Below are 72,089 nucleotides of genomic sequence, written 5' to 3'. Positions count from 1 at the left end.
CTGCCGTGATGTCATAATGAGCAATGTTAAGTCTATGGGGGGAATTGTAATAGTTTTTAACTAATAGTTTAAAAAGTATAAAAGTTACAAAGTTGAAAAATACAAAGCACACATGGCATAAGCAAGACCTACGCAACAAAGTTTGAATGAAGTTTCTACGTTAAACGGTTCAAGCTGAATTGCGTGCGTTAGAAGAAGAACTAGAAATGCAATTCCAAGGAATTACCAGTGCATGAAAGTGAAAAAATAGATAGATAATGTAGATATGGTTACTAAGGTGTAGCTAGAGTAAACATGGTGGTTGCATAGTTTACAGAGAGTTGATAGTGTGAAGGTAGACAGTTTAAAGATGAAACGTTCCAGTTCTAACTTAACTAATGATTTCTATTCATGTTAAAATGTTGATTAGCTAACTTAGCTAATGATTTCTAGCAGTTACGCTAAAAATGCTTATTATGCTAGCAATGCTAACTTTACTAACAATGCTAACCAGGTTGATTAGCTAACTTAACCGATGATTTCTAGCAGTAATGCTAAAAATGCTAACTATGCTAACAATGCTAAATTTGCTAACAATGCTAACCAGGTTGATTAGCTAACTTAGTTGATGATTTTTTGCAGTTATGCTAAAAATGTTAACAATGCTAACTATGCTAACCATGCTAAGTAGCTAACTTGCTAGTGAGGACTTTTATTTTGAAACATTTGTTGCTAGGGTATCCATGGTGGCCACTATCAGGAAACAAGAAGTTACTGCAGTATAATCATGTTGGTTGCTATGGAAACGGTCATAAGCACTTAATTTTAATGGTTGCTATGTTGGTTGCTAGGTATATGGAGGTTTCATGTAGTTGACTGGAGGCATAGTGGATGATAACTGACAGTTGGAATGGTTGAACAGTTCAATAGTTGAGTAGTTTCAATGGTTAAATGATTTAATAGTGTATTATTGCAGTGAGGACCTTTATTTTGAAACAGTTGTGGACAGAGGAAGTAGTGAAACAGGATCTGTAGTCTTAATGAGATTGTATGCTTAAAGCCTGAGACAGAAGGTGCCTCTCATAGCGTTTACGCGTCCTCTCTCGCTCCTCACTGATCTACATAAAGAATGATGGAGCGGCAACAATGGGATAGTCTAGCCCTTCTTCTATCTTTCTTTATGTAGATCATTGAGGATCGAGGAGCGAGGGAGGACATATAAATGCTGCTTGAGAGGGACCCACAGTAAATACTTTAAAAGTTGTATGTAGATAGTCGAATTAATGTTGATAGACAGAATGTTTAATGGATGTTGATAGGCAGATTGTTTAATAGATATTGATTGACAGTTTAATGGGTGGATGAGTGAATGGTCTGAAGAAGATGAATGGATAGAAGGTTGGATGGAATGTGCCTTATATTCTTGTTAAAAGAGACACTGATACAGCTCTCTGAGAGTAGTTGACACAGGTGTAATCAATTTAACTGAGCCAGAGTACTCTTAAAGCCTGAGACAGAGTAAATAATTTAAAAGTTGAATGTAGATAGTCTAATTAATGTTGATAGACAGAGAGTTTAATGGATGTTGATAGACAGAGAGTTTAATGGATGTTGATAGACAGATTGTTTAATAGATGTTGATAGACAGTTTAATGGGTGGATGAGTGAATGGTCTGAAGAAGTTGAATGGATAGAATGTTGGATGGAATGTGCCTTATATTCTTGTAGAATGGAGAAACACAGCTCTCTACTGAGAGTAGTGGATACAGATACAGGTGTAATCAATTTAACTGGCTAGTCTTAAGAGAGCCAGCCTGAGACAGAGTAGATTGTTTAAAAGTTCAATGTAGAGCGTCTAATTGATGTTGTTGATAGGCAGAATGTTTAGAATGGGTGGATGAGTGAATGGTTTGAAGAAGATGAATGGATATAAAGTTGGATGGAATTAGGAGGACTTATTTTGATACTGTTGTGCGCAGAGGATACAGGGGAAGAGAATGTAGTCTTCAGAGAGGAGCCTGAGAGAAACTGACAGTTGGTGCCCAGGTGGCTGACCAGCTGGGGTAACATTCTAATTGCTGCCGTGATGTCATAATGAGCAATGTTAAGTCTATGGGGGAAATTGTAATAGTTTTTAACTGATAGTTTAAAAAGTATAAAAGTTACAAAGTTGAAAAATACAAAGCACACATGGCATAAGCAAGACCTACGCAACAACGTTTGAATGAATTTTCTACGTTAAACGGTTCAAGCTGAATTGCGAGCGTTAGAAGAAGAAGAATAAGAAGCCTAGGAAGAACAGTACAGTGCATTTTCATGCACTGTAATAATAAGAAGACTTGGAATAACAGTACAGTGCATTTTCATGCACTGTAATAATAAGAAGACTTTGGAAGAACAGTATAGTGCATTTTCATGCACTATAATAAATAAATGTTCTTCCCAAAATACCGAGGTCAAAAATATTGGCACCCCTATGTAACCCTATGGGAATTTAACACATAGGGTTAACATAGGGGCAGGCAGTTTTTTATTTTTAAAGGCCACGTATTTCATGGATCCAGGATACTATGCATCCTTTTTTTTTTTTTTTTTTTTTTTTTAATTTTATTATAGAAATGACACACAAAAATACACAATGACAACATTTAACATAGACATACTCATGACAACGTTTGCCTGTTTACAGAGCTACTTAATCATAACTAGATATATTGAGCAGCAACAGTTCACAATTGTTACAGAGAAGCATAAATAGTAGTGTCAGAGTTCATTGGCTGAGGGATCAGCACTGGAAATATTGCAGAAAAGGGGACCATGAGTCTTCATAAGATGTTATGTTGTTTTTCAGAGATGCAGTAAGCTTTTCTAGGTTTGAGTGATTAGTTAAAAGATTTAGCCATTGATTTGTAGAGATTTTGACTCTGTTTTTCCAATTTAGCAAGATTGTTTTTTTTGCAATGGTGAAAGCAATCAAAATAAAGGGCTTCACTGTCTTATTGACATCTAAATTAGACAGGTCACCAAGAAGTACAATAATGGGACATAAGGGGATGTCACAATTCAGCATTTCAGATAAGATGTTGATCACTTTTATCCAAAAAGATTTTATGCAAATACAGTCCCAGAGAGCATGAAAATAATCATCAATAGCATTTGGACAGTGTGGACATTTACTATTTTGACCAAATCCCATTTGATGGAGTTGTTTTGTAGTTATATGCGCTCTATGTAAGACTTTATATTGGATTAGCTGAACTTTAGAATTACAAGACATAGAGAATGTGTTGTTACATATGTTTTGCCAGTTAAAGTCTCTAGGTAGATTCTCTATGTCCTTGGACCATTTATGTATGGGAATTGCCAATGTTTCTTTGTTAGATGTCAACAGTTTATACATTTGCGAAAGTTTTTTCTTTGGCTTTAGACAGCACAATTTATCATATAGGGAAGAACTGAGGTTGTTAAAGCTCTTGATGCTTACATATTTCTTAAACACTTCCCGTAACTGTATATATTCAAAGAAACATTGGTCTGGAATATTAAATTTCTCTTGAATTTGCTTAAAGGACATAAAGAACCCCTTACTAAATAAATGCCCCATTTCTGTTACCCCTTCCCTCTTCCATATTGGCATAGACAAAGGTTTGTTGTTCACTAGAAACATTCGATTGTTCCATAGCGGAGTGTGAGTGGAAACTGAAAAGTTAGAATCGAGTATTTCATTTGTCTTCCACCACGCTCGTAATGATGTGTTGATTGTACTACCACCGTAACCTATAGATTTTTGAATGGTTTTATCCATAAATAAAAGATTCTGCAATCTCGACCCGTGAGCTAACATCTTTTCAATGTCTAACCATGGAGGATTATCATTTTGAATCCAATGGCAGACATGTAAGATCTGTTGTGCTAAAAAATAATATTGAAAGTTTGGGGCCCCAAGTCCTCCACTTTGTTTCGGTCTCTGAAGCGAACTCAAACTGATTCGCGCTTTACCCCCTTTCCAATAAAATCTGGTGATGGCGCTATTAAGGGAGGTGAACCATCCAGGGGGAGGGGTAACAGGGATCATGGAGAAAAGATAGTTTACCCTTGGAAGAATACTCATTTTAATGGTGGAGACTCGTCCGAGCAGGGATAATGGCAACTTATTCCACCTTTCAAGGCTATCTTTGATGTCCTGCAACAGGGGATTATAATTAATCTTAAATAGATCATCCAGGTTAGACGGTACTTGAATGCCAAGGTACTTAATTATTCTAGAAGGTTCTTTAAAAGGAAGATTCCACTCCTCAGCCTTCCAATTCATGTTTGTTGCATCTAACACGGGCAATATTTCCGATTTTGACCAATTAATGGAATATCCTGACACTTTGCCATACTCTTTTATTAGTTTATGGATCAGTGGGAGTGACGATGAAGGGTTAGTAATAAATAATAAAATGTCGTCTGCATAAAGACTTATTTTATGGTGGTAACTCTCAGATGTTATTCCTGTTATCCCTCCACACTGTCTGATGGCAGCTGCTAAGGGTTCCATAAATAAAGCAAACAGCATTGGGGATAGGGGGCACCCTTGCCGGGTACCCCTTTGTAACTGGAATGATTTGGAGATGACTCCATTGGTTATTACTGAGGCCTGTGGTGACTTATAGAGAGTTTCTATCCAATTAATAAAGTACATGGGAAAACCAAATTTTTTTAATGTTGCAAAGAGAAACGTCCACTCTACTCTATCGAACGCCTTTTCAGCGTCGAGGGTGGCTATGATGAATTGTGAATTGGATTTAGTGAGGTTGCTCCTGTAGGCACTAATTAGATTAAACAGTCTCCGGGTGTTATCTGAAGATCGCCTTCCTTTAATGAAGCCTGTTTGATCTAAATGTATTAATGGTGTGATGACTGACTCCATTCTAGTTGCTATCATTTTGCTTATGATTTTGATATCTGCATTAATCAGAGATATAGGACGATAATTGGAGCATTGGCTATGATCTTTATTGGGCTTGGGAATGAGTGTGATATATGCTGTATTCATGTGATGGGGTATGATACCCTTTTGCTGTATTTCAACTACCATTTTCAGGAAGAGTGGGGAAATCAAAGGCCAGAATGTTTCATAAAATTCTGCCGGATAGCCATCAGGCCCTGGAGATTTCCTACTGGGCATGAGATGGAGGGCTTTGGTCATTTCCTCCAATGAGAAGGGCCTCTCTAAATGTTCTGTTTGCATTGTAGACAACTTAGGCAAGGTGATATTCCCTAGGAAGTCATCTATCTCCTGAGCTGAGGCATTCTGCTCTGAGGAGTACAGTTTTTTGTAGAATGATCTAAATGTTTCATTAATCGCCTCAGCATTTGTGGATGGAGTGCCAGATGCATCTATGATTGAAGATATGATTGATTTCTCATGTTGCTGTTTAATTTGATTGGCTAGGAGTTTACCTGTCTTGTCTCCAAACTCAAAATGGTGTTGTCGGAGCTTGAGACATATCTCTTCTGTTTTTTTATTATATATGCTATTCAATTTATGCTTAACGTCCAATAACTCTTTATTTACTGGTCCATCAGGTGTCCTAGAAACCAGAATTTCCAGTCTCTTGATTTCTCTCAAAAGTTGTTGTTCTTCTGCCCTGTCTTTTTTCTTTTTATATGAGCAGTATGAGATTATTCTCCCCCTCATGAACACCTTAGCAGTTTCCCACAGTGTGCATGCACTAATGTCAGGAGTGTCATTACTGTACAAAAAAGAATCCCACTCAGAACTAAAATAATTGTAAAATTCTTTATCACTCAGAAGCAAGGTGTTAAAACGCCACCTAGGAGGTGGGTAGGAGTGTTGGTCTACTAGGAGGGTAATGCTCACAGGACTATGATCTGATATGATAATACTGTGAATAGTTGTATCTATTATTTTGCATGCGCAAGAGTTGTTAACCAAAAAATAATCTAGTCGGGAGAAGCTTTTATGAACCGTTGAATAATAAGTGTATTCTTTGGAAATAAGATTATTCAGTCTCCACACATCAATCAATCCCTTCTCTAACATGTACTGCTTAAGTGTCAAAGAGGAGTGATTCATTTTCTGTGTGGGAGTTGATGAAGAGCGGTCCATTTGTGGATCCAATATGGTATTAAAGTCCCCCCCTAAAATAATAACCGAATCTGGAAAATTAGAGAGTGCAACAAATAAAGAATGATAAAAGGCAGGGTCATCTGTGTTAGGGCCATATACACTAGCTAATGTTATATTGTTATTCCCAATTGTCCCATTCACAATTATATATCGCCCCTCTGGGTCAGTCAAAGAAGAAATACATGAAAAGGAAATTTTTTTAGCAATTAAGATAGAAACACCTCGCTTTTTAGAATTAAACGTAGAATGGTATGCTTGCCCTATCCATTGTACTCTTAGTTTTTTTGATTCTACTTCATTGAGGTGGGTTTCTTGTAGAAAACAGACATCAGATCCCAGTCTTTTTAAGTGATTAAATATTTTTGTTCTTTTTGCTGGGGAGCTGAATCCCCTTACATTCCAAGACATTATCTTTACTGGGACTACCATGGGTCAGATAGTTTAAGACCTGTATTAAGGGACCCTACATTGTGATATCTTTCCACGAAAATGTGCAATGTTGCTACTTTAAGGCTTAAGTCTTCATGAGAAGGCAAGTAAACACTTTGACCTACAGACAAGTATACATTACAGAACATACAACATATACCCACAAAAAACAACAAACATACATTAAACAAAATAACATACACAACAACATGCAAAGCAACTGCTGTAAGCTTACTTAACCATCTATTATGCAAAGCAGTGGTAGGCCTACGTTGATATATGAGATGTAGACAGATGTTTACATAGGCACGTAGGTGATGCATAAAGGCGTTGAAAACTGGAGTCGAAGGTTGAGGATATGAATAGGTTTGGATTGGCCTTTTGATGTTATATGGCCTTTTAGCCTGTATTCAGAGCCATTTTGGATTTGTAAATTAAATATGGGTAGGCTATAGCCTGTAACAGCCTGCAAGCAAATAATGTCTCAACATGGAGCATATAGAAAGCATAAAGGAGTGTTCTTATTGTCCTGATACTGAAGTTTTAATTTAGTGGAGCATGTTCTCCATAGCACGATTGAAATAAACTGTCCGCACTGATCACGCTGAGATGAATATTGCTCTACATCGTCTTTTGTTCTAGCCATGGTGTGATATTAGGATCTTTAAACAATTGATTGTCAATGTAAAGTTTGTCTGCAACCAGACTCACCCAGCGCCCGTCCTTCCGATGTTTACGGTAAACGGGTAGAAGAACCCGGCGACGCTCCAGTATGGTAGTCGGGAACTGTTCGTTTATGCCAAACGGCTTGCCTTGGAGTCTTCTCCCGAGGCCTTTGATGTAGTCGCGTTGTTTGGAGAAGTCAAACCGTGCCACGATAGGCCTGGGTCCGGGCGTTTTGGATGGTCTGGTGGCAGGGGGAAGTTGTTCGTGTTGACCCTCGGTTGGCCGATCCACGGCTATCCCTCCCGTTTGAAGCGCATCTGCGAAGGATCTTTTCTTCCCAATCCGGTGGACTCGGGCAAAGGTAATCTCAGATAAAGTTGCTTTCGATATTTTAAGCTCGTTCTCCATGAATGACTTCAGTGTTTCTTCTGTGTTCTCTTCGTTTCCTTCTTGAATCCCGCTGAAGATCAGATTGTCTCTCATTGATCTAGTTTGTAAATCCAGTATCGTTTCTTTCAGCAGAACATTTTCCCTTTGAACGTTAATTATATCAGATTTCATGCCCGTTATGGCGCTTTGTAATTCGACTGTTTTGCTTTGGAAAGTTGTCACCATGTTTTTAAGGTCGGCTAGCTCTCCTAAGAGAGTGTCCAGGATATCGAGCTTGTTAAGTTTCTCCAGGTTCTTGAATTTTTCTTCTATCAGTAGAACAATACTGTGCTCAGTATCCGTGAGGTCGGATGATTCTAGTAATTCTTGACTTGAGAGTCGCTTTTTCTTTCTAGATGGTTGTGAAGTACTTTCTTTTCCTTCATAGACATGCAAACCGTGTTGTAGGCCTATGTCGGCTTTAGGCGTGCTGGTTGTCCTGCTTTCCAAGCTTGTTCCACTGGGAGAACTCATGCTTGGGAGTTCGATGTAAGAACCGAAGAAGGATTCGAAAGTGTCTGCCGTTGTTGAATTGTACTGTATGGCTACGTTATGGTAGAATATAGGCTGATTCAAGATTGATTAACTTAATAATGCATTAATACTTTGAGTGAGCTCGATTTGTTTAAATTCTGATATATCTTGGCCGGCAATCCAGGACCTGCGTAATGCGTGATTTAGCGTGATTTAGGATACTATGCATCCTGATAAAGTTCCCTTGGTCTTTAGAACTAAAATTGACCCACATCATCACACACCCTTCACCATACCTAGAGATAGGCATGGTGTTTTGTTCAGTTTTCTTCAGTTAGCCTATTAGCCTGTTTGATGCTCATTGAACTCAATGCAATGGTTCCATATTAACCTGAGAAAAGAAGATGATTACTTCCTACCGTTTCCATTGAGTAAATTCAACCTTCAAGATGAGAAAACCGTTCATTTTCGGAAGACCACACATCGGTCCTGACAGCCCTGCAGCCATTTTAAGTTTTGAAGTTCCAGCGAGACGCTAGCCGGACGATAGGCGCGGGAAAAGTTGAGTACAGTTTGTTTGGGATTGCCATGGCAACGGCGATCTCTACCAATCAAAGGCTCTGCTTTCACCAGTTTTACACGGTAGGGTGTTGGGTAGTGTAGTACTCTCTCGTTAAATCGTGAATAAAACATTGTTTTCTCAAAAATAAGGTTGATGCCCCGTTAACTTTTGACATCTATATGAGCCAGTATAATCGCTTAGTCACATCGTAGCTGGTTTTAAGTCTACCATGGACGGTTACGATTTTATGGCTTATTCTCCAGTTGTCAATGGAGAAATTGTATTGGATTTTTATTTCCGGGCAAGGCTGTGGGCGGGACTGTGGAGCTCTACACTACCCCAATCAGCACAAGAACGTCTGCAAGGCGTCTTGAAGATGTGTTCGAAAGGTCTGCTGGACTAGCCTGACGACGTCATACTCAATTCTTATCAGAATATGAGTCTTAAACTGCTCCATTCAGCTGTGATTATGGGGCGTGATTCAACCGATACAGGGTGGGGGGGATAGCTCTGCACTCATTGGATAGACCAAACCAAACAGAACAAGTTATTGGCTGTCAGTATCTATCTTGTATAACACTTGATAGCGAAATCCAAGACAACGAAATATGTAGCAGGGTAGGCTATATGGAAAACATCCTCCTTCGTTTTTAAAAATAATTCCTTCAAACTGTATGCAATGAACAGCTGGGGAAGTGTGTCGTTAACCCAACGAGCAAACAGACATTTTTAAACAAACGGGAACAACATCACCCAAACATGCTGTTTTAACTTGGTGAGAGTGAAACTGAAGTTTTACCACACATCCGCGTTGGTCTAAGTGTTCAGAAATAGTTGTGTGAATCTGTGATAAAACCTCCGTTTCAATAGCTAAGCTAAACGAAAGGCCAAACTGCATGAACAAATTATGCATTCATAGCGTTTCTGTTGCAATCAAAATCAACCTAAGCCAACATGGTCTCACACCCAACTCGTCGAACGAGGACGCATGCAGCCGTGAACGTCACTGCTGTTCATCTGTCAATCATCACGTAAAGCCCGTCCTGACAATGTGATTGGTCCGAACAGATCTGAATCTCGAATAGTAGCGGCTGAACGGAGCAGTGCCAGACCGAAGTTCCCTGCAGAAAAAGAATGTAAGCGGGGCTAAACTTCGGTCTGGCATCCAGGCTACTGCTGGACGGCTGTAAGATGTAGCCTATTCTAGAGAGCGTTTGCTCATCTGGCAGACGTATCTGATACGTCTTGCTAAGATCTTTAAACAGCGTTTAGCAGCCGTATCCCAGATGCTCATCAATTTGTGCTAGGAATAGAGACAAATACGTCTCCAAGACGCCTGGAGAAGATCTGAACAGCTTAATTACATCGTGTTCCATTTAGAACGTCTTATTTTGATCTTACAAACAGCGGCGGCATCTCACTGAGAATGCGTGTCGTAGTTCTAGATCTTTATCATATTTAATACCTTTATAAGATCTTTGTAAGACGTTAGGGAGATTGATGTCCTATTATGACATATTGATGAGCATCTGGGATACGGCTACTAAACGCAGTTTGAAGATCTTAGCAAGATGTGTCACGTATCAGACTAAATGATTTGGTGTGTGTAATGGTTAGGTTGCCCACGATGGACTGGTGGGATGAGAACTGTAGTGGGCGGGACGACCACTGATAAAGTGGGGGGGGGTGTCACGTATCGGACTGATTGTGATTTAGTTAAAGGGATAATCCGGAGTGAAATGCACTTTAAATCAATTTTTCGGACTATTGGGAGTACATACGTTGAGTTGACACCAAAATCATGTCATTCGGATGTATTTTGAGAAGTATCCCCACGTCTTTATGTGGTCGGATAGAGAGTCCAGAATGAATTTAATCGAGTCAGTACCTTCCGGAAATGTCGCTGCGGCAGCTGCGCAACGCTTCAACAACACTTTACTAACATTTCCGGAAAGGTACTGACTCGATTAAATTCATTCTGGACTCTCTATCCGACCACATAAAGACGTGGGGATACTTCGGTTTGGCTTTAGGGACCCTCTACTCACTACCACGTAAGTGTAGCGTTGTTTGGAACAGTAGAAGAGGTATAAAAATAGCGTTTTGTAGTGGCGAAAGGACCTGCCCCGGTCACTTCCAGGCTAACGAGTTTTGGCTAAAAACGGTGAACTCGAACTTTCTCAAAATACATCCGAATGACATGATTTTGGTGTCAACTCAACGTATGTACTCCCAATAGTCCGAAAAATTGATCTAAAGTGCATTTCACTCCGGATTATCCCTTTAAGTGTCTAATTATCATGATCGTCAATGATGGACTGGTGGTATGAGAACTGTGGGAAGGGAACATTGTGTTAATCAGTGGACTGATGGGACATTGGGCACACGGGGAATTGGATAATTGGAGGAGGCATCCTTTTTATACAGCACTGCAGCGAGCAACGAGAGACGAGACTTCCCCACCTGGCCCGATGACGTCATCCGGTTGCGTCCTGGAGGGAGCAACAAGCAGGCCGGTCGATGTGAGGAGGATACATGCATGTTATATGCCGACTAAAGGAAAGTGCTTTGTTTGTCATACTTAATATGGTGTGAAGGGGCCAGCGTCAAGTCTCCTTGTGTTGTGAGTGTGTGTTTTTGTCTTGGAAGAACCGCCGTCTGGAAAGAGCTGTCCATAGGAGGAGAACGAAAGTACAACGCGAGACTCGACTAACTGAAGGGAAGTAAACAATCGGGCTACCTGTGTGAATGGGCTAGCAGCGAGTGAGACTGTACGCTGAGTGTGTTTGCTTGATTGTTGCAGTACGGGCGGAAGCTGGAGACTGCTGAGCTGCCAGCTAGCCACCGGGGAACGCTAGCTAAAGTACAGCGGGAGCGTGAAGGACTACGGAGCTGCCAGCTGGATACCGCCAGTGGGATACCGTGCGACTCCTCTGCTGGGCTACCGCGACGGGCGGCCGCCGCCGGTTGGAGACCGTGGACTGTGGACTTGCGGACGGGTGGACTTGTGGACTATAGTTTTCTTTGGTCGGCGTGGGGAAGCCGCCGACCAAAGTGTGATTTTGTATCCTTTTCAGACGCAGTGGGTTGGGCGGGGCATCGGCGACAGTGAGGCAAACACAGACTGGGTAAGGCCTCTTACGAACTTTCACGTGTGTCATCGAGCTGAGGGAGCAAACAACAATAAGGGTGTGAGCGTGGCAGTATGTGTATGGTTTACTCGTGTGTATGAATAGGGTCAACCAGCTGGCCTCTATGCTGTGTAGTGGAGTGATAGCTGGCTGTGTCATTTTTCATGTGCATGTTTGAGTGTCGTGTGCCTTCCTTCTCTTGTATTGAATTTGCCATTGATTGTGTGCTTAAGGGACTTTTATATTAACCTGACTTTCGCCAGATCCTGTAGTTCGCTGTCTGCTTCACACAAGGATCTGGGACTTCTCGATAGGGTATGTATTTCTGAAGGCGGGTCCTTGTAAAACATCCTCGCATGTGATTTGATAAACCACTTGCCTGTTATCTTGAATGACGTGCTCGGCTTCTTCAAGCTCTTGCCAAACCCGGTCGGAAGAAGAGTAAAAACATCCTTGCCACCAATAAATGTCTTCAAAACTATTCTCTGTTAATCTTTTAAAGAATGAATACTCGATAGATCCGACAAAACGGTTGAAATAGCAGAATCAATGTCAGCACAAGACTCCTCGCTGCGTGCCGCCATTGTTATTTGAATCAAACACTCGCTTCGGCGCTCCTGATTGGTTGCTCATTTTTTGAGCAACCGCCAGGGGTTTGGATTGCCCTCGCGTCCAGACCCTTGTGTGGAGCTCAGCGAAACGCCTCGGGTGGAGCATGGCGGAACTACAAGGGTCTGGCGAGAGTCAGGCTACTTTTATATTGCTGTGTTTTCTTTTGTTATCTGCATTATTGTCATTACGATTGCTCTGCTATTTTGTATGCTCTCACCCTTAGAGCTCGCCTGTAAACTGGGGTAAATGGGTGGTAATTAATATCTAGGTGGGGGTAGGTTAAACCAGGAGTAGGCGTGGCTTGGTTGGGTACTGTTCTCTATGTGTGTGTCCCCCTCCTGGTGCTTGGTGTAACTGTCAACCCGTGGTCAATAAAAAACTGTAATTTATTACTTCAGTCTGGTGTCTGTCTCAGAGAGGTGGCATTTGCGACAGATGTATCAGATACGTCTGCCAGATGAGCAAATGCTCTCTAGAATAGAGCCGTCCAGCAGATCTTTCGAACACATCTTCAAGACGCCTTGCAGACGTTCTTGTGCTTACTGGGACACGATGCGAGACGCACGACTAAGGCAAAATTCGGCCCGATCCCCAAAATAGTCACATGACTCAAAAATCATGGCAAAATGGGCCAAATATCGCACAGTGTATGCCCAGCTTAAGACCCGAGGATCATCTCATTCCAGATGCTCAGTTGGCACTCTCAAGAATCGTCTAAGGTACGCTTGCAAATGTCTGGTGGTGGTTAACTCTCATAGGCTTCTATAGCCCATGTTACTTTAACTCGCACTCAATTTATGTCTTCTTCATACTTCGGCTTAGTCTTTACCTATTCACACGTCCTTTCTTCTGTTATCATAATCATCACATTATTATCTTCATCTTCATGATCTTGATCATCATCACCATCTTAACATTAACATCATCATCATCAGTCGTTGTCATCATTATCGTCCTCATCATTATTATTATTATAATCATCATCATCATAGTCATAATCATCGTTATTATCATTATCGTCCTCATCATCATCATTATCATCATCATCATCATTATTATTATAATCATCATAGTCATAATCATCGTTATTATCATTATCGTCCTCATCATCATCATCATTATTATTATAATCATCATAGTCATAATCATCGTTATTATCATTATCGTCCTCATCATCATCATTATCATCATCATCACCATCATCATCATAGTCATAATCATCATAGTCACAATCATCGTTATTATCATTATCGTCCTCATCATTATCATTATTATCATCATTGTCATCATCATCATCATTATCACCATTTTACCATCATCATAATCATCATACTCACTATCATTAGGGCCCGAGCACCGAGGTGCGGCCACTGAAGTGGCTGCACCGTAGGTGCAAGGCCCTATTGTTTTTGCTCAGTTTAGATTTCTTCTGGGCCACGTTTTCCCTTTTCTCACCGACTTGGCATGCTCTAAAACTCTAAACTCTATAATTTGGCAGCTGTGTGAAATTGGTAACGCTACTCAGCGACAGAGCTCTTGCCTAGGGCGTGGCTCAGGGACTCTATAGCGCCACCTAGCGCGTTGTCTGTTGTGGTTGACACATACATGCATGGAAATGAACCAAATTTGGTAGGCATGTGTGTTTTATTAATCTGAACAACTTCTACATTTCAACTACATAGTGAATCTTAAAGGAATTTGAGTTATGATTATGAATTTTGCACATACATTTTGAAACACTTCTCCTAGACGGTTTATCGAAATCATGTCATTTCATGATTTCATAAAATGATCTTGAGGGGTTGCAACAGGGGAAATGAGACCAGATTTTTGAATTTTCGAAGTATATTGAAATGGCGAAGGTTTGAATTATGGCGTCTTATTAAAGGGATATTCCGCCATTTTTGGAAATACGCTCATTTTCCACCTCCCCTCGAGCAAAACAATCGATATTTACCTTGTTCCCGTTCATCCAGCCATTCTGTGAGTCTGGCGATACAACTTTTAGCTTCAGCCTAGGATAGATCACTGAATCGGATTAGACCATTAGCTTCTCGCCTGCTAGCTTCATGTTTAAAAGTGACTAAGATTTCTGATAATTTTCCCATTTAAAACGTGTCTCCTCTCAAGTTAGAAAGTGCAATAAGACCAACTGAAAATGAAACCTGGCGTTTTTCTAGGCTGATTTGACATGGAACTACACTCTCATCTGGCGTAATAATCAAGGCAACTTGCAAACATACCATAGGCGCAGTGATATCGTACGCAGCATCTGAAAATAGTCCCCATAGACATCAAGCAGTAGTAGTGCCAGTAGCTGCAAGTTGCCTTGATTATTACGCCAGATGAGAATGTAGTTCCATGTCAAATCAGCCTAGAAAAACGGCAGGGTTCATTTTCAGTTGGTCTTATTGCACTTTCTAACTTGAGAGGACACACGTTTTAAATGGGAAAATTACCAGAAATATTAGTCACTTTTAAACATGAAGCTAGCAGGCGAGAAGCTAATGGTCTAATCCGATTCAATGATCTATGCTAGGCTGAAGCTAAAAGTTGTATCGCCAGACTCACAGAATGGCTGGATGAACGGGAACAAGGTAAATATCGATTGTTTTGCTCGAGGGAAGGTGGAAAATGAGCGTAATTCCACAAATGGCGGAATATCCCTTTAAGAAACAGGAAGTTGGTGTTATAGGCAGAAAAAAGGTTATAAATTGGATGTAATTTGGCAGCTACATGTGGAATTGCTTCTGCTATAGTCAGAGACCGAGCTCTGGCCTAAGGTGTGGCTTCGGGACTCTATAGCGCCACCTAGCAGCACGTTATCTGTTGTGGTTGACACAAACATTCACGAAAATGAACCAAATTTGATGGGCTTGTGTGTTATTGCTATCGCTAGTCAGAGACAGAGCTCTAGCCTAGGGTGTGGCTTAGGGACTCTATAGTGCCACCTAGCGCATTGTCTGTTGTGGTTGACACAAACATTCACGAAAATTAACAAAATTTGGTGGGCTTGTGTGTTATTGTTGCTGCTAGTCAAACACAGAGCTCTGGCCTCGGGTGTGGCTTTAGGGACTCTATAGCGCCACCTAGCAGCACGTTATCTGTTGTGGTTGACACAAACATTCACGAAAATGAACCAAATTTGGTGGACTTGTGTGTTATTGCTATAGCTAGTCAGAGACAGAGCTTTGGCCTAGGATGTGGCTTAGGGACTATTTAGCGCCACCTTGTGTGTTACCTGTTGTGGTTGACGTATACATTCATGAAAATGAATCAAATTTGGTGAGCTTGTATGCTATCACTGCCGCTAGTCAGAAACAGAGGTCTGGCCTAGGGTGTGGCTTTGGGACTCTATAGTGCCACCTAATGTATTGTCTGTTGAGGTTGATACATTCACGAAAATGAACCACATTTGGTGGGCATGTGTGTTATTGCTACCGCTAGTCAGGGATAGAGCTCTGGCCTAGGGTGTAGCGTAGGGACTCTATAGCGCCACCTAGCCTGTTGTCTGTTGTGATTGACACATACATGAAACCAAATTTGGTGGGCATGTGTGTTGCTCATGCACATGCCCACCAACAAGTACGTGTTGCTTTGTTAGATTCCGAAATGTCAAGGGTCCGCACCGCAGGTGCTCGGGCCCGCCATCGCCGCTTGCGGCTATATTTAATCTTTACGTTCTGTTTGATTATGTAAGTGCATGCACTCATTATTGTACTCATTACCTTCATAGCCAACAACTTACTGTTGATCACGTGTCTTCATCAATCACCATGCCATCTCTGCTTCATCCAATTAAGTTTTCATTCACCCTGTCACTCTAGCCCTAGAGCTTCGCACCGCCGCTCCCTACACGTTTAGGACTTATGGTCCATACATTCCTCTGGCACGTATCTCAAAGTAGCTGATTTTTGCGTCTACCTGCATCTAATTTTTATTTAAAAGCCACCCCCGTCAGCCGCGCAGCACTATTCTACATCCCTAGACCCAAGCTTCTTTCAGGCTATTCTATACATTGCTTTTACAATATGCTATGCTTTATTACAGCGGGAAACGATCCAGCAGATATTGGTAGGTACTTTCAACTCTTTTCTTTTGGGGGTAGGCTCTGCCTCTGCCGTCTCACTTCTCCACTTTATTCTTTGGGGGTAGGCTCCGCCCCTGCCGTCTCATTTCGTCAGGATCTGCAGGGTCCGATAGGAATGCGTTCATCCTCTCATCTAAGAATACTTAAAGATTTAATGCAGTTAATGTAAATGTAAACGTTAAAATAACGTTGCATGACAATGTGTGATTGTGTGCAGGCTATGCATCAGAAGAGCAACAGCTCACGTTTGAACACTTTATCCTAATCATAACAAATGAGTAGCCTAGGCTAGTCTGCTACCAAAATCGCAGTCTCTTAGAGGAATTATTACAATTGTGTCAATAACACATTGATAAACATATTGTCCAGCACTGGGTAACAATATATGGCGGTCTTCTAGAGATGTTCTGGCGCCGTATGAAAGCTTGCCATATCGCTAAGGTAGGAGGAGGATGAATAAGATGTGTCTGAGGAGGTCGATGAAGAGTCTGCCATCTATAGCCCCTTTCAAACAGACGTGTATTTACGCAATGTTCACGGACATTCTAAGGTAGTTATGTTCCGTTGTGCTGTCTGAATGCATATGTCCGCATATCTACTATCGGAACTTTTCCTGCTGCCGACCTAGTCATGTTTCCGTAATGTTGCCGCCACAGCTGCTATTTGAACAACAATCGCGGAAAAATTCTGCACTTGTCAGTGATGATCAAGGGAAGTATTACGTGTATTTAAAGTGCCCGATATCACTGAACAGTTAGCCTACATCTCTCTAACACGCTGCAGATCTGTTTTGACCTCACTCTGACCGTCACTACAGTCTAAAAAGGGATGGTGACGGTCATCCCTCGGTCTCACAGATCCATAGTTACCTTCGTAACCTAGGGGGCAGTTGCAACGTGTGGCAGTTGCAACACTGCAGATTTCTCCAATCAGAAACAAGCTAGAGTGATGACACTCATTTTGCACATGCTCAGTTGGACCCTCCTTCTGTCTGCAACATTTGTGCCAGTTTGGAGCTTCTCTTCTGGGAAAACCAAAAAGCAAGGTACAAAAGTAATTTTTTTTATGATCAGAATTTTTCTCATAGTGTCTAAACTGTTTGCAGAAAGTATTGTAAAGTTGTATCATTTAAATCTGCCATTTCTTAGCTTTTAATAGGCATAGCTACCATGTGTCAAAGCTAATGTGCTAAGCTTGTATGGCTAGTTTTAAAATGGCTGTCCATGTGGGGGCGGTTGCAACGTTTTGTTGCAACTGTCCCCACAAGTGTTGCAACTGTCCCTATGACAATTTTAATTAAAATTATGTAACCCTTACAAGACTGAAGTTATTAAGTTATGACTAAACCACAGGTCTAGATTTCCCAGAATTCCCACTAGGTGTATTCAACTGAATGAACAAGGGAGGAGACAGACTGTGTACAAAAATAAACTCTTTTATTTTTTTGAGTTGCTGATGACGGTATAACCGTTGGAAGGAGAAGTGTAATCAGGCAATATGTTTACGAGCACCAAGCTGTATTTAGTCAGGGTATCTGCCACACAACCAAAGTAAACAATCCAAACAATAACTTTCAAAAGGTGATTGAAACCCCCAAATAGGGCACACAAATAACGATGGGGAGGATAAAAGGATATCAAAGAAAAGAATAAGTCTCACCAACAAAATATAAAGAAAACAAACACAGATTGGAGGTGGTTTCACACAATGTAGAAATAGTGTATAACTAAATACCGGCCTGGTGCCATAGTATGGTGAAGTTGTTATAGTGTGGATGTATGGATGTATATATAGAATATCAATACGCTTCAAGCTACCAGTGTGGATAGACCATCAGTGATGCTAGGCTTGGATATCAAACAAGCTACCAGTGTGGATAGGATATCAGTAGGCTTCAAGCTACCAGTGTGGATAAACTATCAGTAGTGCTATGCTTGGATACCAAACAAGCTACCAGTGTGGATGGACTAACAGTAATGCTTAGCTATACAAAGCAAGCTACCAGTGTAGATAGAATATTAATACGCTTCAAGCTACCAGTGTGGATGGACTATCAATAGGCTAATGCTTGGATACCAAACAAGTTACCAGTGTAGATAGAATATCAATACGCTTTGAGCTACCAGTGTGGATATTCTACCAATAGGCTCATGCTATGCTTGGGTGTCAAACAAGCTACCAGTGTGGAAGGGGCATCAAACTGAACAAAGTTATACAACACTAAACAGTGGTGGGAAAAACAGTGGCTACAGATCATTCCTCTAAAAATCCCCGCGACGGCATGCCTTTAGTCGGCTGCCCTCTTGCTCGGACCCAATGGATACAAGTGACTGACGGTAATACTGCACAGGAGCCCAGGGAAGCAGACGAGCAGGAAGACTGCAGTGTACCGCTCGGGTAAACCACCGCCGGCAAAAGAGTCAGACGAAACAGTGCTCTCACCACTGTGTTTGCCGCGCAATGTGGTTTAAACAAAGAACATGCAACCTAGTAGCCGTCTACTTGTTACCGCGGGTCACGTGAATCAACGTCAGGTGGATAAAACGTCAGGTGACTAAATCAGGTGACCCTCTAGCCTTCTCCCCCCTCTACGGCTCTACCCATCACAAAAGCATGATCTAAATCAAGACAAATGTCAAAGTCAGTAAATGAGAAGCAACAAAAGGTTAATCAAATGTGTTGTGCAGATCAATGAAGTGTAGACTATGTGTTAAGCAAAAGGCAAACGGAGTATGATGGTGCTGCCACCACCACCAGAGCCAAGCAAAGCAGAGCAATGCAGCGCAGAGCAAAGCAGAGAGACCAGCAGGTCAGAGGTGTTTTTGAACAGTCCCGCCAATCAGCTGTTGTCTAGCCCAGGTAGACCAACAAACAGACAGCTCCCCCTTCAGACCTGGGGGAGAGAGACTGCCCAAACCTTCACTGTCAGAAGGTGGAGGGAGCACACCCAGCACGGCAAAGCCGGGCGTGACATCACTCCCCCCACAAGACAGAGACCCACATGGGACTCTGTAAACCATATTCTAACCATTTAGATCATTTCCCATAATCAATATTAAGAAAATAAACAAATTCAACAAATTATACCCAAAAATACAAAATGACTAGACCCATTAAAATTTTAAACCAGTTAACCCAAAAGACCAATGTTAGACTAAGCCACCCTTCACCCACACACTCAAAACAACCTCAAGAAGTGACCAAACCCAGCCTCCCTAAGCCCCCCACCACCTCCTCCCCCTTCCCACCCAGCAGATCCTGGCGCCTGGATAGCAATTTAAGAATGGAAAGAGAGGAGATGGGAGAAAAGGACCTGAGAGAAGAGATAGACACCCGTAACGGTCATCTGTGAACAAAGCATCCACCATAACACTCAGACCTCTTAATGTGCCTATAAATAAGGCCACAGAAAGAGCCCAACCACTAGTTACTATTTCCAAGAGAAGTGAAGTGTCAGAATTAGGAACGGAGAAGACCACCACAAAAAGTTACTTTGATACCCCCATTGAACCAATGAAACGCACCAATGCTGTCCTAATGACAGGAAGTGGGAATTTGTGTCAGGATTTTCGCGCTCATTGGCCGAATTTTCCCTTGACCGACTATAATTCCCCTTTCGACGCTCAATCAATACCGGGCAATTTCTTTTCCAGTGGTCTTTCCCAAAACAGTAGTTACAGTCTTCTTTAGGGTCAAAATCTGAAATCAAAAAAGTTAACTCAGACTTTGTCTGTGGGCCTACATTCGTAGTGGGCTCACCATCAGGAATGAACTCACTATCGGACCCCGAAGCTCCCTGAGAACCGCTCTCTGGCAATTTCTCGTCGGCCTCAACCAAGCATGCACGAATGAACTCAACTAACTGACGCTTCTTAGTTCCCATCGCCAATGTCAAATTAATTGCATAGTGCTTGGCCACACTATGCAATTGTTTTACATTCAAATCCGCAAGCAAGGCCACCGAAGGAGTAGCAAAAAACGCCTCAAGTGTACCCATTGTTACCGCTTTAAACGACAAAATACCAATCAACTAACCCACTAACCATATAGGCTAACTGGCCAAACACACAAAACGAACGTCTTTCGGGTCACTAACAATCAAATATTCCAACCACACTAATTAAAACGGGCAAAGCTGAAAGTAGCTCACGTTGACAGGACAACAATGGAGTTCCCCCTGAACATTTACCCCCCTACTATTCTAACTTATCTTCCCACTAAGTCCAAGAACAAGGCTAATTATGACCGCCGCTAGCGTAGCTAGCGAAGCGGTCATATAGTTGTTGTCAAAGTTTTTTTTTTTTTTTTTTTTTTTTTTTTTTTTTTTTTTTCTTTTTTCCCGTCATTTTTCGTCAACGATTCCCGGGACACCGTAACACCGGAGCGCATGAAACTTGGTGGGCATGTAGCCCCAGTAGAGTTCTATGGAAAATTTTCGTTTCGTCCCCGGGGGTCACTCCACCCCCGCGCTGCCCCCGCCCGAAGCCCAAAAATGACAGTTTTTCCTACATAACTACCTGAACCGTGGCACCGAGGATGACAAAATGTTTATGGTATGTTGTTCTCTAGAGCTTGCATCAACTTAGCTTATAACCAGTCATTTGTGATTTGCCCCCCCATCGTAAAAATTTAAAATGCAATGTAATATTGCTTTAATTGCCCCTATCTTCAGATGAGATGTTATGAACTGCACCAAATTTCATGTGTATGATTAACCTGACACCCTCTGGGAGTATGCCAAGTTTTGTGGAATTTCATCCATGGGGGGCTATAAAATAAATGGATTTATGTGTACATTCAGGACTGTATACCCATCGGCCAGTAGATGGTGGTATTATCTGGAGTCTAAATCCCCCCCTGGGGATTTCAAAAACTGTTCCAAACATCTCAATCTCTGCTAGTTTTTGTCCTAGAAACATTTAAGTGACACCATTAGAAACCTTTAATCAACTACTGTAGTTTCCAAATATGTTTTAAAAGAGAATGGTTGCTCTGGGTGCAACAAACATGCAGGAACACACACACACACACACACACACACACACACACACACACATAATACACACACACACATACCTACACACACACGCACCACTACATACACACATGTACATAAAACATTATACAAACACATGCACAAACACGCCCACACGCATGCACACATACACCCTTGCACACACACACACACACACACACACACACACACATGCACACACACATCTTTGAGTACATTTTGTGAGACCACCGGAGCTGAGAAGTGAGTGTGTGTGTGATGTACTATAGTGTGTGGGTGCGTTTCTGTGTGCCCATCTGTGTGTTTGCATGTGTGTATATGTGTGTATGTGCATGTTCTGTGTGTGTTCTCTTTCTTTCTCTCTCTCTCTCTCTCTCTCTCTCTCTCTCTCTCTGTGTCTGTGTTACAGATGGTACGGGTTGAGAATGCTCCTTTCTTTCCCGCACATCGGGACTCCCGAAGCATCGGGAAAACTGCAACCGCAAGGGGGCAACATAGACCGCCCTAATAATATGAAGGTTCGGCTCATGGAAAAACCCGAGGACACCGCGCTGGTGACGAGCGGAGAAAAGAGACATCACGCTCGGCATGTCAGATTGCAGTTTCAGAGTTTTCGAATGTTTTACAGTCTACCTCACAGCTGGCTCTCTCACTCGACGTAGCCTATAACTCAGTCAGTCCAGCAGAGATGCCAGAGCAACGTTTTGGTCAATGGAGAGGGAGAGAAATGCTCCGCATATCCGTCTCATTTAATCCGTCTCATTTAATCATTAAAATGAAGGCGATGACTGGCGAAATTATAATCAAACGACGTTTCAATAAACCATTGTTGAAATTAATGAAAATGGTTTTAGAAGCCTTCAATTCAACCTGAAAGACTCGATAGGCAACCTTAGATTAATTCATTAATTCATTACGGTTACAAACCGCATTTCCGTGAATAGGCTATTATTGTCAAGGCGAAGACGACCGGCGACGCTGGGTAGCTTACCCAGCACTTTATCACAGATTTTGTCCCCACCACTTTTGACAACTGAAAATAAAATGTATTTAACAGAAATATCTTTAATAGGCATACATGCCTATCATGTCACTTTACTTATAACCGTAGGCTACATGCATGGAGAAGATCGCGCATTTTGTAACATTGTATGGATGGTCAGATATGCGATAGGGCAGTGAGGGTGATTCATTGTAACCATCGACTAGTAGTCCTAGTTCCGCAAAAGAAGTTTCTAGCAACTTAGAATATATGGATCTCGTTATGCATGTTCATGTTGATTCAGAGATAGACATAGACTACCGTGGGCTACTGTGCGTCAATATAACAGCATTTTATCATGTGGTGAATTAATGACTAACGTCAGTTTAACATGTCAGAACTTTTGATCGGCGTTTCAAGTGCATGCTGCGAATAAATGAACTCGACTGACTGAATCCTTTATATTTCTTGGCTAAGTGCGAAGATATTGATACTCGAACGGTGGCGTAACTGGATGAGGCATCTTAGTCACACGTCAGCGACCGGGGTTCAAAACTTACTCTACGAACCTCCGGAACCCATTAAGACAAGAGGCATTATTTTATTAAAAAGTTTTGCGATTTTTTTTTATGATTGCGATGTTTGCTGAAAAGAAAAGTTAATATGTGAATTCGTGGTTCAGCGCGCGCGCGCACACACACACACACACACACACACACACACACACATTTTTACATTTACATAATAGGGCTCGGGCACACGCCTTGAACTCTAGGAATATCGCCGCCATTTGGTAGCGCACTGAACGTAATATCCATTCATTCAGATGCACAAGACAAGAAGCAGAAATATAGTAGCGATTTATTATTTTCCTCTTGCGATCGTGGGTTGCACTGTTACACCCCACTACACAGCAACATACGACCAAGAAGGCAAAAACTAAGTAACAGGAACACACTAAAAGGCGGGAGTAAATCCATAGTAATCCATAGTAAACTAAGGAGTGAAGCTGCCAATGTGGCTGCGAAGTTTTGATGTCATGATCCCGAGCCCTAGTGTCAGGAAGTGTCTGTCGAGAGAGAGGGGGAAGGGAGGCAATCGTCCTCAATGCCGCATATAGGTAGGCTATAATGTCTAGTGAACTGGTTAGACAAGTGTGGGGGAGGGGGAATGATCGCACAAGACAATTGCTCTTCATGAAATGGGTAGTCTCACAGACGTTTGTCGATGTTTAAACGTAGCCTACTACATCACTTGCGAAATCGGACGTGGCACATAGAATTATTAGGCTACTGGATTTAATATAGCAAGTCTATATATGTCGTGCCGAGGGGCTATTTTCCCCCACAATAATTGAACCAGATCCACCAATACACAGGCAACACACCACTAGATTTTATAAAGTTTATTTTAGTAAGTACACATCAATACAGGGCTGTAACAAGGCAGGCAGATGTAATAGGGCTTCACCAGCCAGTCAATCAGCTGCGAGTCTCTCTTCCAGCCATCGTAATGAGATTCGTCATGAATCCCATCTATAGTCCACAACACATGCACAACTATACAGACAGATGAGGGCAAGCAGATATACACATACAAGCATACACATATTTATATACATACAGATACATACCTATACACATATCTATATACAGGGCACTTGACATCTCCTCCCACTTTTATAAATGGTCGTCCCGACCATCTTGCTAATGTCCGAACCTCACAGGAGGCACCCCCAAGTTAGCTCTTCCAGAGCGCCTCTGCACAGGCATAAGGCCCTCAGCCTCTGCAGCGTCCCCTACATCACCCACTGACTGCTCACCCTCTTGTTCCATCAGATCAGCTACTGATCCCCCCACCTCTGTCTGGTTTTGGGAAGGACCTAGGTGCCTTGGGCTATGTTGGAGATTAACAGGCCAAAACCCTACCTCACCTTGCAAAGCTGCTCTGGGTTGGTCCACCTCTCTGTCCATGGTCCAGCCCCCTGGGCAGGGGCGCAGGTTGTTGCGGTGGATGGTCCGTGTGGGTCCATCCCTGCCTTCTGGCCGAATAACATAAACAGGTAGTTCTGGGTTAAGCTGTGAGATTACCACGAAAGGTTCTGGTACCCAGAAAGGCCCCAACTTTCCTTTGGCTCTCCGCCTAAAGTTCTTACAGAGCACACGTTCCCCACGCAATAAGGGAAGGGCCTTGGCCTTCTGACTGTAACGACGCTGATCCCATTCTTGCCGGCGTTGGGCATGCCCTTGCACTTGCTGATAAGCGGTCATCAACTGCCTCCGATGGTGTACCACCCAATTATCTACACTGCCCTGTAGCTGCGGTGGAGAGATCCCCTGGGCCATGTCGACTGGTAGCCGGGCGTGTCTCCCATAGAGGACATAGAACGGGGCCAGACCTGTAGAGCTGTGTGGCGTATTGTTATACGCCTGCAGCAAGTATGGCAGGCGGTCAACCCAGTGTGCTTGACCCTCTTGGTCCAAGGTGTTCAGCAGGCCCAAGAGGGTCTGGTTAAACCGCTCGCATGCCCCGTTGCCTTGTGGGTGGTATGGGGTGGTTCGGCTCTTAGTGCAGCCGTACACCTGGCAGAGTTCTTTCATTAGTTCGGATTCAAATGCACCCCCCCGGTCCGTCAGGATGCGCTCGGGACAACCAAACACCTGGATGACGTTTCGCCAGAGGGCCTTCACGGTGGTCTGAGCTGTCTGGTCCTTAGTGGGGACTGCCACCGCGTACCTGGAGAACAGGTCAGTTATAACCAGTATGTAAGGGAATGAGTCATTTATCCGCCCTAAAGACAGGTAATCCAAAGCCAAGATTTCGAATGGGTATTGACTCACCACAGGGTGTAATGGGGCTCTCACCTCTGGCCCTGCGTGGCCAAGCACGCACTGCTGACAGTCTGCTGCCCATTTCTCAGAGTCACGAGCCATGCCCTCCCAGTAGAGTCGGCCTCTGAGGGCCTGCGACATTCTTTGGCCCCGAGCATGGCCGAGGGCCTGATGATAGGCACTCCAGGTCTTCTGCCGGGCTGCTGTCGGCACCACGGCGGGGGTCAACATCTGTCCCGTATTTGGGTCCTGGCTTGTCCGGACAAGGATCCCTCCACACAGTTGTAGGCGTTCCCACTCGCGGAGTAGTCTCCGCCCCCCGACCGAAAGGGATTGAGGGTTCACTTGCTGCCGTGTCTTGCCTTCAGCCTTCCAGTGGCGGATCGCTCCAAGGTCCGGATCAGTTTCCTGCAGAGTGGCCCAATCTGCCTCTGGAGGGTTTCCTTCCACCAACACATTGGGGTCCTTCCCCCTCGAGTCTTGAGACAGGGCTTGTGCATTGACATGGTGGCTACCAACCTCCACAGGAACTCGGGAGAGGGCATCCGCATTTTGATTGGAGGACCCAGGCCTGTAGCAAAGTTCAAAGTTAAAATTGGCCAACTGGGCCGCCCAACGTTGTTCAGTCGCCCCCAAGTTGGCAGTCTGGAGGTGGGTCAGGGGACGGTTATCCGTAAAAACTTTGAATGTTGCCCCCCACAGGTAATCCTTAAATTTATCGGTGATCGCCCACTTTAATGCAAGCAACTCAAGTTTAAAGGAACTGTAGTTTCTGTCGTTCCGCTCTGTCGGATGGAGGCTGCGACTTGCATAGGCAATAACTCTTTCCTTCCCCTCTTGCACCTGGGAAAGCACTGCCCCTAGGCCTTGGAAACTTGCATCGGTGTACAGACGGAAGGGGGCCTTGAAATCCGCATATGCCAGGACAGGAGCCTGGAGGAGAACACCCTTAAGTTTCTCAAATGCCACCTGACAGTCTGATGTCCAAGTGACGGCTGCGGTTTTCTTCCCCCCTGTACCCTGAAGCAGGTTATTCAGCGGCAACGCGATCTTAGAGAATCCGGGAATAAACCGTCTATAATATCCCACGAACCCCAAGAAGGAGCGGACATCTTTCACTGTGGTGGGAACAGGCCATTCTCGCACAGCTGAGGTCTTTTCTGGGTCCACAGCCACTCCCTCCTTGCTTACAACATGGCCAAGGTATGTCACCTCCCGTCGGAAGAGACGGCACTTCTGCGGTTGCAACTTCAGACCACGATGATGAAGTCGCTCGAAGACTTGTTCCAGGTGGGCCAGATGGCTATCAAAGTCAGGGGAATAAATTATGACATCATCAAGGTAGATCAACAGGAAGTCGTGGACTCGATCTCCCAGACACCTTTGCATGAGGCGCTGGAAGGTAGCCGGTGCATTACACAGTCCGAAAGGCATCCTCTCCCACTGGTACAGGCCCATGGGTGTTACAAAGGCAGTTTTCTCCTTGTCACGTGGGTCGACCTCCACTTGCCAGTACCCACTGGCCAGGTCCAGAGTCGAGTACCAGGCGGCTTTCTTTAGTCCCGTCAGGGATTCCTCAATCCGAGGCAGGGGGAATGCATCTTTGTGTGTCACAGCGTTGAGTTTCCTGTAGTCGACACAGAACCGCCAAGTGCCATCCTTCTTTTTCACAAGGACGACGGGGGCAGCCCAGGGACTGGAACTCTCTGTGACTATTCCGCTGGCCAGCATCCCCTGGAGCAGGGTGCGCAGTTCTGTGTACAGGCTCGGGGGGACAGGCCTGTAGCGTTCCCGTATTGGGGGGGCATCACCTGTCGGGATCTGATGAGTCACTGCACTGGTCTGACCGTAGTCTTCCTCGTGGGCAGCAAAGACACAGGTCCATCTTCGGAGCAGGTCGGCCAATCTGTCTTGCTGGCCCGTGGTCAACCCCTCCCCCTGTAGAGAAATGGCAGGGTGATCGTCAGTGTTGCCTGTGCACACGGGGCGCACATCGACCTCAATTTCTGAGCCACCTTTAGGCCTTAGGATCAGCTGCTTCTGGTCTTGGACATCAGCAGGGTCAATTTGAGTGACTTGGGCCAGGGACTTACGGGAGGGTAGTTCAACAGGATAGGGGTGCGGGTTCACTATGCGGAGGGGCAGCTTGCCAGCCTTCATCTGCACCACCGCTCGGCCAACCCTCCATTCTCTTGTCTCGCCCCCCAAGTCCTCCACCACCACACAGCAATTCGGGTGGCCAAGGGCCTGTGGCACGGAGGCCCACAGCATCATCTCCGTTTCAGGGGGTAGCAGGATGGGCGTTGGGGGATGCAGTCGCGCCGTTCCCTGGAAGTCTGTGGCAGGACTGATAGCCTGCACCCGTTGGCACACCTGGAAGGCCTTCTCCCATGCCTGGCCAGCGCGCTGCGGGACGGTTGATTTGAATGCTGCCAAGCCAGGGTGGCCATCTTGGAAGAGGGCTTCCCAGCAGTGATTGATCACGTTCATCCCTAGGATTCCATAATCTGACTGCAGGCAGTCATCTGACACTAAAAGGACCCCCTTTTTAGGCACTATAACCCCCCCTATCTGAAAGTCCAAAATGGCATAGCCCATGTACGGCAGCTTCAGCCCATTTGCAGCTTTGAGAGTCAGCCAGGGTATCTCCCCAGCTTCATGGATGGGCTCTTGTTGCACGTACCTCTGAAACAAGGACTGGCTAAATAAAGTCACTTGTGAGCCCGTGTCAAGGATGCAGGGGATATTTCTCCCTTGCACCGTGACCTCAACCTCAGGGCACTGTCCAATCAACGCGGGCTTGAGGGGGGATTCTGTCTGGGTCCCCTCCTCGGCCACCTGCCCGACGGCAGCCGAGGCAGTCAAAAACCCTGGGATGGGGCTTGCCGTTGTGGGCAGTCCCGCTGCATATGTCCTGGCTGGTTGCAGCGCAGACAGATCGGTCGCCCCTGGTCGTCCCACCTCAGAGCTCTGTCTCGCCGTCGTGGTGGAAGTGGGTCTCTGGCCTCCCAACGCCCACGATTCCTGGAAGCCCGCGGGTCTGCCTGCGATTGGGGTGCCTGGCTCTCCCGAAACTGCTGTCGGATCTCTCCCAGGATGCCCTCCTTGAGTGTGGACATCTGATCCTTCATCTCTGCCAACACCTCCGCCTTCAGAGCCTCCCGCATCTGCTGCCATTCGTCTGGGGTCTTACCTTGTGTGGGAGTAGGGGCAGGCACATAGGCCCGTCTGGTGCTGGCCTCTTCAGCATGTTGGTTCTGCTCCTGCTCCACAGCCTTGGCCTCCTTGCAAACATCCGAGAACGTCAGGGTGGCATTTCTCCGTATAAGCTTTTGGAGCTCTGTCTGCAGGGGTCCTGGCCGAAGCCCTGCTACCAGCTGGGACTGCAACATCTCGTCATCGTCATCACCTTCCTCCTTATTCCGCCACCTGGCAAGACACTCACGGAGTCGCAAGATAAATGCCCCTACCTCCTCCCCAGCTTGTTGTCTGCAGGTGAAAAACCGGGCCCGCAGCTGGACTACTGTGACTTGTACCCCATATACATCATCTAGGGCCTTAAATATCTTTACTGGACTATCCCGATCACCAGCAGTGAGTAGCAAGATCTCTCGCCTTGCTTCTCCTTCAAGGGCATTTAACACAAAATCGACCTGCTGAGCTTGGTTAAGATTTTGGGCTCGGATCAACGTTTCAATTTGGTTTTGCCAATCTTTTAAATTTGCCTGTTTGTCCTTGTCTCCAAATTTAGGCACCCAGGGCCCACCCAAAAACCAGGGCATCATAAACACATTCTGAGTTTCTCTAACACCTTCATCCTGTTCTGACATGTTGTCTGTGTTAAGATGGATCCTGCTCGACTACGCCAAAATGTCGTGCCGAGGGGCTATTTTCCCCCACAATAATTGAACCAGATCCACCAATACACAGGCAACACACCACTAGATTTTATAAAGTTTATTTTAGTAAGTACACATCAATACAGGGCTGTAACAAGGCAGGCAGATGTAATAGGGCTTCACCAGCCAGTCAATCAGCTGCGAGTCTCTCTTCCAGCCATCGTAATGAGATTCGTCATGAATCCCATCTATAGTCCACAACACATGCACAACTATACAGACAGATGAGGGCAAGCAGATATACACATACAAGCATACACATATTTATATACATACAGATACATACCTATACACATATCTATATACAGGGCACTTGACATATACTTTGTTCATCCTATATTAAAATGTAATGTGCTGCGGGGAAGCATTGGGGAAGTCAGTTTAAGTTGTCCTGTAACAATTTGCCTCTTATTATAATCAAGAGTAACACGAAAAACACAAATATCATGTATTGTGTCGTAAACAGTTAATGACTTCGTGGCCACTATGCGGAACTGCATCGCGCAGTGAGCTGAAGGATAGGAGGACCGACACTTATTAACACAAAGCTTTGTAAAGCACTAACAACCACCCCTCAAAGTTCATTGTCCATAAGTCCAAACAATAAGTATAAAAATTCGACAATCCAAAACGATAACGAGATCTCCCAGAAACGAAAAACAAGTTTGTTGAGTAGCCTAGTCCTTCCAACAATCTCAGCTTTTGCGTTTGTTAGATAAAAGGCATTCTGTCCTGCTGTATTCCAATGAGAAAAAATCATCCACAAGGTAGGCTAAGGGTCACGGTAATGCAGCATGCAGGAATCTATATACGCACAAAACGAATGAATGGGTTATATCGGCCAAAACGAATGAATGGGTTGGGAGAGTCGTCTGGCAGTGTCAGCAGACTGCAGTCGGTCTCGAGGGGTTAAATAACGCACGTACTTGAATTTTAATCTGAAGAAGACCACACGGTCGAAACGTCATTCCTTTGTGATAAAGAAAATAAAATAAAATCAAAAAAGAAGGATTTCAAGTGTGCGAACCCTTTTCCATTTTTTTTATGATTTAGCCTACTCTTGTTCTGCACCTTGACCGGGGATGTGCACAAACTTTTTTACTACACTTGAATTTTAAACCAACCATCCTATAGCCATACTTTAATAATCAGATGTTATGCTCATTTTTGTAGGCTACACCTCACCGGCAAGCACGCACGCAAATGCTGCTTTTATTGCACATCTACAATATTGGCCAGGCTATATAGAATAGGCTTTTAGGACTGTATTTTGCCTTCGTGCAACTTTAGTTGTGCTCAATCTAAATTATTGTCAGTAAGAATAGGTCATATTACCAAATGGCGAACCTCGAAAATTATTTAGGATATAGAGCCGTGTCCATTACGCATGCAGTTATTTTTTAGGCTATTGTTTTATTTGAGTATTTTTGTCTACCATGGCAAACATAGTTGAAACGTTCGCTCTAAACGTATGTATTTCCAATCGGCTTTCACAATCAGCTACAACTGCGCATGAAAACTTGCAATGTCTTTACAGAACTGCTTTCACTTCCCCGAGTCGCGAACGCAACATGCACAACAACCGATATTTAGCAAACACATGCATTTCCAGCTCTCAAAACCGATGAGGTCCAGATCTCAGTGGACTCAAAGCTGCCTACAGCCATAGTAAGCCTAATGATAGCCTAATAGTTATGACATTAATAGCCTATTAATGACCTCATGTCGGAATGGCACGTTGTTTGAAAAAAAAAAAAAAAAGTTAAATAGGCCTAGGCCTACCGCCGAGTGGGGATATGTCGGAATGAACAGCGGATACCAGCTGGGTTGTAAAACATTACTGTATTCGTTGATCTTATCGATGCAGTCCTTGCGGCCACTTCTCCCCATCGTAGTGTTGACAACACAAAGGCCTTCACGTTGTGTGGCAGTGCTTGCTTGCCCTTCGATCCATCCCAGTTGGTGGTTTTGCACCTGTCCCTGAGTTATAGTCTATATGAGTAAGCGCTTATGCTCTAACCGCATAATAAAAGAAGCACCTGCAGCAGTGCTTATGGCAAGGCTATTAACACCTGTCACTGATATGGACAAGCAGTTATGCTCGAAAATTATCATAATAACAGACACACCTAATTGTATGGCTCTATGTTTGAACACATCAAATTAGCAAGCATTTCCTCCCGATAGCAGCAACGTTTGCTTTTTTTTCTGTCGGTCCGCGGTTGCTTGGTCAATTGCGCAGCAAATTATCAGATGAAGCGGACCTAATTTCACTCCATGTCTCGCGGACCAGCAGCAGTCTCCACGTTTCGCGGCCCATAGTTTGAGAAACGCTGCATTAAGGTGTCATTAAGTTGTAGGCTATATGTTTAGTGTTTTCTTTGTGTGTTTTGCATTGTAGTGTGTTTGCATTGAGTAGTTCCTTAAAATACGGAACAAAGAGCGTCCCGTAGGCTATCTGTTCAATACAGAAGAAGACTTTTACTTATATATTTCTTATAACGAAACGCGAAGAAAAAATACGAGGACTGACCATCTCGCCTCTCCGCGTTTCCCCCAATATCATGGCGACAAAGAGAAATAAATATGATTGGACATTTTAATGTTTGTAGCGCGCCAGTTTACCCAGTGTGTGTGCATTGAGTAGTTCCTTAAAATACGGAACAAAGAGCGTCCCATAGGCTATCTGTTCAATAAAGAAAAAGACTTTAACTATTACTTATATATTTCTTATAACGAAACGCGAAGAAAAAATACGAGGACTGACCATCTCGCCTCTCCGCGTTTCCCCCAATACCATGGCGACAAAGAGAAATAAATATGATTTGACATTTTAATGTTTGTAGCGCGCTAGTTTACCCAGTGTGTGTGCATTGAGTAGTTCCTTAAAATATGGATCAAAGAGCGTCCCGTAGGCTATCTGTTCAATACAGAAGAAGACTTTAACTATTACTTATATATTTCTTATAACGAAACGCTGCATTGAGTAGTTCCTTAAAATAGCCTACGGAACGAGCGTCCCGTAGACTATCTGTTTAATACGGAAGAAGACTAACTATTACTTATATATTTCTTATAACGCTGGCTGTAGGCGATTTCTATAACCATTTTCATTCATTTCAACAATGGTTCATTGAAGTGTCGTTTGAATGATTTCGCCAGTCATCACCTTCATTTTAATGATTCAATGAGCTTAAGGAGTCGACTATTGACGGATATGCGGTCTTCATCATTAAATGCAGTTGAAACTTTCTGCCACCTGGTGGTTGTTTGGGTACATTGCCTTAGCCTCGAAAAAAATCGGCTTGACGCACTGCGGGATCTCTTCGGGAGTCCCGCGGGAGAAGGTGCATTCTCAACCCGTACCCACTGTATCTGTGTGTATTCTGTGTGTGTTCTCTCTTTCTCTCTCTCTCTCTCTGGGTGTGCCTGTGTGTGTGTGTTTGTGTGTGTGTGTGTGTGTGTGTGTGTGTGTGTGTGTGTGTGTGCGAGTGTGTGTGTGTGAGTGTGTGCCTGTGTATGTGTGTTTGTGTGTGTGTGTGTGTGTGTGTGCACACGCGCGCATGTGAGTGTGTGTGTGTGTGTGTGTGTTATCTGATATTGGAGTGACAGTGACGGCAGAGAACACAGTGAACATATACTCAGAGACACATTAAACACACACACAAGCAGACACACACTCACACTAGACAGAGAAGCACTCATACACAAAAGCAAGCGCACACATGCACACACTCATTTACATACATAAAAGTTGCAGTAGGGATGGAGTAGGCGATGGAAACACAAGCGTGATTGATATTTGCGGAGAGAATGTGCAGGACTGAGCGGCGGTCATATTGTGTATCGCTTTGCGGTACATCTAGTTTACACACCAATACCGCTGGAATCGTACTGTCCCGACAAAATGCCAATCCAGCCGGTGCTCCACGGCGGTGCCCTCGTTCGGACTTCAGTGAACAGCAGCCTAACCCACAACGCTAATTGGGGATAAAACAAGCTCCAAAATATGCCACCCCGCAACGCAAGCCACAAACGCACTTCGCCACTGACAATAAACAAACTGGTTGGATAAATTGCTCCAAACTGCGCAAAAACTCCCAATAATTGCCACAATCAAAATACTAACTTTAACAATCAAAGTATCAAAATACCAAAGTTACATTCGCTATATTAACTGACCAATCGATGTGGAATTCCCCCACCAAACAAACTCAACGGCCCAATCCCAATGTCAGCCCTAAAGACTGACCCCGCATTCACACTGTCTCCGTCCGTCAACGGATCTCATTCACTTTGCATGGGGCGGACTCGAAATGCATTGTGGGTCCGTCCGTCGCTTTAGCTCCGTTGCCTCCGTCAAGAAAGTTGAGAAATGTTCAACTTTTCAGGCAGCGACGGATCCGTCAGCCAATCAGATCACGTGTATGCAAATACAGATACGGCAGATCCAACCTCCGTGATCCGTTGACGGACGGAGACAGTGTGAATGCGGGGTAAGAACTAAAGACTCACAGACTTAATTGATCTCAGGTGCTAAGTGAGTGAGTGTGTGAGGCCACATAGGCTCAGATAGGTATTTGGGATTGGGACAGCACTTCACGAGATCACATGTACCTTGGCGATGTTTACTAACAAAGACGTTGCTAACATTTGCACCATGCACGTGTGTCGTGCGTGCTGTTGTTTACCTTCATTTCCGGATTTTTCTATGATCTCCGCGGCAAACGTCACAACACTTTGAACTGTGGGTAATTCCCTTAGGTTAAGTCTGCACCGATGCAGACTCACGGAAAGGGCTCGGTAAGTCTGTACTCAAACCCTCACGCCCGTTGTAATTCGACTTTGGGACAGCCCTAAACCCTTACGAATTTCGCGAGAACGCGCACCGAAGTCCGTGAGTTCGTGAGTCCGGACATTGGGATTGGGCCAACGTGTGTCAGCTGATTAGGCTACTAGGCCCACCACCAGCTGATCACCCAAACGGTCCATTCACAAAAATGCGACCCAATGACGTAGCACTAGTCACGCAACTAGGCCTACCAAAAGACCCCCAAAAGTCCGAATTACAGTAGTCTACTCTCCAATGTAGGTTCAAAATGGCCGGATCGAGCCCCCATATGTCACGACTACCTAGCCCAGAGTAGCCATGACATGAAGGGAGACCACACCGTTTGAACAGTTAAATCAAATAATTTATTAAAGCATAAAATGATACGATTAAAGCATGATCTAAATCAAGACAAATGTCGTATGTGGACTGGTGTTCTATGTGTTGCGTGAATTGGTGGCGGGAAGGTGTTTAACGTAATCAGTGTAATTGTAATTTGTGGGATTGTTGGCTGGCCGTGTAGACTGTGACTGACTCTGTCTATGGACTAATGCACACGGCTGGCTGATTGAATGATTGGGATGGGGGTGGGGACAGCCCTTTTTATACGGGATGTTCCTGCCGGAGAGGACTCAGCTTCCCAGCCTGCCCGGGCGGGCATGATGTCAACACGCTGCGACGGAGCAGAACATCAACAACACAACGCAACGCAGCAGCAGCCTGATCGGTGTGGAAAATAGCAGAGCGCGATCGCATGCCAACTACAGGAAAGTGCTGACTTCTGTCTCTGAATCTGTTGGCATGACTGGGTTGTCACGGTGGATCGTTGTATGTGTGTGAGTGTGCATTTTGTCTCTTGGAGGTGTGGACGGGAGAACAGCAGCCGGCGAGAACCCGGAAGCGGCACCGCAGAGGGAGAGAGTGAACCGCGAGTGAATACCTAATACAGGAAAGTACTGACTACCTATTCCTGATCTGGATGTGTGGGCTGGCGTCTGAGACTGCATGTATTTTGAGTGCCGCTGTTTTTCATGTTGCCAGCACTGGTGGAGTTCGCCGAGGGCAGACTGCACGCGTGTGAGGGACAGGGACCGGTTCCAACGGAATACAGCGGCCATCGGAGAGGGAGTGTTTGGAGGACTATCGGTCTGACGTGGAGTGCTGGGCGAGTGGACTACGTGCCTGTCTTCTCCCGGCCGGGGATGGGTGTGCAGCAGAACGGTCATAAGGACTACAGAAGCGTGCTGGCGGCTACGGAAACTACACTGCTCTGCCACGCCCCCCGAATGGACTGTTCACGCTACGGACGTTGGTTGGTGCATGACTGAACTTTATTATTATTGTGTGGCTAGCGGATATTTGTTTGGTCGGCGTGGGGGTGCGGCCGCCGACCAAATTGGACTTAATCTTTCACCTGGTCAGACGGCACACCTGCTCAGCGGGGTGGCAGGCCTCAAGCCCCCTTATTAGTGTGTGTATAACGGGTGTAGCATTCAGGAGGGCATGCATATGTGAATCATCAGAGAGTGAGTAATAGTGTGTGGTGTCGTGTTATCATTGTGATTACTGATCTTTCCTTATGGTGCATTTGTGTGTATTCTGTGCAGTGATTCCCCATGTGGCTGGGTTTTGGGATATAACAGCCTTTGAATGGTGTAGCAATCTCTCTTTATTTTTTAGGCTTATTTGCTGTGATTTATGTGGACAATGCTTAAACCTCCTGATCATATGTACGCAGCTCCGATGTGTCTTGTGGGTAGCGGGTAGTAATAACCCCTCTAATTACTGTCACCTAGGGGTGGGCGGGGCCCATGGTACTACATGGTTGAGGTGCTGTCATTCTACTGAATGTGTGTTGGACTGCTGACCCTTACAATAAAAGCTATAAACTTTACAACTGACTCGGCCTGGTGTTGTGTGTCTCCGAGGGGATTGAACCTGTGTTTAGTGCAGAGGACTGACACGACATTTTGGCGTAGTGCGGCAGATCCCCTCTTAGGACACAGCACCATGTCTGACGACGATGCCGGGGGCGTTCCAGCCGCCAATAGTATGATGATGGTCCCCTGGTTTTTGGGCGGGCCCTGGGTGCCCAAGTATGGAGGAAAGGGCAGCCAGGTACCCCTAGCTGAGTGGCGGACCCAAATGGAGGTATATCTGCGGGCCCAGACGTTAACACCTGCACAGAGAGTGGACTTCGTAATGAGTGCGTTGCAAGGTGAGGCTAAGAGGGAAATATTGTTACTCGTAAGCACAGACAGGGACACTGATGTTCTGATTTTTACAGCCCTGGAGAAATTATATGGGGATAATGTGAGCATTAGCCAGCTCAGATCTCACTTTTTCAAATGTCAGCAACAGACTGGGGAAGGGGTGGGGCCTTTTATCTTACGTCTGCGTGAGTCCCATTCTAGGTGGCGCAGCAAGGAGGCAGCGGTGGGGTCAGATGACGAGATGCTGAGGAGCCAGCTGGTCCTGGGACTGCTGCCAGGGCCTGTACAGACGGAGCTGCACCGCCGGGTGCGACGAGAGCCAGCCCTGACCTTTGAGGGGGCGTGTAGCGAGGCCAAGGCCGTGGAGAAGGAGAACGAACGTGCTGCTGCCGAGGACATCGACACTAGACGAACGTATACCAGCCCCCAACAGCCCAAACCCCCCAGCACTGCAAACCCACTACAGGATTGGGACAAAGTGAAGGAGGCATTGCGGACTGAGTTAGCGGAAGAGCTGCGAAGCCAGGTAGCTGACCTGAAGACCTCGCTACTCTCTGAGCTGAGGTCCCATCGAGCCATCCAGCGACAGCCAGATCAGCCTTTGAGTGGAGAGCAGGGGGGATATCGCACCCAGCGCCGTACAAGACCACCTCAATGGGATGACCAGGGCCGCCCGATCTGCCTGCGGTGTGGAAAGGCGGGTCACATGCAGCGCGACTGTCCGCCTAGGGAGATGGCCCATACCCGCAGAGTGGCTGATGAGGGAGGACCGGTGGTGGCGCCCATGCGTACAGCCCTGGTAGGGGAAAGCCCGGAAGTTGAAGTCCTTGTGCAGGGAAGACGAGTCCCCTGCATTCTAGATACAGGGTCGCAGGTGACCCTGTTCAGCCAGGGCCTCTTCCGGAACCACCTACAGGACACCGAGCTGAAGGAGGTAAGCGACATCCCCTGGCTCACCTTGAAAGCAGCTAATGGCCTGGCCCTGCCTTATGTTGGCTATGCAGTACTTGACTTTGAAGTGGGAGGGGTGTCTGTGCCTGGTAAGGGGGTGGTTGTAGTGGAAGATAAATATCTGCCTCCGGCCTACGGGATACTGGGCATGAATGTTATCCAACATTGTTGGGAGGGCTTACGGCAGCGGGGGGGGCACCAATTTACACTTTTCAAGTCTACTCTCCCCAGAGCAGCTGTGGTGGCCTGGGACCGGGCGTTTGCTGCCTGCCGAAGGATTGAAGCAGCTGAACATCGGGGACCCAGCCTCGGAGTGGCTCGCTTGCGCACAACCGACCCAGTTCGTTTGGCACCACAGACTGAGACGGCAGTGTGGGCTCACGTCCCTGAGGCCCCGAACAACAGTCGGGAGGATGTCCTCCTTGAAGATTGCTACCATGGCGGGCAAGAGTGGTGTGTGGGCCGGGCAGTGACCCGACTGAGTAATGGCAGAGTCCTGTTACGTGTGTGTAACCCGCATCCCTACCCAGTACTGCTCCCCCCCCGGCGACCCTTGGCACGTGTCCTACGCCTGGAGAAGGATGACGTCCAAGCTCCGAATCAGCTGGTCCTCCGGCAAGAGGCAGATGCAGTGGTGGAGGTGGATGTGAGACCGGTCAGTAGTTCCCTTCCTGCCTGTCTGACCACTATGCTTCAGGGGGCCGATGGGCTGACTCCGTCCCAGACCGGCCAGCTTCAGGGGTTGCTCGCGCAGTGGCAGAACGTGTTCGCCCAGAATGAGGAGGACTACGGCCGTACCAATGCGGTCTACCACACCATACCCACCGCCGACGCTGCACCAATCCGTCAGCGCTACCGACCCGTGCCCCCCAACCTTTATGACGAGCTGAGGGTGTTACTGCGTGACATGTTGGAGGGAGGAGTCATTCGTGAAAGTGCTAGCCCCTGGGCAAGTCCAGTGGTCCTGGTGAAGAAGAAAGATCAGTCATGGAGATTCTGTGTAGATTATCGAAAATTAAATGCAGTTACCCATAAGGACGCCTATCCTCTCCCCAGGGTGGAGGAGTCCCTGACCAGCTTAAAAAAGGCCGCATGGTACTCCACGCTCGATCTGGCCAGTGGGTACTGGCAGGTGGAGGTCCATCCGGCAGATAAAGAGAAAACGGCTTTTGCGACTCCGCTCGGTCTCTACGAGTTTGAGAGAATGCCTTTTGGATTATGCAATGCACCAGCGACTTTCCAACGACTGATGCAACGTTGTCTCGGGGGGCAGGTGCATGAGTTTTTACTGATTTATTTGGACGATATAATTCTGTACTCACCTGATTTCTCTTCTCATATAGGCCATCTGGAACAGGTTTTTGCCAAATTGCACGAGCATGGCTTGAAGCTACAGCCTGCAAAATGCCATCTATTCCAGCGCTCGGTCGAGTACCTCGGCCATGTGGTGACTCCAGGGGGTGTGGCCACTGACCCCAAGAAAACGGATGCCGTGCAGAATTGGCCCACACCCACAAACGTCCGGGAGGTCCGCTCATTCCTGGGATTCGTCGGCTACTACCGCCGGTTCATCCCAGCATTTGCGCGGAGGGCTGGTCCGTTGCATGCATTGCTGAGGGGGACCGGAGGAGCCAAGACTCGAGCCGTTGACTGGAGCCCAGAGTGTGAGAAGGCCTTCCGGGACCTAAAGGACTCTTTATTGAGGGCCCCTGTCCTGGCCTACGCAGATTTTTCGCTTCCATTCCGCCTTTACACAGATGCCAGCCTGCATGGGCTGGGGGCGGTACTGGCTCAGGTCCAGGAGGGGCAGGAGCGCGTGATTGCGTACGCCAGCCGGGGACTCCATGATGCTGAGCGGAACGATCAAAATTACAGCGCCTTCAAGCTGGAACTTTTGGCATTAAAGTGGTCAGTAACGGAGAAATTCCGAGACTATTTGTGGGGCTCTACTTTCCAGGTCTTCACTGACCACAGGCCTCTGCTCCACTTGCAGACAGCTAACCTGAGAGCAGTGGAGCAGAGGTGGCAAGCTCAACTGGCAAACTTCGATTTCACCTTACGCCACAAGCCAGGAGCTGATCATCTGAATGCAGATGCACTGTCCCGGCTCCCGGAGATTACGGCAGCAAGGCGTGTGGAGGCACCTGAGTCAAGACAGGAGGACTCGGCATGGGACTCATGGGCGGAGCGCCAGGGCCGTGACCCAGAACTGGCCAAGATTCGACTGTGGTGTCAACAGGGGAGTAGGCCAACTGTAAGTGAACGACAGACTCTCGAGGCCACTGGGAGACAGCTGCTGGGGGAGTGGGGCAGGCTTGAGGTGCGGGAAGGCGTACTGGTACGGCGACACCCCTCGCCCACCGAGCATGACCAGGCAGCAATCGTGGCCCCAGCAGCCGAAAAGCGATCCTTGTGGGAGCAGTATCACCTCGCCCTGGGCCACGCTAAGGGCTTCCGGCTCCTGGCAGCACTGAGGGAGCGCCTTTTTTGGATCGGGATGGCCAAAGACAGTGACAGGTGGGCGCAGGAGTGTCCTCGGTGTGTGCTTGGCCGGGCAGACGCTGGACCGAGGGCTCCCCTGTGCTCCATCGAGAGTGGGTATCCCTGGGAGACTCTGGCCCTGGACTATCTGTCCCTTCGGCGCCCTGGGGATAGCCATCCATATATACTTGTAATTGTTGATCTCTTTTCCAGATTTGCTTTTGCAGTGCCCACAACTGATCAGACGGCGGCTACAACGGCAAGGGTGCTCTGGAGGACCGTATTGCAGCCCTTTGGATGTCCGGAGCGCATTTTGACTGACCAGGGGCCGTCGTTTGAGGCAGACTTAATCCAGCAGATGTGCACGCTTTATGGGTGCCGGAAGGTGAGGACGACACCTTATCATCCACAAGGAAACGGGGCCTGCGAGAGAATGAACCAGACTATCCTCAGCTTGTTGAATACACTGGACTCAAGGGAGCACTCCCGATGGAGGGAACACCTGCCGGCACTTGTGCATGCATACAACAACACGCCACACAGTGTAACCGGTCTGGCTCCTTTCTTTGTGGTGTTCGGCCGTCACGCTCGCCTTCCGGTGGACCAGGCAGCAGGGTTAGTCAGGCCGGAGCAGCGTGCCACCCTGCACGACTGGGTCCAGCAGCATCATCACCAACTCCTGGGTGCCTACCAGCTGGTGAGAGAGCGAACACAACGGCGGCAACAGCAGGACCAAGGGCGACTCAATCGGGGCCAACGGGCACAACCCCTGTTGCCTGGGGAAAGGGTCCTGGTGCGGGATTTCCGTCGGAGGGCCCGAGGCAAGTTGGGCTACCACTGGGATCCCCGTCCATACGTGGTCCAAAGTCAACCCAGGAAGGATTGTCCAGTCTATGTGATCCGCCCGGAGGGATGGGATGGGCCCCTACGCACCATCCACCAAAACAACCTGCATCTCCAACCCAGCAGCTGGTCACATGGGACTCATGCGGGCGGAGGTGAGTTGGCAGGGGATCAGGCTATAGCGTCGAATGGGCCAGGGGAAGAAGGAGAGAGAGGGTGGTGGCCAGTGGGGCTTCTGGCTAGGCCAGGTCAGCAGGGGCTGGGTAATCAAGGTGGGGCTGGGTTGATGGAGGATATATTGCAGGAACCAAGGGGGGTGGAACCTGTTGGCGAGGCTGCAGCAGCAGGGCTCTCACCACGGCGGTCCCAGCGAGCTAATCTGGGGTGTCCTCCAGCTAGGTATGGGGATTAGTGGTCGGGACGACCATGGACAACGTGGGGGGGAATGTCGTATGTGGACTGGTGTTCTATGTGTTGCGTGAATTGGTGGCGGGAAGGTGTTTAACGTAATCAGTGTAATTGTAATTTGTGGGATTGTTGGCTGGCCGTGTAGACTGTGACTGACTCTGTCTATGGACTAATGCACACGGCTGGCTGATTGAATGATTGGGATGGGGGTGGGGACAGCCCTTTTTATACGGGATGTTCCTGCCGGAGAGGACTCAGCTTCCCAGCCTGCCCGGGCGGGCATGATGTCAACACGCTGCGACGGAGCAGAACATCAACAACACAACGCAACGCAGCAGCAGCCTGATCGGTGTGGAAAATAGCAGAGCGCGATCGCATGCCAACTACAGGAAAGTGCTGACTTCTGTCTCTGAATCTGTTGGCATGACTGGGTTGTCACGGTGGATCGTTGTATGTGTGTGAGTGTGCATTTTGTCTCTTGGAGGTGTGGACGGGAGAACAGCAGCCGGCGAGAACCCGGAAGCGGCACCGCAGAGGGAGAGAGTGAACCGCGAGTGAATACCTAATACAGGAAAGTACTGACTACCTATTCCTGATCTGGATGTGTGGGCTGGCGTCTGAGACTGCATGTATTTTGAGTGCCGCTGTTTTTCATGTTGCCAGCACTGGTGGAGTTCGCCGAGGGCAGACTGCACGCGTGTGAGGGACAGGGACCGGTTCCAACGGAATACAGCGGCCATCGGAGAGGGAGTGTTTGGAGGACTATCGGTCTGACGTGGAGTGCTGGGCGAGTGGACTACGTGCCTGTCTTCTCCCGGCCGGGGATGGGTGTGCAGCAGAACGGTCATAAGGACTACAGAAGCGTGCTGGCGGCTACGGAAACTACACTGCTCTGCCACGCCCCCCGAATGGACTGTTCACGCTACGGACGTTGGTTGGTGCATGACTGAACTTTATTATTATTGTGTGGCTAGCGGATATTTGTTTGGTCGGCGTGGGGGTGCGGCCGCCGACCAAATTGGACTTAATCTTTCACCTGGTCAGACGGCACACCTGCTCAGCGGGGTGGCAGGCCTCAAGCCCCCTTATTAGTGTGTGTATAACGGGTGTAGCATTCAGGAGGGCATGCATATGTGAATCATCAGAGAGTGAGTAATAGTGTGTGGTGTCGTGTTATCATTGTGATTACTGATCTTTCCTTATGGTGCATTTGTGTGTATTCTGTGCAGTGATTCCCCATGTGGCTGGGTTTTGGGATATAACAGCCTTTGAATGGTGTAGCAATCTCTCTTTATTTTTTAGGCTTATTTGCTGTGATTTATGTGGACAATGCTTAAACCTCCTGATCATATGTACGCAGCTCCGATGTGTCTTGTGGGTAGCGGGTAGTAATAACCCCTCTAATTACTGTCACCTAGGGGTGGGCGGGGCCCATGGTACTACATGGTTGAGGTGCTGTCATTCTACTGAATGTGTGTTGGACTGCTGACCCTTACAATAAAAGCTATAAACTTTACAACTGACTCGGCCTGGTGTTGTGTGTCTCCGAGGGGATTGAACCTGTGTTTAGTGCAGAGGACTGACACGACACAAATGTCAAAGTCAGTAAATGAGAAGCAACAAAAGGTTAATCAAATGTGTTGTGCAGATCAGTGAAGTGTAGACTATGTGTTAAGCAAAAGGCAAAAGGAGTATGATGGTGCTGCCACCACCACCAGAGCCAAGCAAAGCAGAGCAATGCAGCGCAGAGCAAAGCAGAGAGAGACCAGCAGGTCAGAGGTGTTTTTGAACAGTCCCGCCAATCAGCTGTTGTCTAGCCCAGGTAGACCAACAAACAGACAGCTCCCCCTTCAGACCTGGGGGAGAGAGACTGCCCAAACCTTCACCAGAGCCCCTTTAGGGAGAGCCGGTCCACTTCCTATTAACTCCATTGTACCGGATTGTTCCTGCAATCTGTTGAAATTCCGCTAGGGGCGCTGCCGAGCAAGTGATAAATGAATTGTGGTCTATGGAGCTATGCGGCTAACGCTCGTTTTTTTCACAGTTGACTTCATTTCTTAATGTACATTGTCGTAGTAGCTACCTGAGTATAGGTTTTCCACTGGAAATGAAATAAAAAGTCACTCATGTCCTTTCTGCTTTTCATAGGATGGGCCGCTTTCCGTGTAACATGCTAGCATTTAGCTCATGGATGCTGATTGGTCAGCGAGAAATCGCGACCGATTACGACGACGTCGTGAAGCTGAACCTTCTTTTAGGTCTATGGCCGTAAAGTGGTTCGCTTTTGTGTCACGTGACATGAAAACTTTGAAAGGGTTTTTAGGAATAACAACACATAAAGAAAATTGCATTGGTCAGCTAATTGTCAAGTCAAGTTATCCTGCATCGCATACATTAATGCAATTTCAGGAGAAAAAATTATATAAAGACAAATGTGGTATTGGGGGGTTCAGCTCCATTGCCACCCATTCATTCATCACTTGCTCGCGATCGCCCTCTAGTTACAGTACCATGCGGAAGTATTTCTCTAGTGGTCCTTCTCCCCTTATTAGACATTCTCTGCCTTCACTGTCAGAAGGTGGAGGGAGCACACCCAGCACGGCAAAGCCGGGCGTGACATTATGAACAGACAACCAAGTCTTTCCATACCGGGCCCCCAAGCAACCAGCCTCGCAAGAAACATTCATTTCAACAGGCACAATGTCACAATGTTTTTTGACAACCTTGAGAATGTCCTTACTAAACACCAATTTGAAGGAAAGGACATATGGAACATGGATGAGACCGGAATCACGACGGTCCAAGTGCCGGAGAATGTTGTTGCCAGGCGTGGCGACAAACAGGTGGGGTCAGCCACATCAGGTGAGAGGGGGACCCTTGTGACCCTTGCATGCGCTGGAAATGCTTTGGGGAACATGATTCCTCCCATGTTCATTTTCCCGAGAGTGCACTTTAAAGACCACTTCATCAGGGATGGCCCACCAGGGTGCATTGGTACAGCCAACTCCTCAGGCTGGATGGTGGAGGAACATTTTATCCAATTCCTGCATCATTTCCAGCGGCACACAAGAGCATCAGTGGACGCTAAGGTCCTACTAATTCTAGACAACCACTCCTCGCACCTCTCTATCAGAGGAATCGATTTTGCCCGAGCTAATGGCATTGTAATGCTCTCTTTCCCACCCCACTGCTCACACAGGCTGCAGCCACTGGACCGAAGTGTTTATGGCCCTCTCAAAGGGAAAATGAATGCCTTTTGTGACACATGGATGAGGTCCCACCCAGGCCTGCCGATGACCATTTATGACATACCTGGCATTGTGAGAATGGCCCTCCCAGTGGCAGGAACACCAGTCAACGTTTCAGCTGGTTTCAGCTGCACTGGAATTTGGCCTTTTAATAGACAGAAATTCAGTGATTCTGACTTTGCTCCGTCTTTGGTTACGTACCAGCCAGCTCCCCCAGTGCCACTAGGTCAGTCTGGTCCCTCCCCCGCAGCTCCTCCAGGGCAAGTTGGTCCTCCTCTTCTGCAGCTCTGTTCTCCTCCACAGCTCCTCCAATGCAAGTTAGTCCGTCCTCCTCTTCTGCAGCTCTGTTCTCCCCCGCAGCTCCTCCAATGCAAGTTGGTCCTCCTCTTCTGCAGCTCTGTTCTCCCCCGCAGCTCCTCCAATGCAAGTTAGTCCGTCCTCCTCTTCTGCAGCTCTGTTCTCCCCCGCAGCTCCTCCAATGCAAGTTGGTCCTCCTCTTCTGCAGCTCTGTTCTCCTCCGCAGCTCCTCCAATGCAAGTTAGTCCGTCCTCCTCTTCTGCAGCTCTGTTCTCCCCCGCAGCTCCTCCAATGCAAGTTAGTCCGTCCTCCTCTTCTGCAGCTCTGTTCTCCCCCGCAGCTCCTCCAGGGCAAGTTGGTCCTCCTCTTCTGCAGCTCTGTTCTCCCCCGCAGCTCCTCCAATGCAAGTTAGTCCGTCCTCCTCTTCGGCAGCTCTGTTCTCCTCCGCAGCTCCTCCAGTACAAGCTGGTCCGTCCTCCTCTTCTGCAGCTCCTCCAGTACAAGCTGGTCCGTCCTTTTCTTCCTCTGTAGCCCCTCCACTACAAGCTGGCCAGTCCTCCCTCCTACTCATGTCTCCTCTGCCAGACCTGTCTCCCTCTGCAGGTCAAGAGTTTTCACCTGAGACCATCAGACCTCACCCCAAAGCTGGACCACGCAAAAATAAAGAAAATGAGAGGAGAAAGCGTAAGTCGGCCATCCTCACAGACACTCCTGAAAAGGAGGTGTAGCCTGTAGGACTAGGAGTGTGCTTTTAACACTTTCTCATGTCTTTAGACACATGGGGTGGGACTTTAGGACCCAGCAGGAATGCAAGAAGGGGAAGGGGTTTGGTTTTGAGAGTGTATATGCGTCACCTCCGCCACTTGCCTAATTGAAACGCCGAGCCTTTGTTCACCTGAGCACACCTGAATCGCCATAAGCCGAGGCAGTTTTACCGTTTTGCAGCGTTTGGCTATTTGTCTCCTGAGGAGGTAGGCTTACTATAATCATTAGGCGAGTTCAAGATGGCTGCGCAGCACAAAAACTGCGCAGCACAAGATGAACGTGGTTAAAAATCTGTCCACGATGGTCTAGATGGGTGTGTTTTCGACTCGGCAGTAGGTATCACATGGCCTCAACTTATCGCGGGAGCAAGGCGGCTGCTCCGCAGCAGAGCAGCAACTTTGGAGGTACTGCGGAGCGCAGGGGAGCCTAGACCCTGCCTTCATGACGTCAGGTCTTTGCCCTAATTGGCTTTTACATCCCTGACGTATGTGCAGGTGTTTAGATGCCTCCTCATATCCACAAGAGTCTGTGCGGGTCCGTGCCTCGTGATTCGTCACATGGTCAAGTCTAGACCATGGAAGTAGAGAGTGTACAACTTCATAGCAGCGTTTGTATCCCTGCCCCTGCTGCCGCCGGCAAATCTCGCTGCTGCAAAAGGTCAACTTGAACGCGCCTATTGTGGGTTTGAGACGTTAGCACCGATTATGGCTTTTTCTGTAGATTTTATTCAATTGTTAACTGAGCTAAATTGTGTCGTAGTGTCACTGGTTGTGTGAGCTGAACTGCAACATCGTATTCAGAACTGGCTATTTGTCTACTAAGGAGGTAGGCTCACGCTAATCACTGGCTTTGAGACACAAGTAACGATTATGACTTTTGTAGTTCTCATTCAACTGCTAACTGGGCTCAATTGTGTCATAGTGTCACTGGTTGTGAAAGCCGAATTGCAACATCGTATACAGGAGGAGTATGGTCGAGTGGTTTTGGGGTGTAAACACGCTGAACAAGGTAAAGTTGTGCCTTTGTTTCTTACAAGCCCAACGTAATTATGACTCACGTTAGTCCCTATGCCAAGCAGTTCAGTGTGTAGACTTATGCTGTGTCCCCTAACAATAAAAATCTACCGTTGTCACTTCTAGGGACGGGTGTAAACGGCGGCTGGTTAATAAAGTTCACCACAAGCAAACAAGGGGGGGGCACCACTGTTTTTCCCATGGTTAAATTTTCGTTGCTTTGGTTGTTTTGCGAGCTCTGTTTCCTCTGTACTGAGGCCAACGTCAGGCCTTACGAACGTTTAAGAATTGCTATCGCAATAGGCTAATTGATAACTTCTTGTAAATGGGGCTTGGGTTATTTATGCGGGCTAGTGCAATATCTGTGAGTTATATTTGACATGTTATCCGACTTCTTTGGGCCAGTGCAATATTCCTATGTTATTTATCTTAGTTCTAAAATAACGTGTGATCAACTTAAAGGGCGAAGTGCAATCTTGACTTGCTGGGCTACATAACCATTAGCCTAGGTTATTCAGGCAAGGGTAGCCAAAATCTCTTCTCATTTCTCTCACTGAGTGTCTGAGGGTAACCTCATGTGCGTGCTGTGTATTGGGTGAGTGGCTTAAGGCCTATTCGGACGGGATTAGTTTTATGGGGTGACATCAGGTAAAGTAATAATTACCAGGTAATGTAGTCCCGTCCGGACGCGCCATGTCAGTAAACATAACGGAGTATGTCGGTGACATTTACAGACACTTTTACCTTCCGTAAAACGGTCCGGAGAAATTACCTTAGGTAATATTAATCCCGTGCGAACGCGACCCTCTGTAAAGATGTCTGTAATATTTCGTCACATCCTGATTTGAAAACAATTCCACCATAGTCTGAATGAAAACATAACATGCTGTGCAGCTTCTAATAGGACGTTAGCTAGTTTGCCTAATAGCTTGATATTGTTAGCCATTTCAAACTACTTATGGCGTAACATAAAGCTAACGTTTGCTAGTTTAGCCAACTTGTGTAGTCTTTCAAATCTGAAAATGCTGCACGTACCTGACGCAAAGTATCACGTGCACGGCGACGAAGATGTGACGGCAGAACGTAAACGTATTTACTCCTCCCATGTCAAGTAAAATGACAGAGATGTCTAGTCCCGTCCGAATTGGACATTTATATTACAGAGGTCATATGATAAACCTGCATTACTCTACGTCCCCCCATAAAACTAATCCCGTCCGAATAGGCCTTTAGCCCCAATTGTGCGCGCATGCGCCTTATTTTCTTTAGTTTGGTTTATTTTCTTCAGTTGGTTGATTTTGCTTGTTTGGTTTATGTGGGTTATGATAAAACACTTACTGTGTGACGTACTTAGCTGTGCTCTACCTGTTATAATTCTCAGGCCAGTTCTAGTGTATGCCAACTATTCAAGATGGCCTACAAGCTCATTTCCTAGTGTGCGCTAGTTGGTGTGCGCCTCTGCTAACTTGCATAGTGCGAAGTGACAACTATATTTAGTTAATTATTGCCAATTTGCACAGGTTGAAGTGACATATTACTATTTTTGCCATCTATTGCCAATTTGCACAGGTTGAAGTGACGTATTACTTTTTTTTGCCATCTATTGCAAATTTGCACAGGTTGAAGTGACGTATTGCTATTTTTGCCATATATTGCCAATTTGCACAGTGTGAAGTGACTCATTACTATTTATTGTTACTTACTGCCATTTTGCACAAGTTGAAGTGACGTATTACTAATTTTGCCATCTATTGCCAATTTGCACAGTGTGAAGTGACTCATTACTATTTAATGTTAATTACTGCCATTTTGCACAAATTGAAGTGACTTACTAATAATTTTGTCATCTATTGCTAATTTGCACAGTCCAAGCAAAGCGCCCATTTATGGTGAACCATCTTGAAGTGACTTATCATTCCTTGTTGCTATTCATTGCAAGCCTGTCTAACTTACCTTTATTACATTTATTGCACATTCTATGGTTGCTCTACAACATTGTGAAAATAAAGAAATAATTGGTTTACAACAGCTGTTTCCTGTGAAAGTGTCTCTCATAGAACCTGCGGGGGTAATTAAATATTCTGATGTCCAAGTGTATGATTAGGGCCCTCTCACCCTAGAAGAAAACGGGAGTGGCGTAGTCAATTGGTCTATACATGATAAGGGTCACAGAGGCATTGGAGAAGGGAAATAAACCAAAGAAGGTGAAGAGAAAGCTGGCCCAGGGCACAAACCAAAAGAGAGGAAAGAAAAAGCAAAAGATGAAAAACATTGAAAAGGAAACCGACTCAGAAGGAGAAGATTAGTTTTGCATTGTTTGTTTGGAGAGCTACTCCAAACCGAAAGAGGTGTGGCTGCAATGCCTGCGCTGTAAGATGTGGGCTCATGAAGCCTGCACGGATGGCAGGTCCATTTATGTCTGCCATAACTGCGATTCAGATAGTGAATAGATGTTGATAAAGTCAAGATGGCTCTGTTTTGTTAATCCTGCCATTTTAAAAATAAATTTCACACTCTTCAAAGTCAAGATGGGTTCTGACTGTTTTGTTAGGTCTGTTTCTTTAATTAATTAATTAATACTGAGACGTCAAACTGTGGTTTCAACACTGTTTTAAAAAAAATAAAATAAATGATAATCAAGAGTGATTTTTGCCATTTTATGTATTTTTAACATATGTTGCAACTGTCCCTCAAGACTGTTGCAACCGTCACCTTGTGTGGGGACGGTTGCAACGTTTCACTCTCTCTATTAAAATGTCATTTATTTCAATATTATAATATTTACACATGTTGCATAATTATGCATGGATAGGTGACAGATGTGGGCTAAATATGTACAAATTTTGTCTTTCTATTGAAAACGGTCTCTGAGATATACAAGGAAAGGTAAAAAGTGGTGCAACTGCCCCCACTCTCCCCTACAGTAATGCAGCAAGGCTACTCCCCGTGTGAAAACTACACTCGCATGCACAGCAGTCAGTGCGGCCGCATTTATTAGGCGTCATTATCTGCCCAGCGAACTAAAGCCCAATTGACGGAAATTCTACATTAGATGTGAACAACAGGTGGCCGCATACATTGCGCATATATGCTTAATGTCTGAATGTCTGCTACCGTCAGATATGCGGTCAGCAATTATCGCAAAATGTGCGCAAAACCTGTCTGAAAAGGGCTTCAGAGTCAGACAGAGCAAGATTCTCTGTTGCAGCACTGTTTCAGTGTTTTTTTCTTGTCTATTGCAGAGGAAAAGGCATAACATTAAAACTCATACAGTTACAACATCACATCACTTAATGTTTGTTACAACGATTAATAATGAAAAACTGCAATAATTAAACACTATACAAGGCAAAACAAAAACAGACCCAGACAGACCCAAGTCACCCTCTAAGGCCAGCGTTGGAAAATCATCTAGGCCCCTTTCTATGTCCAGTTCTCCCAACCCTGTGTGACAGGACGGCCACTAGGAGGCCTACCAATGTTTCACCTGTGTGATATAGTTACCCCAAACAGGCCACTCAACCAAATGAATGAGAGATGCAAGATTTCCTCAATTAGTCAATTTATTAACAAACGTAATCAAGTCAGTACAGTTTTTAAAAGAGCACTATGACCCAATAAAATGCCTTGAATAATTTAGACAACAATGTACCCAGCTAAAGGTGGCTTCTACAGTTCTCAATTCCCCCCCCCAAACAAGCAAAATGATACAAACCAAACAAAACTGATATAAACCAAACCAAAATGTCAACTCACATTAAACCCACACAGATATGAAACTCAAATCAAAACAGACAGCAAATCAAAGTGAAACACTCCAAACTCAGGGAAAACTGTAAGCACACACGGTAACCCCGTACAAGATGCCCCCTAGATGTAATTTGCCCAAGCCAGTACCGGGGCTACAGTGCTCAAATAACAGACATTAATCCAAATTATATTAATCACATCGACATTAACAACACACAAAAACAGACACAAACAAATAACATACTATGCATTCACTCACCATGCAACATATGCATACGACACCTAAATCCACTCACCCACATGCAACGACAAACAAACACGCAACCACCAGACGAACAGCACAAGCAGAAGGCAGCGTAGCGCAAAGCAACCTGAAGTTGAGCACCAATTAAACTAGCATGCTAGGCGCCGCAGGAAACGTAGCAAGTAGCCCAGCAGCAAGGAAAGCTAGCGATGCAGCAGAAGCAAGCAAGCAATCGGTGAAGCAGCAAAGCAGACTCAAGGCCAGAATTCGTGATACAGCAAAGCAGCAGCCAACAAGTTTTCTGTGACACGGTGATTAGAGCCTACGACCAGGAAACACCAGCGCATCCGACCGGTCTTCCGCTGTGATTGATTAGACAGGCTAATAGACAATCACCAAGCCCGCTTTCGGCGTCCGGAGTTCAACTTCCCACGGCATACGCTCTGCGAAAACTCAGTGGAGAAGCACCTTCAACAGACACGTTTCCCCAACTAACAGTGAGCTGAAGCATTCCCTCACCACCAACACCTGCCCTCTTAAGATCACGCTAATAACCAAACCACACCCCCTCCCCATTCATTTCAATTATGGACCACCCTACCACAATTTACCCCCAGGAATTCTATCATCGTCCCGATGATACAGCCACCCCACTACAATTTACCCCCAGGAATTCTATCAGCGTCCCGATGATACAGCCACCCTACCACACCTGGGTCCACTACATCTGGTTCTGTCAAAATCGGGGCCCGTTTCAACTGTGACCTATGCACGTGTTTCACCAGGGTGGGTGTCTGTAGACTGACAATTGTGTATACTCCACCATCTCCTCTAGGGGTCCTAACCACCTTATAGACAACAGGGGACCAATGGTTCTGAATCTTTTGGCGGCCACGGACAGTGTGGTCCCGCAGATACACTAAACAGCCTTCACTTAGGGCCTCATCCCTCACAGACTGATCGTAATTTAACTTACGAAGGTTGGCAGCCTTTGTTATTCTAGCTTGAACTCTGGAGTAGGTGTCCTGCAACTCCTGCTGGTGCCTGACCACCCAGTTATCTACCCATCCATCAATAGGCTCTTCTACTCCTGCCAACAGAAAATCCACAGGTAGCCTTGGGACCTGCCCAAACATTAAAAAGTGAGGGGACTCCCCAGTCACACTATGGCAAGTGGTGTTATAGGCAAACACGACCCGTGCAATGTGTTGAGTCCAAGACCTCTTCTGTTCAGGCTGTAATGTTCTCAGAAGGTCGTGGAGCGTCCGATTAAAACGCTCACACTGTCCATTCCCCTGCGGATGGTAAGGGACAGTGTGAGTCTTCTGCACCCCATACATCTGGCAAAGCTGAGCTATTAAGGCGCTCTCAAAACTACGACCCTGATCTGAATGTATCCGGGCAGGTACTCCAAATCTATAGAACCATTCATGGACCAAGATGTTAGCAACAGTTGTTGACTTTTGATCCCTAGTGGGGACTGCCTGTGTATACTTGGAAAACACATCGGTCATAATCAAGACATTCTCCCGCCCGTCACTAGATGGCTCTAACAAGGTAAAATCAATCGCAAGGATCTGGTTAGGAGCGGAGGCAATAAGGTGTGCCATTGGGGCCCGAGCTGAGGGTCGAGTGGACTTAGCCACCGCGCACTGGCTGCAATTTTGGCAGCGACGCTCAATCTCCTCACTCATCCCTGGCCAAAAACACCGCTGTCTAATTAGGTTGTATGTGCGGTCTCTACCCGGATGACCCTGGTCATCGTGTAACTGCTGAAATACCACTTCATGCAGAGCCTTGGGGAGCACCAACTGGTCTACCTCTTCTCCACCACCCGGCAGAGTAATGTGGCGATACAACACCCCTTCCTTTAGCAACAACCTACCCCACTGTCGGAGCAATTCCACACATGCTTTGGGCATTGCCTCTCTCTCTGATTTCATAGGATAGCGTTGCTGCACAAAGAACTCTAGGATCTTCCCAACAACAGGGTCCTGGCCCTGTAACCGCCTAAGCTCAGTTTTACAGGTGGTGGGGAAAACAGACACTGTGTGTTGAGTTGCCTGTAACGGCCTCTGTACCTCTACACAGTCCTGAAGAATGGGGGGCAGGGCTGTCCCATGGTCAGGTTTTGAGTCTGCCATTGTGCAATACTGGCGGGACAACGAATCCGCATTGCCATTGACACGGCCTGGGCGGTAACGGATCTCATAATCGAATGCAGCCAATTCAGAAACCCAACGTTGTTCTAGGGCCCCTAGCTTTGCAGTTCTTATATAACTCAAAGGGTTGTTATCTGTGTATACAGTGCACTTCTGCCCCAACAAATAATCCCTAAATTTGTCGGTCAGAGCCCACTTCAATGCCAACATTTCTAACTTCATTGAGCTATAGTTCTGCATATTTTTCTCAGAAGGCCGCAACCCCCGACTCGCATAAGCCACAGGCCGGAGTTTACCGTCATGTTCTTGACTGAGTACCGCGCCCAGTCCAAGGTGGCTTGCATCAATTTCTACCACAAATGGCCTAGAAAAATCGGCATAAGCTAACACCGGTGCAGTTATTAGGCTTTGCCTCAACCCCTGGAAACTGGCCTCACACTCCTCAGTCCAAGCACTCTCCAATGACACTTTAGAGCCCCGCCTTTTCTTAGTTCCGCCTACCTCAGACACCAGGCGGTGTAGTGGAGCAGCAAGTTTGGCAAAGCCCTGCACAAACCGTCTGTAATAGCTTGCAAATCCGACAAAGGACCGCAACTCTGTGACATTTCCTGGTCGTCTCCATTCGGACACCGCATTGATTTTAGCAGGGTCTGTGGATACCCCCGTCCTGGACACAACATGACCCAAGTAGTTAACCTGTTGCTGAAAAAAACAACACTTCTCTAGGTTAGCCTTTAAGTGCTGTTGTTGCAGTCTGGCAAGTACCATCTCTAACCTCTCCACATGCTGCTGAGCACTGGACGAGAAAATAATGATATCATCCAGGTACAATAACAACGTTTGGAAACGCTGATCTCCAAACAAGCGCTCCATCAAGCGTTGGAAGGTACTAGGAGCATTGCACAATCCAAACGGCATACGGTTAAATTCAAACAAGCCAAATGGCGTGCAAAAGGCTGTCTTGTGTCTATCCTTCTCAGCAACCGGGACCTGGTTGTAACCCGAGGCAAGATCTAGGGTGGAAAACCACTCCGCACCGCACAAAGCATCTAACGATTCCTCAATGCGAGGCAGAGGGAAAGCATCTTTGCGTGTTTTACTATTTAGGAGCCTATAATCCACACATAAACGGATTTGTCCAGTTTTCTTTTTCACAATCACTATTGGTGAGGCGTAAGGACTGCTACTCTCCCGTATTACCTGACTCTGTAACAGCTGATGAACGTGCTGTTTGACCGTCTCGTAATCCGCTGGCGGGATACGGCGATATCGTTGGCGGATAGGGGTATTTTCCAATAAAGGAATATCATGGGTGATGAGCCCAGTGCAACCCAAATCGCCCTCATCAGCTGCAAAGACTGCACTGTATTTCTGTAAGAGTGTCTTTACCTGTGCCTGTTCAGCTGGTAAGAGCTGAGACATGTCCATATCCTGGATGGCGGTTATCACCTTGTTGCTGCCTGCAAGTTGAGATGAAACTACAGCATGGGTGGTCAGGGCAGTTTCTGCTGGACTGGTAGTGACACCATCTGGCCAAGCCACTGCTTGCACTGGGCACAACGTCCCCACCGCCACATGTGGTTGCACAAGGGCGTCCTGCTCACCCACATTGACTAATGGCACTTGAGCCACCCCGTTACAAACTGGGACTAATGACACAGAGGCCAAGAGTCCGGCTGGTAATCTGCTCTCTCCCTGAAGGGGCTCAAACAACAACATCGAGTTAGCCTCAGCTGCGATAGAACATGTAACACTAACAAAACGCAGGGACGCTGCGGGAATGCAAACTGAAGACCCACCTCCAATCCTGGCCTGCCTCTCCCCAGGCCCTGGCCATGACGTTTGACTCTCTGTCTGCCCACAAAACTGTAGTGCACACTGCCAAGCAGGAGCTGCTTGAACACTTGGGAGGTCAAACAAGTTAGTGCCATGTTGACTAAACAGTTCTTTGTAACAGTCCTGGATGACGTTCATCCCCAACAATCCTGGTAGTCTTGTGTCAGATGCTGGAGCTGGCAAATCCTTAACAATCAGCACCCCTTTATTCTGAATGGACTTCCCCAGGACAACGAAATCTAGCTCTATGTACCCCACATAGGGAATCTGCAGACCATTTGCAGCACGGAGTTGTAACCATCCGCACTGGTGCAACTTTTCTTTGCCCAAAGGCTCAAAACATTGTATAAAAAAACTCTCAGAAAGCGTGGTGACCATGGACCCAGTGTCTAGGAGACATGGAACCTCAACCCCACCCATCATGATCGAAACTGAAGGACAATTGCCCAACAAATTTGATGGGGTCTGGTTACCTGTCTGTCGGAGTGATGAGCCAAAAGTTCCCCCACCTGAAGTGTGACTCGTCAAACCAGGTGGCGGGAGTTTTCCGCCAGCCTATTCTGTTCTTGTGAGCCTCCCGGTGTTACAGCTAGGTGCTCTACTGACCGACTATGCGCCCTAGAACAATCCCGAGCAATGTGGCCTGGTTGATTGCAACGCCAACACATAAGTGAGTTAGTATGCCGAGGACGGCCAAAAGCTGGGTGAGACTGTAGGTGCTGCAACCCTTGAGACAAATGGTTAAGCTGTGCTTGTTGGGCTTTTAACATTTCCTTCAATTCTAACAGTTCCGTATTCTCTGCTCTTGGGGCCGGGGCTGTGGAGTTATGACCATGCACCTGGTATTGCGTGGCAAAAGATGAAGGGACCGAATAACTTCTCCCCCTCTGCTCAACTGTACACCTGCCCTCATCAACCCAACGAATGGCTTCTGTTCTTACTTCCAATAAAGTAGACTCAGGGTTCTGACGAACAAAACGCTTGAGCTCTCTGCGAAGGCCGCTATCAAAGACATGTTCTGTGAACTGGTCACGTAGCAACTTGGTGGAGTTTAATAGGCCCTCTGGGGCATGTTGTGTGATTTGGTTCATCAGCGCTAGGAGAGCATGTGAAAAGTCTTGTAAAGACTCTGCTTCCCGCTGTTTTCTGGAAAAAAACTTTTCCTGAAGGGAAATGTAAGACTGTGACGATCCGTACAGCTGTTGTAAAATAGAGAACAACATCTCTGGGTCTTCCCGTTCTACTCTAGGTCTATAACGGATCTCCCTCCTAGCAGAACCCCCCAAATGATCCAATATAAACAAAGCTTCCTCTACAGCACTCATGTGACGTGTCCTCAAGCTACTTTTAACATCCTCTATCCACTCCACTACATCTTCATCAATTCCACCACTAAAAGTGGGGCACCGCCGCTCTCTTGGTAAGAGGACTATGCGTTCGAGTGGGCGAGGGACAACACCTATATTAGATGAATCACCAGTTCTACCCGCCCCATTAGTGTTAGCAGCGGTATTAGCCTGCTGCTGTAATTGTACATTTTGCGTCTTCAGCAGCTGTAGCTGCTGACGCAGGTCCTCAAGCTCTATCTCCATATTCCACAACTGAATTGGATGTACTTACAATACAGTTACTCACTGCTGGAGAGTGAAGGGCTGCAGAGCCAGTCCACAATATCGTACCGCTGGTCAGCTGCTGCTTTGCTGCTGGAAACTACCTGCACACACTCTTACCACACAGACACCCGTGCAACACATACACACATCAACTAACAAGAAAACAGATTTAAGACACACAAGACAAAGCATCAGACTTTCTACAAAGCGGTCAAGGAACCATGCATCTCTTAACCCTGCTCGCAGCGCCAAATGTGGCAGGGACAAATGTCAAATGTCAAAAAGAAACCCACTATTGAATTATCCCAATGAATTTCCCCACCAAGTCACTCAAATTAATGAATAGGACAAGAGATGCAGGTTTCCACAAACACATTCATTTTATTGAATTCTCATGAAAAGATTAAAATTGACCATGCAATTAAAAGGATGGAATCAGTAGCCTATGGCAATTGTTACACCGCCTCTAGAGGCTTAGTACGGCAGTGCACGGGGTACCCCCACAATCTTGATCGTTCACAGCACAGCAAACAAGGGCAATGACCCAATATGCAACCACACACACACACACACAACAAAATGACATGCAAAACCAATACACCAATCAAGGGACACAGCAAAAAGAGAACGATATAACAGAAGTAAGAGCCCCACATGTAACCCTGTACTGCCCCCAGATGATAGGCCTATTAGTCAAGCCAACACTGATTACATGTCCAAACAAAAAGACTAAACAAAAAAACAAAGATTAAACCAAACCAAAGCCCAATAAACCCACACTCACAGAAACAATAAAAGACAATACAAAAAGTATACACACTGACAGGCGGACAGACAGACAGAGACAGACAGACATACAGACAAACAACCAAACAGACAAGAAAGCGCCCGTGGACGACAGTCACACACACACACACACACACATTCGCTATGCAGGAACCAAATATTGATGCTAGGTTACACTACACACACACTCTTACGTTAACCACGTTTGAAACACGCATACAGACTCACCCAGACAACAAACACTACAAGCGGCAAGCACACTGATCTCCCGACAGGAGGAAGCCGTAGAGGAGTAGCAGAGCAGCGAGAGAAAACAGCAGAGCCAGTGACGTGGCGCGGCCGAGAGCAGGTAGCGTACAGCAAACAGCACAAAGACCAACCCAAAGTTTCGGGCCGGCAGCAAGTTGAACCGCGAAGTACACAGCAAAACAGCAAGCAGCAAAGCAGCAGCAGACCACTCCCTGCTAACAAAAGACACGGTTACACACTAAAGCATCACACAATTACCTACCCGCTTACAAGTCTCCACAACAAACCTGAGGTGATGTGCCTCGAGCCCACAACCCGGAAGTTACGCTCCTCCAATGATGGAACACCCTAAACAATATATCAAAATGATACTGCTTAGTACTAGCTCTATACAACCAAATTCCCCCTCACACCGCTCCGATACTCACCGTTACCACGGGAAGATGAGGCCACACAGGTTTCACCGCAGAGGTTCTTTACGACCTCCAAAGTCAACTCCAGCAATTCCACGACCGCCACAAACGTGAGCTGCAGTCCATGCCTAGCTACAGACAGCACTGCTGCTTTTCAAACAGGCCTTCTGTTCATGAATGGCGAACACCCTAATGGGTAAATTGACACCACACCCCCCAATTTGGTCTAACCCTATCACATTTGGCATATACGCCCCTTTATGAAACCAACTTTAAGGTTTTCTTAAAAAAAAAAAAAGCATCTGCCACATTCATCAGGGATCATGGATGAGGAAAAGGTAAGATGTGGAGTTGTTTCTCATGTTACCAACTCTGATTACTATGTGGAACTCTTGAACAGTGCACAAATATCACCACAGGATTTCACTTTGAGTTTTAACATAGATGGTGTCCCTCAATTGCGATGTTATAGAACTTAGCAACATAAGTGCAGTACAGACTGGTTCGAGTTTTAGCGTGCGCTGTTACTAAAAAACGCTATTGAAAACTTAACCGGCTACCTGGCTTCAACGCGGCTTCTATGGAGGCTTGCCTACCTGATGCCTCTTCCTCTCCTGCCCGCTCGGACCCCGATGTGTCCAGCCTGAGGTCGGAACTCCGCGCCATCGAGGTTCTCCTGGGCAACGCTCTCCAGCGGCAATCCCTGCTGCTCTCCCGGCTGGACACCATACAACGGGCGGGCCTCTCCGGGGCAGAGGGTCCAGCGATCCATGACTCTTCCTGCCCTGCTTCAACTCCTGATCCACATTCCACCTGGACGACCGTCACGAGAAACAGGGGAAGGCTGTCTCTCCCACTCTTCGCCCCGGATGACGAGGACTTCGCCATTCCACTCTCCAACTCCTTCGGGCTGCTCGAGACACTCCAGGACACAGAGCCCGAGGTTGCATGGTGACCTGGCCCGGAGGCTTCTCGACAGCCAGTGCGACCGTCTAGTCCTGTGGTGTTGGGTGATCTAACTCCTCTCCAAAAAGCGAAAAAACGCTGCACCTCTCCACCTTCGCCTGGGCAGTCTCGGAAACGCTGACGGCAGCTCTTCCCCTCCGATGAGCCTGGCGGTAAGCGTGTTTCGCCTGGCTTCCCAACCGCTCCGGCTGTCGTGGCTGACACACTCAGCGGCCCTCTGGCCTCTGCCGCGACCTCCGATGACGTCACACTTCTGGGGTCATCTTCAAGACTCCCTAGACCTTCGGCCTCCCGCCCCGCAGTTTCTCCACCGCCCCCTTCCTCTTTGGCGGCAAACTCTCGTGCTGGTGTCCAGCTCCCCCCAAGCACCTCTGTCTTCTCATATGAGGACTCTCATGCTCCCCAAGTCTTACTGCTTGGTGACTCTACTATCAGGGGGGTTAAGCTTCCAGCAGCCATCACATACTGCCTCAAAGATGGCAAGGTTGTTGATTTTATTTCACTCCTACCCCGACTCATTGACCTTCACCCAACTGTCTCTATTGTAATGGTCCATACAGGGACAAATGATGTTATGGATAGAATGTCTGCTAAATTACAACAGGACATCGAGTTCTTATGTTGTCATTGAGTCTCTGAAGAAACGCTGCATTCTGTCTGGCCCCATCCCATCTCCCTCAAGGGGTTCTGAATGTCGCCTCTGGAGCCTTCACCAATGGCTTAGAAATGTCTGCCTTGCGGCCGGCTATGACTTCGTTGGTAATTTTGACTGTTTCTGGACCAGAAATTATTTATTTATTTGACAGGGATGGTTTTCACCCAAACATAGCCGGTGTCGGCCAACTAACTTACACTTTTATCCATTTTATTGCTTTTAGTAATCTTTGACTCTCTGCCCAGCTTGACCCTCACAATACCTCCTACCAGCCTAGTGTGCATGAGGGTCTTGCTACCTTTCCGCTTAAAACGAGCACTGGCCCGGTACAGCGCTTCGACTTCATCCCGGTTCACTGGAACCCCCGCCGCTGTCGGAAATCTACCCGCCCTGGTAGCGGTGTAAACTTGGACAACCTCCGCCACCTGGCCTATCCAGACTGCATAGAACCTCCTGTTTCCATTACGGCCAAGGTGTCTCTGCTCAATGCCCGGTCAGTGTCAAATAAGTCATTCCTCCTATATGACTTTTTCACTCAAAGACGCTTGGATTTACTGTTTTTAACAGAGACTTGGGTAGGCGCGAGCGCAGGTGAAACATCTGTTTCGGAGAACTCTGTCCCACAAACTGCTTTTTTATCAGTACGCCAAGGACTACGGGGAATCTTCAGCCCTATTAAGGCCTATTCGGACGGGATTAGTTTTATGGGGGGACGTAGAGTAATGCAGGTTTATCATATGACCTCTGTAATATAAATGTCCAATTCGGACGGGACTAGACATCTCTGTCATTTTACTTGACATGGGAGGAGTAACTACGTTTCCGTTCTGCCGTCACATCTTCGTCGCCGTGCACGTGATACTTTGCGTCAGGTACGTGCGGCATTTTCAGATTTGAAAGACTACACAAGTTGGTTAAACTAGCAAACGTTAGCTTTATGTTATGTCATAAGTAGTTTGAAATGGCTAACAATATCAAGCTAATAGGCAAACTGGCTAACGTCCTATTAGGAGCTGCACAGCATGTTATGTTTTCATTCATTCAGACTATGGTGGAATTGTTATCAAATCAGGATGTGACGAAATATTACAGACATCTTTATGTAACGTCACAGAAAGTGGGTTGGGTATAGTGGTGTAACTTAACCTACCACTTCAGTTACATAAAACAAAAGAGCAATAAGCAGACCAAAGGCAGAAATTCTTATTTACCATTTATTAGTTTTAGAATAAAGACCAGTCTGGAAGCAGCTGTGGGAATAAATAATTAGATACAATAGTTTATTATTAAAAAAGATGAATACAACGGACGCAGAATAGCTACAGTTACACGGAACTATTGGAGCTGTCTTCCAGCAAGTGAGTTAAATAAGCTCCCAGGAGAAGCAGCGCTGCCTGTGGGGAAAAGGGGTGATGTGTTAGCTACTCACCACTAGGGGACCTCGCGACACCCGCAATCACTCAGTGCTCCGTGGACTCATTCAAGCCGTGCGCTACACTGTAAAGTCTAGAAACGTGAGAAGAGTAAGGTGCGGCTAACACACTAATACACACACACACACACACACACACAGTGCAAAAGATGGCTGGCTAGAAGTACACCCCCCAACACCACCGACAGCGCGCCACGCCAGGAGACACTATCAACTAATTACTAGAAACAATAGCCTACAACCTATCCGCTACCAGTTGACCCATTCACAAACATGTTCCACACATTACACGAATTACACACACATGCACGTCAAACACTTTACCGTCCCGCAAGGGAGAGGTCGCACTTCAAAAGCAAAAGCAAAGGAAACGAACAAAGTTAAACACAGGCAAAACAGCAACCAGCTGATGGCACTCCTAAAACACATAAAAACCCAGATAAACCCAAACCCCAACATTATAGCTAAGAGACATCGCTACAATCCTTATGGGATAGATATTACCTGTGCCGTCAACATCTACGGACACAAACACGGAAGTGGGGAGGCTGCCACGGAGTCATCCTAGTGAAACAAAGGAGGATAGGATCAGTATAGAAAGCCTACAAACTAAACTAAGATGAACGGTATAAATACCTACAGCAAAGTCAGCTATCTATCTGATGGTAGATGCACGCGAATGGGACCTGTACAAAGGAAAAGGGATTACTTTAAAACAGAGTGATCTACCATGGGCCTATCTCATAACAAAACACTGAGAGCGTTACATACCGTCATTCAGCTTTGAATGCGTTCGTGCTAGGGAGACCTGGAGGGGGAACGCCATGCAAGCTACGGGGTAAGTCTGGCTTAAATAGCCTCACTCTAACAAGCAATCAGCTCGTCCCTCCCCCAATCAAGGAAGTTCGCTCAACTAGGATTACGCTACAATCCATCCCACTCTTTTTGAATTGTCGTCCCGACAATTTAACTAGTGCCAGGGTCTGAAAACAGGCATAGTCATACTGCAGGTCCCCTGCTCCGGAGTAGTCACAGCCCCTTGAAGCCTACCCCCTGTTGGCTGTGGGAGACGGTGTGGATTAGAGTGTAGTCCTGCATTTACCCTGGTGGTATGCCGAACTGCCATGGGCACACGGTTTTGATTGGCTAATGGAGTCACATCTTCTCGGGGCTGAGAGCCAGGACACCCCATTGCATCCTCATCCACTACAGATGACAGGTCTTGAGGGCTTACCCGGACAGGCTCAATAACTGTAGCCGCTGGTACTGGCATCACTAGGCACAGGTCATCCTCATCCCAGGGTTCTGCACCTGGGCTTTCCTGATCTTGACGGCATGCTGAGTTCCCGGACACCGGCGCTACCCTTGGGGGTGAATTAGAACAAGAGTTACCAAGATATGCTTTTATAGACGATCGATGCACATACCTCACTTGGCCAGGGTTATCCAGCGGTGCTATGGCGTAGACTTGTCCGCCGTCCTTAGGTGTCTGTAGCACCTTGTACAGCACAGAACTCCACTTGTCCTGGATTTTATTACGGCCTCTCACACCGTGGTCTCGCAGGAGTACTTGCTGTCCTTCCCTCAATGGCAAGTCCCTGACTGTGGCATCGTGCCGGCATTTGCGCTTGCTAGCAGCAGCCTCTAGTCTCTCCTTTGCCCCGTCGAAGGCAATGCGAAGCCGGGCTTGATGTTCAAGTACCCAATCATGCGCCTGACCTGGCCTTGGTTCTTCTACTCGTCCGAGTAGGAAATCTATGGGTAGCCGAGGTTCCTGGCCGAACATAAGGTAGTGTGGCGACTCACCAGTAGATTGATGGGGGGTGGTATTGTAAGAAAAGACCACTTGAGGCAGGCAGGCGGCCCAGTCTCGTTTTCTGGTGGGAGGTAGTGTGCGAAGAAGGTCATGAAGAGTGCGATTAAATCGCTCACACTGTCCATTTCCACTGGGATGATACGGGGTGGTCCGCGATTTCTCCACCCCATACAGGGCACATAATTGCTGAATTAGGGCACCCTCGAAACACCTTCCCTGGTCAGAATGGATTCGGCTGGGGACGCCGAAGCGATAAAACCACTCCTGCACCAGCACCCGAGCTACAGTTGGTGCACGTTGATCCCTAGTTGGGATAGCTTGAGTGTATTTTGAAAAGACATCGGTTATAACAAGGACATTCTCTAGCCCACTCTGACAGGGTTCCAGAAGCGTGAAGTCCAAAGCTAAAATTTGGTTTGGCTTAGCAGCTAATAGGTGCCCCATGGGGGCGCGGATTGAAGGCCCAGAGTCTTTAGCTATTGTGCACCTCTCGCACTTTTGACACCACTGCTGGACATCTTGGGTCATACCAGGCCAATAACACCTCCGCCGAACTAAATCCAGGGTACGATGGAAACCTTGATGGTCATGCTGTTCATGCAGAGCCTGCAGCACTTCGGTCCTCAACCGTTCAGGGAGTAGCAACTGGAGGATGCCCTCTCCATCAGGATTGGTGATGCGTCTGTAAAGCACACCTTCCTTCTCCACCACACGCTTCCACTGCCGAGACAATTCCAGAAGGTTCCGGGAGGCTGACTGTCGCTCCTCAGCGTTCGGGCCCCGCTGTCGTCGCCTGAAGGGGAGGAATTTCCCAATAACTGGGTCTGATGCCTGCAGGGCCTGCAAGTCAGAGGAAGAATGAGTGGGCAAAGCTACAACTACTGCTTGGGTTACCTGATGTGAAGGCCGTTGGGTTAGACTGTCTCTCAAGGGAGGTGGTACTGAGGTTCCAGGGGAGACTTCCTCCAACAGTGCCTTGGGGTCCTCCGTAGCCAATCTCCTGGATAGGGCATCTGCATTGCCATTACTCCGTCCGGGTCTATACCTGATGGTGAAATCAAAAGCAGACAATTGTGCAGCCCACCGCTGCTCAGTGGCCCCCAACTTAGCAGTGGTGAGGTAGCTAAGGGGGTTGTTGTCTGTAAAAACAATACATTTCTGGCCCAACAAATATTCTCTGAATTTTTCAGCCATCCCCCACTTAAGAGCTAAAAATTCAAGCTTCATAGAGCTATAGTTGATCATGTTTCTCTCTGATGGCTTCAACCCTATACTTGCATAGGCAATTGGACGTACCTGGCCCGCCTGCTCCTGAGACAGAACAGCCCCCAAGCCCTTGTAGCTCGCATCTACTTCCAGTATGAATGGCAATGAAAAGTTGGCATAGGCCAATACTGGGGTGGACACAAGATGGGCCTTCAGGCCTTCAAAGCTCTGCTCGCATTCTCCTGTCCATTTATCAGTCAGTGACTGAGTTTTAGATCGTCCCGGTTTCACACTAGTGAGTTCGGCCACTAGTCGATGAAGAGGGGCGGCCAGTTTGGAAAACCCTGCAACAAAACGGCGGTAGTAGCTCGCGAAACCTAAAAATGAGCGCAATTCTGCTACCTGCTGTGGTCGTTGCCAGTTGGCCACCACGTCAATCTTAGCTGGGTCTGTAGACACCCCAGCACTTGAGATGACGTGCCCCAGATAGTGGACTTTCTCCTTCATGAATGAGCACTTCTCCAACTTGGCCTTGAGGCCCTCCTGCTTCAACCGATCCAACACTGCCCCCAAGCGTTGGACATGTTCATCTATGGTGGACGAAAAGACAATCACATCATCAAGGTAAAGCAGGAGAGAGTTGTAATTCTGGGCCCCAAAAATGCGCTCCATTAATCTCTGGAAAGTGCTTGGAGCGTTGCACAACCCAAAAGGCATGCGATTCCACTCAAATAGTCCAAAGGGTGTGCAGAAAGCAGTCTTGTGTCGATCTCTCTCGGCGACTGGCACCTGGTTGTAGCCGCTAGCCAAGTCCATCGTTGAAAACCAGCGAGCACCTCAGAGCGCATCTAGAGACTCCTCAATGCGCGGGAGAGGGAAGGCATCCTTGCGGGTCTTGTTGTTCAGAAGGCGATAGTCCACACCCATCCTTCTTCTTCACCAGGACGACAGGGGAGGCAAAGGGACTGCTACTCTCCCGGATAATCTGTGACTCCAACAACTGATTAATGTGAGCTTTAACTGTGTCATATTGAGAGGGTGGAATGCGCCTGTGCCTTTGACGCACTGGCGTTTCCTCTATTAGAGGAATCTCATGCGAGATGAGCTGAGTACAGCCCAGGTCACCCTCACCAGTTAGGGTGACCACCTCCAGTCAGACAAAATGTGGGACAAGTAGCATGGTAAAGTGGGACAATGTGGGACAGACGTAAAAACTTTAAACGTACGATATTGTATATCTAATTTACTAAGCAATATTTTTTAAGCCTACCGACCAAAATATTGAGACACTACTTAAAAGACAAAACACTAATTTTGCAACATCTCTTCTTTATTGGGACTATCAAAATAGTCAACTGTCCAAAGGACCAGGCATTATAGAAAGTTGAACTATTTCAGTGCAAATATATTTTTTGATAACAACAGCCACATTACATTTTCCTAGCTATTTCAGAATCTGGAACAATTACTAACTTGTTATGCAGTCGGTAGAGCAACATGAATGTGTGCGTGTGTGTGATGTAGGCCTACGTCATGATAGACGCTCGATCACGAAGAGTGCGCTCTCCAATTTGAGTTCTTTGACAACGTTGCGGAGGCGTTCGTGCACCAGGCAACAGTTTGATTGATGTACGACTAAGCCTATCGACTACTGATTTTATTGCTTTCCTCTGAACTATTGGACATAAGTTAACACTACGCCTATGAACGTATCTGTGTATTCATTTTCAATTGGCCAGGGTTGAATGAAAAGCGGGACAGATGCTCAATTTGCGTGAGGCGGGACAAAGGGTAAAATTGCTGTACAGTACAACGTAAAGCGGGACAGGTGGTCACCCTATCACCAGTAGAAAACACAGAGCTATAGTTTTGTAATAAGACTCTCACCTTCTGCCGATCTTGCTCTGAGAGAGATGTCAAGTCCACCTCAGCTATCTTGTGTTCCAGTGTGTGATCAGCTACTTGAGATGACACCATGGCAGCCAACCTTTCCCGAACCTCAGAGACGCCTACAGGAAGACTTACAATGGGGGCATGTGTCAGAGTGCCAAGGGCTGTGCGTGGATAAAGAAGGACATCATTAGTTCCCACATTTACAACCGGAACATAGGCTGTTCCTCTAGCCACCTTAACTACAGCAGGAGACACCAACAGTCCTGCTGGCAGCCCTGTAGACAAGGGCTCAAACATTACAGAGTCAGTCAATCCAAAATGTAATTGAGAGCATGTAGATGCTACAACCCTCATGGTGCCCCCAGCAACACGCAAAGCCCTTTTCCCCCTGACACGTGCCAAACAATCATGGTCAGAAACCTGGGCAGCATTGGTTTGATGGCATTGCTGCAAGGCCTCTTGCCAACATGGAGGAGCCCCTTTGACACTCTCAGTTTCAAAAAGGGAGGCCCCATGTTGCACAAAGAGCTCTTCATAACATTCCCTAATGACATTCATGCCCAGTACCCCAGAGAAACCTTGGCTAGGCACTGAAGGTACATCTTTAACTATAAGAACCCCCCGCTTAGGAATGACTTTACCCATAATTTCCAAATCTAATTCCAAATAGCCTACAAATGGAATATCTAGACCATTGGCCGCCTTCAACTGCAACCATTGACAGGATAATAATTTCTCCTTCCCCAAGGGTAACAAATGCTGTAAAAAAATTGACTCTGCCAAAGTAGTTACCATTGAACCTGTATCCACCAAACACGGTACTGTTATTCCCCCCACCCCCACAGAAATAGTAGGACAAGAACTTAACAAATTAGAGGCCTCACCAGGCGATGTAGTGTGGAGATGGCTTGAGCCGACCATGTCCCCATCTGCTATGTGGCTCTGCACAACAGAGGGGATTAGTTTTCCGACTGCTGGGTAGCCACTTGAGGGCGTGCATAGGAGTCTTGCGGACCAGATAAAGGGGCCCTAGCTGGTGGGGGGGCATGGTTATTTAAACAATCACGAGCAAAATGTCCTGGCTGCTCACACCTACGACAAATGATAGACCTGGGATTGAAGCGTCTTGGAGGGTGCTGTAGGAGAGATAAGTTGTGAGTTAACTGGTTTATTTGCTCTTGCTGTTTCTTAAGCATATCTTTAATCTCAGCTAGCTCAGACTTGTTACTACTGCCACTCTGCATGAGTGCACGTGAAGACCCTTGTACTAAATGCTGTTCCCCTAATAAGGTTGGTACAGAAAAACTTCTACCTCTTCCACCCCCTGGCATCCCTTCCCGTTCCCAGGTGATTGCCTCCGCACGAACAGACAACAGGGTGATGGTGGGTTGGCGACGGACCAATTGTTTCAGTTCTCTGCGGAGGCTGCAGTCTAAGACATCCTCAATGAACTGATCTCGCAATAGCACAGAGGCATTGGGCAAACCATGGGGGGCACTACTGGTAACCTGTTCCATTAGCTGCATTAAAGCATGGGAAAATTCCTGTAGCGATTCACCCTCCTGTTGTTTTCGAGAAAAAAATCTCTCCTGTAAGGAAATATAAGAGTCAACACACCCATACAACCCTTTGAGAATTTCTAAAATCTTATCAGGATTCTCACGCTCCCCCCGTGGCCTATACTTAATTTCATCCCTTGCCTCCCCCTCCAAATGATCATACATAAAGAACGCTTGTTCAGTCATAGGTAAACGACGGGTCCGTATGCAGGACTGGATTTCCTCCAGCCACTCTACAAAGCCAATGCCAGACCTTCCCCGAAACGAGGGGCACTTCCTCTCTCTGGGGACATACACAAGTCTTTCAGTGGCACCGGGTACGGGCGCCCGTGGATCAGTTCTACCTGCGCCATTGGACGTGGTTGCACCAGTCTGGAAGCAGCTGTGGGAATAAATAATTAGATACAATAGTTTATTATTAAAAAAGATGAATACAACGGACGCAGAATAGCTACAGTTACACGGAACTATTGGAGCTGTCTTCCAGCAAGTGAGTTAAATAAGCTCCCAGGAGAAGCAGCGCTGCCTGTGGGGAAAAGGGGTGATGTGTTAGCTACTCACCACTAGGGGACCTCGCGACACCCGCAATCACTCAGTGCTCCGTGGACTCATTCAAGCCGTGCGCTACACTGTAAAGTCTAGAAACGTGAGAAGAGTAAGGTGCGGCTAACACACTAATACACACACACACACACACACACACACAGTGCAAAAGATGGCTAGCTAGAAGTACACCCCCCAACACCACCGACAGCGCGCCAGGAGACACTACCAACTAATTACTAGAAACAATAGCCTACAACCTATCCGCTACCAGTTGACCCATTCACAAACATGTTCCACACATTACACGAATTACACACACATGCACGTCAAACACTTTACCGTCCCGCAAGGGAGAGGTCGCACTTCAAAAGCAAAAGCAAAGGAAACGAACAAAGTTAAACACAGGCAAAACAGCAACCAGCTGATGGCACTCCTAAAACACATAAAAACCCAGATAAACCCAAAACAGTCAACATTATAGCTAAGAGACATCGCTACAATCCTTATGGGATAGATATTACCTGTGCCGTCAACATCTACGGACACAAACACGGAAGTGGGGAGGCTGCCACGGAGTCATCCTAGTGAAACAAAGGAGGATAGGATCAGTATAGAAAGCCTACAAACTAAACTAAGATGAACGGTATAAATACCTACAGCAAAGTCAGCTATCTATCTGATGGTAGCTGCACGCGAATGGGACCTGTACAAAGGAAAAGGGATTACTTTAAAACAGAGTGATCTACCATGGGCCTATCTCATAACAAAACACTGAGAGCGTTACATACCGTCATTCAGCTTTGAATGCGTTCGTGCTAGGGAGACCTGGAGGGGGAACGCCATGCAAGCTACGGGGTAAGGCTGGCTTAAATAGCCTCACTCTAACAAGCAATCAGCTCGTCCCTCCCCCAATCAAGGAAGTTCGCTCAACTAGGATTACGCTACATTTACAGAGGGTCGCGTTCGCACGGGATTAATATTACCTAAGGTAATTTCACCGGACCGTTTTACGGAAGGTAAAAGTGTCTGTAAATGTCACCGACATACTCCGTTATGTTTACTGACATGGCGCGTCCGGACGGGACTACATTACCTGGTAATTATTACTTTACCTGATGTCACCCCATAAAACTAATGCCGTCCGAATAGGCCTTAAGTGTGTGCTCTGGTCTATCGGCCCCCGAAACCTAACAAGGACTTCTTAACAGAATTCTCAGATTTTTAATCACATATCACGCTGTATGATCGCTTGTTGATTTTAGGGGATTTTAATATTCATGTCTGTTGTCCAGATACACCCCTTGTCAAGGAATTCTGTCAAGTGTTGGATTTATGCAGCATATTGATCAGCCCACCCATGTCCTCGGCCACACACTTGATTTAATGTTAACCTACGGCCTATCCATTGAAAACATGAACACTGAGGACGCATACCTGTCGGATCACAAACCCATTGTATTTGACATTAACATATCCGCCCCCCATTCCTGTTCCGCGATTTTGGACTCTATTGCTCCCCTTAAGTATAGACGTCCGCAATTTAAGTCTCAACCTTGGTTAAACGACACGACCCGCTCTCTCAGACGGGCCTGTCGAAGAGCCGAGCGGAGGTGGAGAAAAGACCGCCTCACTGTCTCCTACCACTGTTTAGGAATTAACTATCAGCCTTCCAGGCAGCTGCAAAAGCAGTTAGAGCTGCGCACTTCTCCAACACCATCAGCAAACATTCCCACCGACCCAGAATCCTTTTCAGCACTTTGAATTCCATCATCAACCCCCAAGTCAGCTCCCAGGTTGAAGCATCTACTGACATCTGTGAGACATTTTTTTTTTTTTTAAAGATTATTTTTTTGGGCTTTTTATGCCTTTAATGGACAGGACAGTAGAGAGAATGACAGGAAGTGAGTGGGAGAGAGAGTCGGGGTGGGATCCGGAAAGGACCACGGGGCGGGAATCGAACCCGGGTCGCCGGCGTACGGTGCAGGTGCCCCAGCCAGTTGCGCCACTGCCGGGGCCGTCTGTGAGACATTTTTAAAAAACTTTATTGATAAAATATACCAGATCAGAACAACTTTCTCCGCCCTCCAGCCAACCTCTCCACTGCATGTAGGAGTTACAGAATACCTTGATTCATTTTCACCCGTGTCATTTGAGGACCTGAGGGACATTGTGAAGCACATGAAGCCCTCAACTTCACCTAATGATGCTGTCCCTTCCCACATCACAAAAGATGCCTTTAACACCATCGGCCCTAGTATTCAGGGTATTCTGGTAGTGTTCCAGTGTGTTTTAAGCACGCGGTTGTTTAGCCGTTGCTAAAAAACTCAACCTAGATGCAAAGGCTCCTAGTAAGTACTGCCCCATCTCAAAATTACCTTTTATTTCAAAAATACTGGAGAAGGTTGTTTTATCGCAATTATTGCCTTTTTTAAACTCTGCTGGTATTTTAGAGCCCTTTCAATCCGGTTTTAGAGCACTGCATAGCACTGAGACAGCCCTGCTGAAGGTTACCAATGACCTGCTCCTCACCCTGGACTCTGGTGAAAATGCCATTTTGGTCCTACTAGACCTTATTGCTGCATTCGATACTGTTGACCACACCACTCTCTTGCTGCGTCTGGAACAGTGTGTTGGTCTAACGGTGCAGTCAGATGCCTGCATCCGCCAACGTATGCCTCATTTTGTCACATTTCCATAAACGCAAACTGATTGGTTTGTCAGTGTTCGAAAATTGGCATACACTGAATTTCATTGGCTGGCGCTTGCGCGATCTGTCAAAAGTTGAACATTTCTCAACTTTTTAGCGGAGGCAACGTACCTCAGGCAACGCATCGGACCCACAATTCAGTGCGGCATGAAATGAAGTCCAGCCAATGTAAAGTGAATGGGAAAACAACGGACGAACGTTGGCGGACGCAAGCGTCTGACTGCACCGTAAGAGGTACAGCTCTTCAATGGTTCTCTCATATCTCAGCAATAGATCCTTCTCCGTGTCCATTGGGCAATTCTCCTCCACCTCCGCCTCTCTGTCGTGGGGGTCCCCCAGGGGTCCATACTAGGTCCTGTCCTCTTCTCCCTGTACATACTCCCCCTAGGCAATATATTCAAGAAATACAACATCTCCTTTCACTTATATGCAGACGACTCTCAGCTCTACCTACCTCTCAGGTCCGCTGATTCCCTCCAGACCCTGCTAGATTGTCTTGAGGAGGTCAAAGCATGGATGGGAAATAAATTCCTTCAACTCAATAAGGAAAAAAACAGAGGTTGTTGTTTTTGGGCCTTCTAAAGCCAGAATCCCCCTCTTGTCAGACCTGGGGGCTCTCTCCCCCTATGTCACATCTTCTGCTAAAAACCTTGGTGTCATCTTTGACTCTGAGTTTTGCTTTAATAAGCAAATTGCCACTGTGGTAAAAAAAAAAACAGCTTTTACCAGCTCAGAGTTATTAATAAATGTATACCCTCTCTGACATTTAAAGACCTGGAGAAAGTCATTCATGCTTTTATTACTTCGTAGCTAGACTACTGTAATTCTGTATACCTGGGACTCCCTCAGACTTTTCTTTCACGCCTACAGCTGGTTCAGAATGCAGCTGCAAGACTGCTGACGGGGAAAAAAAAGAGGGAGCATGTTACCCCCATCCTAGCCTCTCTCCACTGGTTGCCAATCCAGTATAGAATTATTTTTAAAGATTTTATTGATGGTTTTAAAAGCTCTTAATGGTCTGGTCCCAACCTACCTATCAGACCTCATCAATCCCCATTCAGCCCCCCGGGCCCTCAGATCCTGCAGCATGGGTCTTCTGCATGCCCCACGCTCCAGACTCAAACAAAGAGACGATAGAGCTTTTGCAGTAGCTGCACCTCGCCAGTGGAACCAGCTGCCACCCCCCATTAGAGATGCTCCCTCCATCACCAGTTTTAAATCTAAGCTAAAAACATACCTCTTCTCCCTGGCGTTCCCTGTCAGTGTATGATAGCTATTTCCCTCTTATTTGTTTTTATTTATTTTATATTACTTTTAATTTGTTCTTTTGTTTTTTTTAATCTATTTCACTGTGTCATACCTTGCACCTGTACGGCACTATGGTCAGTGTAAACTGTATTTTATATGTGCCTTATAAATAAACTTTACTTACCTACTTACTACTCTGTTCAAGTCCAGCAAATTGTCTGACTCCAATTCAGTGTGCAATCACAGAGGTGATAAGTATGAGGCAGCATATTTTTCTTGTTGGTATGTGGCTTGAGTCTGAAAAACCCAACATAAGGGTGCTAATTGTAGCCTCGCGAGCCATCCACGTACTTCCGGCCAAGGATTGCCTCCACTACGAGTCTGGCCGTGCTCCTCTGTGGAGCATTCTGCTCGGTAGAATTGTAACAGAACGCCCCCCCTCCAGAAAGCAGCCAATAAACGAAGAGACGGGTTGGTGGGGGCGAAAGGGGGAGGGCGCTCGTGACGATGACGTTAAACGCCTGCGCTATGTTGTTATGAGTAACTATCGCCGATTGGGTGAGAGCTGTCCAATCAATTCAAACCAGAACTGGGCGTTACTTCCCGCTTCCTGCAAGCGCTTCAGAGCAAAGAAATTCCAGACCATAATACGAAATGAAATGGTAGTATTATGGGATGGTCAGGACCAGGCTATGCTAATTGAGCCTTTTGTTAAGGAATG

General features: G+C 46.7%; 1 long non-coding RNA gene and 1 pseudogene across 1 annotated transcript; one reads left to right on the top strand and one right to left on the bottom strand.

Moving 5' to 3' along the window:
- Positions 1 to 40,467: 40,467 nt before the first annotated feature.
- Positions 40,468 to 42,483, top strand: LOC134082168 (uncharacterized). The gene is made up of 2 exons (XR_009939587.1): positions 40,468 to 40,711; positions 41,184 to 42,483. It is a non-coding gene; the product is annotated as an uncharacterized LOC134082168 (long non-coding RNA).
- Positions 42,484 to 44,807: 2,324 nt separating this feature from the next.
- LOC134083455 (uncharacterized) lies at positions 44,808 to 67,220 on the bottom strand (annotated as a pseudogene).
- Between the last annotated feature and the right edge of the window lie 4,869 nt (positions 67,221 to 72,089).

Source organism: Sardina pilchardus, chromosome 6, assembly GCF_963854185.1.
Source record: "Sardina pilchardus chromosome 6, fSarPil1.1, whole genome shotgun sequence".
Lineage (NCBI taxonomy): Eukaryota > Metazoa > Chordata > Actinopteri > Clupeiformes > Clupeidae > Sardina > Sardina pilchardus.
This window is presented reverse-complemented; position numbering and strand designations above follow the sequence as displayed.